General features: G+C 40.4%; 2 protein-coding genes and 1 pseudogene across 2 annotated transcripts; 2 read left to right on the plus strand and 1 right to left on the minus strand.

Moving 5' to 3' along the window:
- The first annotated feature begins 12854 nt into the window (after positions 1 to 12854).
- On the plus strand, positions 12855 to 28912 carry LOC102917894 (uncharacterized). Its single transcript, XM_076559611.1, has 4 exons — positions 12855 to 12972; positions 21272 to 21398; positions 21577 to 21631; positions 26916 to 28912. The coding sequence occupies exons 1-4, from the start codon at positions 12937 to 12939 to the stop codon at positions 28306 to 28308; spliced, it is 1611 nt and encodes a 536-aa protein (XP_076415726.1). The 5' UTR covers positions 12855 to 12936; the 3' UTR covers positions 28309 to 28912.
- An 8612-nt stretch (positions 28913 to 37524) lies between these two features.
- LOC143270282 (shieldin complex subunit 2 pseudogene) lies at positions 37525 to 40752 on the minus strand (annotated as a pseudogene).
- Positions 40753 to 58709: 17957 nt separating this feature from the next.
- LOC102918208 (uncharacterized) lies at positions 58710 to 71780 on the plus strand. Its single transcript, XM_006991295.4, has 4 exons — positions 58710 to 58856; positions 67105 to 67231; positions 67444 to 67504; positions 68259 to 71780. The coding sequence occupies exons 1-4, from the start codon at positions 58836 to 58838 to the stop codon at positions 69583 to 69585; spliced, it is 1536 nt and encodes a 511-aa protein (XP_006991357.1). The 5' UTR covers positions 58710 to 58835; the 3' UTR covers positions 69586 to 71780.
- The last annotated feature ends 309 nt before the right edge of the window (positions 71781 to 72089 follow it).

Raw genomic sequence — 72089 nt, forward strand, 5'->3', positions numbered from 1 at the left:
CTTATTAATTTTGAAAGCTTGGCCCTTAGCTTAGGCTTGTTCCCCACTAGCTCTTATAACTTCAATTAACCTGATTTTATTAATCTATGTTCTGTCATGTGGCTTTTACCTCTCTCGCATTCTGTACGTGAGACATGTACATGGAGCATGTTTCCCTGGCGTCTCTCACACACCTAGATTCATCTCCAGTTCCTCTGTCTCCCTGGAAGACCTGCCTATTCTCTCTTGCCTAGCTATTGGCCATTCAGCTCTTTATTAAGCCAATCAGAAGGTGCCTTTTACACAGTGTGATCAAATATCCCACAACAGAGATAACCTACTTTTGCAAGTTGTCCTCTCACCTCCACACTCAAGCCAAGGGACTCGTGCATACATGCACACATACCAATAAGTAAGCAAATAAAATGAAGGAAACCCAACCTGCCAGTTGCTAAAACCTATTACAAAAGCATAGTTATAAAAATAATTAAAAAACTTTGCTATTGAACAAGAATAGGATAGGAGACCTGTGGATTTCAGATCGAGGAGGGCACAGAACCTGAAAACTTAACATCTGGTGCAGTCAGTCCACATGTTATTAGGAATGGATAAATGGGTTGGAGGAAGGTGTTCAGAAAACTAACAATGTGGAAAAAAAAAAAGAACAAAATGCAGTCAGGTGTGGAATCCCAGCACTACGGAGGTGGAGGCAGGAGAGTGAGGAGATCATGGCCAGCCTCAGTTACACAGCAAGTTGGAGGCCACTGTGACCTTTATAAGAAGTTGGCTCAAAAACAAACAAACAAACAAACAAACAAACAAATCAGCCAGGCAATGGTGACATATGCCTTTAATCCCAGCATTTAGGAGGCAGAGGCAGGAGGATCTCTATGAGTTCAAGGCCAGTTTGGTCTATAGAGTGAGTTCCAGGACAGCCAGGGCTATGGAGAGAAACCCTCTCTCAAAAACCCAACCAAACAAGCGAACAACCAAATAAACAAAAGAAATAAAAATAAAAAACAATTCTTGTCTGTTCCAAATACAGGGCAGAATCTCCCTTTACATCTCAAACACTGAAGGCTACAAAGTCAACTAAGAGCACGGCTATTATTCTGAAGATTTCTTTTTTAAAATTAAACTTTAAAGCATTACATTGTATGATGTTTTATGAGTGCATGCATGCTGAGGAAAGGTGTGCATCTGGAGGTCATAGGACAACTTTGTGGAGTCCAGTTTTCTGTTTCCACCTGTAAGCGCCTTTACCATTTGAGCCATTTTTTTTTAAAAGATTTGCTTATTTATTACCTATACAGTGTTCTGCATGCATGTATGCCTACACACCAAAAGAAGGAACCACACCAGAAGATAGTTCTGAGTCACCATGTGGCTGCTGGGAGTTGAACTCAGGACCTCTGGAAAACCAGCCAGTGCTCTTAACCTCTGAGCCATCTCTCCAGCCCCAGCCATCTGAGCCATCTTGCAGACCCCAAATTTGCCATTTCTTTGTGGTGACAATACCTTAACTCTTCTAGTTATTTTGAAATGTACAAAATACTATTCTTTTTTTAAAAGACAGATTATCTTATTTTCTGTATATAAATGTTTTGTCCACATGTATGTCTAGACATCACATGAGTACAGTGCTCGCAGAGGTGAGAAGAGGGTGTCAGATCCCCTGAAGCTGGAGCTGTAGCCAGTTCCTAGCCACCATTTGAGTACTAGGAACTGAAACCGGGAACTCTGCAAGAACCACGAGAGCTCCTAGCCACTGAGCCATCTCTTCAGTCCCCAACGCTTTATTCTTCATTGTAGCTGTGCCCGTGTGAAGAACACTGGAGCCATTCCTCCTAACCAACTGCAATTCTGAGCCCGCTCTTCAGCCACTCAACTCCCTCCCAGACTGATAAAAATGAAGGGGGCTGGAGAGATGGCTCAGTGGTTAAGAGCACTGACTGCTCTTCCAGTTTCAATTGCCAGCACCCACATGGAAGCTCACAACTGTCTATAGCTCCAGTTCCAGGGGACCTGACACCCATAGCAAAACACCAATACACATAAAAAAATAAAAGTAAATAAATTTTAAAAAGATGAAAATATAAAGTTCACAGAAAATGATGTAAGAGACATTTTTGGTGCACTGGCAGTAAGAATTATTATTATTATTATTATTATTATTATTATTATTACTATTGTTTTTTCAAGACAGGGTTTCTCTGTGTAGCCTTGGCTGTCCTGGAACTCAGTCTGTAGTCCAGGCTGGCCTCGAACTCAGAGATCTGCCTGTCTCTGCTTTCCAGAGTACTGAGACTAAAAGGGTGCACCACCACTGCCCAGCTAAGAATTCTTAAAGCTCCAAAAACATGAACTGTAAAACTGAATGAAAGAGGGTAAGAAGAGGAAACCATTAAGAGTTTGAGCTTTACTCAGCATGTGTTATCCCACAGCCTTTGGAAGCCTGACATTCTGAGTTTTACCTCTATGCCTCATGTGGTGGAAGGAGAGAAAAGACTGCTGTAAGTTCTCTTGGGTTGAAGAGATGGCTCAGGGGTTAAGAGCGCTGGCTGCTCTTCCAGAAGTCCTGAGTTCAATTCCCAACAACCACATGTGGCTCACAACCATCAATAATGAGATCTGGTGCCCTCTTCTGCATGAAGGATTACATGAGGGCAAAACACTGTATACACAAATCTTTAAAAAAAAAAAAAAGATATTCTCTGACCTTCACATGCATGCCCTAGTATCCACACACCAAACCACAGCTCTGATCCTTCCAAAATCAATAAAATAAATGTATTTAAAAAGGAGTCTCCTTTGTCATACTTGAAAATGTATTAGCCCTGGAGAATTAGCTGAGTAGTAGAAGACTGGTCCAGTGTGGTTGCCAACACTCAACAAGGGAAAAAGAAACAAAAACAAACAAAAATCCATGCTCGATAAAGTAGTTGGTCCCACTGGGCGGTGGTGGCACACGCCTTTAATCCCAGCACTCGGGAGGCAGAGGCAGGTGGATCTTTGTGAGTTCGAGGCCAGCCTGGGCTACCAAGTGAGTTCCAGGAAAGGCGCAAAGCTACACAGAGAAACCCTGTCTTGAAAAACCAAAAAAAAAAAGTAGTTGGTCCTATGTCTTTTTCTTTTCCTCCTCCTCCTCCTCCTCCTCCTCCTCCTCCTCCTCCTCCTCCTCCTCCTCCTCCTCCTCCTCTCTGTTGTTGTTGTTGGGGTCTTGCTTTTCAGGAAACAATTTGGTTTTTCTTAAAAAGGCTGCATATATATTTTTTTAAGTACTAGGGACTGAACCCATGCCTTCAAGCAAGAACTCTACCACTGAGTTAATCTCCTCTCATTAAATGTTTTTAAAGATTTGTTTATTTGATGTGTATGTGTGTTTACCTGCGTGAGTTTATGTATGGCATGTACATACAGGGGCCAGCAGAAGCCAGAGGAGGAAACTGGATTCCCTGGAACTGGAGTTACAGGCAGTTATGAGGTACCAGGAGGATTCTGGGAACCAAACACCAGTCCTCTGCAAGGGCAGTGAATATTTTTACCCACTGAGCCTTCTGTGGTGATATTTTATTTGTATGTTAATAAATGAAGTTTGCCTGGAGAACAGAGGTCATAGCAGCCATAAAACAGATGTCAGGTGGTGGTAGCACATGCCCTTAATCCGATCACATGGCAGGCAGAGTCTCTGTGTGGTCAAGGACACAGCAAAGCGTGGTAACACACCTTTAATCCCAGTACCAACCATAGAGACCTGGAGGTCTGTACAGACAGGCAGTGACGGGGAAGTGAAGTGAAGTAGAGCCAATGAGAAGGCAAAACAGGAAGGTAATAAAAGTGCAGGTTAGACAGGAAGAAGCTCTCTCTCTTGGGAAGCTACAGCATGGTGGTAAGTTAAGGCTAGTCAGTGACTCTTTGCCATTTCTCTGATCTCTTCAGCTATTACCCCTGTATTTGTCTCTGTGTTTCCTATTTAATTAGACTGTTTAGAAATTCATCTACAGCCTTCTCTCCAGCCCCTAATTTTTTTCTTCTAAAAATTCATTTTTATTTATGTATATATGTGAGGAGGCTGTGTACATGCCCACTGAGGCTAGAAGATGGTATTGGATCCCCCAGTGATGGAGTTACAGACAGTTGTGAAACCTGAGTTCTGGGACCCAAACTCTCAGGTCCCCTAGAAGAACAGGAAACTGGATTCCCTGGAACTGGAGTTACAGGCATTCCTAAGCACAGAGTCAGCTCTTGAGCCTTGACTTTCTGATTTTTTTTTTTTTTTTTTTGGTTTTTAGAGACAGGGTTTCTCTGTGTAGCTTTGCGCCTTTCCTGGAACTCACTTGGTAGCCCAGGCTGGCCTTGAACTCACAGAGATCCGCCTGCCTCTGCCTCCCGAGTGCTGGGATTCAAGGCGTGCGCCACCACCGCATGGCTAGACTTTCTGATTTTTGAGACATGGTCTTATGTAGGCATCAAACATCAGTTTATAGTTCTGTTTTTACCTTGCAAGTGTTGGAATTACAGGCAGTTTGACCTCATATAGTTTATGGGATGCTAGATTTGGGTTTCATGGTTTCATGCATGCTAGTCAAGCATTCTGCCAGTGAAACTCTATCTCTGGTTGCCGTGTCTTTTCTCATGGACTGACTGATTATGTTTCTGTGTAACACATCACATGTGCAGAGGCCAGAGGATAACTTGCAGGAAATCAAATTCAGGTTACCTGGCTTGGCAGTAAGCATTATCCACTGAACCACTTCAATGGTGCCCCCGGCCTCTTTTTTTGTGCAAAGTCTAGTAGCCCTATGTCCCAATGCAGCCTGGGACTCACCACCCTTCTGTCTCTGCCTCCTGGGATTACAATCTCATTTTGACAATCCTTCTTAAATCTCTTGTGCTTGTGGGGTGTGGCGGCTCATGCCTTTAGTCTCAGCCCTCAGGAGACAGTTGCAGATGATTTGTGAGTTTGAGGTCAACCTGGTCTACATAGCATGTAAATAAGACCTTGTCTCAAAAAACACAACAAAACACAAAACTCTTGTGCCTGAATCTTGTGACTTCCTAGATCAGTGGTTTTCAACTTTCCTAACCCTTTAATACAGTTCCTCATGTTGTCATGACCCCACAAACATAAAAATTAAAGTTATTTTCACTGCTACTTTATAACTGTAATTGTGCTACTGCTGTGAATCGTAATGTAAATATCTGTGTTTTCTGATTGTCTTAGGCGACCCTGTGAAAGGTGAAGAATGCTGTCCTAGATTTTCTTTTCTTTTCTCTTGGGACAAATGTCTTTTATTGTTAATTTTCAGGAATTATTTGTATATTTCAGATGTGTGTGTTGATTGTAGACATTTCTCAATCTTTCAACTGAATTCTCACTTGGTCCATGGTTTATTACTGGCAGTAATTCTTCTTCTTCTTCTTCTTTTTTTTTTTTTTTTTTTGGTTTTTTTCGAGTCAAGGTTTCTTTGTGTAGCTTTGCGCCTTTCCTGGAACTCACTTGGTAGACCAGGCTGGCCTCGAACTCACAGAGATCCACCTGCCTCTGCCTCCCGAGTGCTGGGATTAAAGGTGTGAGCCACCACCGCCTGGCGTAATTCTTCATTTTTATGTGTACCTATCCTTTCCTCCTTCCCCCCTTCCTCCTCAGAATGTCAGGCTTCCAAAGGCTTTGGGCTAACACACACTTGGTTAAAGCTCAACTTTTTAAAAAATGTTTTATTGGTATTTTGAGACAGGGTTTCTCTCTGTAACCCTGATTGTCCTGGAACACGCTTTGTAGAACAGGTTGTCCTTGGACTCAGAAATCCTCTTGCCTCTGCCTCCCAAGCACTGGGCTTAAAGGCATGTGCCACCACTGCCCAGCAAAGCTCAAACTCTTAACAGTTTCAAAACATTGAAAACATGGCTTCCACCCCAGCTTCAGCCTCTCCGGAAGGCTCCCTGGTCACTACATTGGACATTCTGAAGGCGCCTGGCACGGTCACTCTCCGTGGCCCTCTAAGAAGTCCTAACTGCCCTGAGCGAGCTTCCCTCCTGGCACAGCAGAGCTGTTCCTGAAGAGCTGACACCCTCACACACTGTGCAGTCATGGCCTCCTTTTCTCTCTGCTTGAGTTTTGCCCAGTTTAGATTAACATAGGACCGCATATTGGATGATCTCTTGAACCCACCAGTTTGGTGCCAGCCTGGACAATAAAACAAGACTCCATCACAAACTAATCAACTTCAAAATGGAAATAAGGATGTACCTGCATGGTGACATGCTCCTATGGTGATATTTTATTTGTACTGAAATGTGATTTTATTTGTATGTTAATAAAGTTGCTTGGGGGGTCAGAGCTAATAGCAAGCCATAGCAGAGCTGGGTGTTCGTGGTACATGCCTTTAATCCCAGCACTTGGTAGAAGAGCTAGGTAGATCTCTGTGTGGTCAAGGATACAGCCAGCATTGGAGACACACGTCTTTAATCTCAATACCATAGAAGACCTGGAGGGCTGTACATACAGGTAGTGACGAGGCAGTCATGTGTTTGAGTTTACAACCAATGAGAAGGCAGAACAGAAAGACTATATAAAGACAAACACACAGGAAGTAGGTCCCTTTGGGAGAGGTATCTTGGCTGAAGAGGCTAGCTGCAGCAGGCGGTAAGGCTCTTAGCTCTGATTTCTTGGCTTTCTTCTTTGCATTGGTTCTGTGTTTCTTATTTAATAAGACGGTTGGTTACATCTACATGCTCCTATAATCCCAGCACACAGGAGGGGTAGAGAAAATAAGCTTGAGGCTAGCCTAGGCTACATAAAGATGTTCTTCCTCAGAAAAAAATGGTAATTTTGAGGAAGTGTCTCACTATGTTGCCCAGGCTGCCTTTGCACTGAGTCTTTGCAGCTCCTTTCATTGGGAGGTGGGGCTGTTCTCCACCTGGTGGACCTGATCTGAGAGGAGAACTTACTTGCTCTGGACTGAGGCGTGTTGTAAAAATGCTAATTCTGAAGCTAAGTGTGGAGAGATCCTAAGTGTCCTGCCTCTTCTCTCTTGGAGCCCTGTATTCCTTGCTAGAAAACGCAGACTGCCATCAAGGAAGAAAGGAAGGGGACAAATGAAAGATCCAACTGGCCCAGCAAGGACGCAAAGTTGCTTTTCTATCTGTTTTTTTTCTTCTTTTATTTTCCTAGTCTTGGATGTACAGCTCAAGAACTTGTGCATGCTAAGCAAGCCCTCTAGCACTGAGATACACCCAAAACCCTTATTTGAGAGAAGGTATTGTTATATAGCCCAGCCTGGCCTGAAACTCACCCACCTGGCACAGTCACCCAAGTTTGAGTTTACAGGTGCCCAATTTAAAGCCAGTGACTTAAAATGGTGTGATAATTAGAAAGAGATATTATCCAACAGTTGACATTAATATAGTGGTTTGAATGAGATGTCTGGCATATCTCAGACATTTTAATGCTTGGTCCCCAGTTGGTGGTCATGTGGTTCAAGATGTTAACCCTCAGTTTCTGCTCCAGCCTCCATGTCTGGTGCCTGCTGTCATGTTTTTCTGCCTTAATGGACTCATAGCCCTTTGTAACTGTAAGCCAAATAAACCCTTCCTTTCATAAGTTGCCTTGGTCATGATTTTTTTTTTATTACAGCAATAAAAACACTTAACCATACAAACGGGGTGACTTTCTTGGACTGCTGTGTGGTGGAGTAGAAAATGTTTGCTGAGCTTCTTGGTATTCTGGAAGTATGGTTCTATGGCCTCATCCTGATGACCTTTACAGAAGAGGAAACTGAAGCATCAGAGGGAACTCTCCACCCCAAAGACACCCACCAGACCCACGTCTGAAGACTTCATCTGTCTGAAGCCACATCCCCTTTCCACACAGGGCTGGGGATTGGCTCAGTGCATAAAGCTCTTGCTGTACAAATTTAGGAATGAAGTCTAGATTCCCAACACCTACATAAATGCTAAGCTAGAATGGTAGTCTCCCCCTCTTCTGCTTCCTCCTTCTTCGATAATCCCATGTAAGACAGAAACAGAATTTCCACAGCAAGATAGCTAATAAGTTTAGCTGAATCTGTGAGCTCTGGGCTCACTTGAAATCCTACTTCACCATACAAGGTGGAGGGCAATGGAAGAAGAAGACACTTGACATCAAATCTAGGCTTCCACAACCTGTACACCCCCCCACACACACACACACAGAGAGAGAGAGAGAGAGAGAGAGAGAGAGAGAGAGAGAGAGAGAGAGAGAGAGAGAGAGAGCAAATAGAAAGGATTGTTGGGGAGATACCTACATCCCCAACCTCTTGATTTTTTAGACAGGGTCTCACTATGTAACCATAGTTGTCCTCAAGCTCATGATCCTCTCTCTTGAGACTCATGAGTGCTGAAGATTCCAGGCCTGCACCACCACACCTGGCCTCCCCAACATTCTCTCCATTGCAGGGAGAATTTCTGCCCCGCCTGCAGGGCTACAATGGGTTCTCAACCACCCCAAGGAGGGAATGTAGGGACAGGAGATACAAAGGAAAACACACCAAGTCTAGATTCTGATCAAGGTGCCCTTTATTTCTCTTCCAGAAAGGTTTATATAGTTTCTGCAGGGTGGGGGGAGCAAGAAGCTGTCATCTGCATAAGGTGGGGCAAGCTAACAGGATGTTTGTATAGGATGTTTACAGGGTGAGAGGGTCAAGGACTCTGACTCAATGTCCTGTTGCTAGGCAACCTGACTGTAAGCTGATCTAGTTCCCTGTCTTATTGGGGGTCTGTATTTTTCCACTAACTAGAGATTCTGTCCTTGTCCCTGACAAATTTCTTTCTCAGTCCTCTCACTCTAGTGCCCTCTTCATGGTACTTGTCCTCACTTGGGAGCCTGACCATGGGAAACTGAGGAGGTAGCTCATGCTTCTTTCCCTCCTCTTCATGTCTCCCAGTCCAGCTAGACCAACTTCTGGACTTAGAAGGTTTTGAAGGCCTCAGCATCTTGGGAGTGCATGATCCCTAGATCCTCCTCTTTCCTCACTGGGGCAGATCCACCTGTCAGAGAAGAGCCAGCAGATGGTGAAAGTCAGCAGGAAGGAAGAGGAAAGAGAGGTGCAGTCACTTGCTTAAACCACACAGAGATGTAACTAAACATGACAACACAGGTGAAAGTAATATATTTCAGATGCCCTTTAAATATTTAGGAGTAAAAAAGACCTTTGTAGCCATGAGGAAGTGTGGTGATATATTGTGTACCCTAATAAACTTGCCTGAGGATCAGAGGACAGAACTAGGTGGTAGATTAGACATAGAGGCCAGACAGTGGTGACACATACCCTTAATCCTATCACTGGGAGGGGGCAGAGATCCATCTGGATCTCTGTGAGTTCAAGGCTACATTGAAAACAGAGCCAGGCAGTGGTGGCACACACCTTTAATCCCAGTGCTGAGAAGCACACACACCTTTAATTCCAGGAAGTGATGGGGGGGGGGAGTATATAAGGAACTATATGAGGAAACAGGAACTAAGGCAGTTCAGCTGAGACCCTTTTGGGTGAAGACTCAGAGGATTTCAGTCAGAGGATTCGTGGAGTTGGTGAGGTAGTACGTGGTAGCTGTGTCTTGCTCTGCTTCTCTGATCTTTCAGCTTTCACCCCAATATCTGGCTCTGGGTTCTTTATTATAAGACCATCTAAGATTCAAACAACAAGAAAGATCGTAGTTTCAAGAACAGCCTGGACTACGTACAAAGCAAAACTTCATTAAACACCAACAACAAAAGTAAGCCCAGTGTAGTGGCACACTCCTTTAATCTCAGCACTCAGGAAGCAGAAGAAGGTGGATCTCTGTGAGTTTGAGGCCAGCCTGGTCTATATAGTGAGTTCCTGGACAGACAGTGCTACATAAAATGAGACCTTGTCTTAAAGCAAACCCAAACCAACCAACCAGCCAACCAAGCAACCAACCAACCAACCAACCAAGAAAAACCCATTTGAGAGCATGTTGAGAGCAACACCAGCTTAGGCATGTGCTATGTTCCTAATTTGGGTTGCAAAGGACCTAGAGAACTGTTCTGGAAGGTAGAAGAACAAGAGAATCTTTTTTAAATGAGAGGATGAATAATATTGTGGACCAAGAATGCATGTGACTCACTGATTCTTGTTTTTAAATATGTAATTTATTCTTATTTTCTGTACATTTGTGTTTTGCATGTATGTCTGTGTGAGGATGTCAGAAGCCCTGCAACTGGAGTTACAGACAGGTGTGAGCTGCCATGTGAGTGCTGGGAATTGAACCATGGTCATCTGGAAGAGCAGCCAGTGCTCTTCACTGCTGAGCCATCTCTCCAGCCCCTCACTGGTTCTTTTATCCTTCCTTCCCCCCTCAGTCTTTTCCTCTTCTTTTCTCTCTCTCTTCTCTTAACTCCTCCCCCCCAGCAATTACTTATATTGTTCTATTATTAAATAAAACTCAAATTCAGATATTGGGGTAAAAACCTGATAGATCCCAAGAGTGACTGAGGAATGATCTTGCCTCTCCACACTTCCTAGATGGAAAAGACCAAACATCTTTCTAAGCCCCTCCCTACTACCCCTCAGATGACAAAACTTAGTTGGAATACCACTAACCATTCCAGGCCATGGAAAGAATGGATGTCCCTTGAGATGTGGGGCTACAATGTTCATAAGACATGGCCATTTGTCCCCCATTTCCTGATAGTGTCAACCTGTTACACTATCCCATTGAGAAGTTGTGATAGTGGCAGATTATTTTGTCAATTTAGATGGACTAAAGCACTCAATGATTTAATCAGATCCATCTATATGTGGCTTTCATGTGCTTTGTTGTATGTAGAGCTCATGCCTGGCATGCAAGAGGCCCTGGATTCTTTCCCTGGTACTACAAAAAGTGATGATAGCCTTCGTTAACGTGAATGGGTCTCACTCTTTAGTTGAAAGGCCAGAGAGCAAAAACTGACTTTCTCAGTAAGGACAAAATTCTGCTCTGTGCCTATAGACTCAGCATCTGTCTGAGTTTGTGCCTGGAGCCAGAGGCTCTACAGATTTTGGACTTGTCTGTCAAATAACCATATGGACCAGTCCTTTAAATAAACCTGCTAAGATAGAAAGAAGCCAGACACAGCACACGTGTGTAATATCCCCATCTGGGAGGCTGAGGCATAAGGAGTATAAGTTTAAAATGAACCTGGGTTATATATCTCAAGATAAATGTGATACATATCTTTAGACTAATAGATTGAATGTATTTTAGCCAGAAATCAGTTGCTTTGACAACATGCCCAGGACAAATAGTTTATAAGGTGGAGGAACTTATTTTGGCTCGTGGTTTTAGGTCATAGTCAGCTGGTCCCATTGGTTTAGGTTTGTGGTAACACAGAGGATCACAGTGGGAAGCCCAAAGAAAGAGCCAAGCTGCTCAGCTCACAGTGACTGAGAGGCAGAGAGATAAAAGTTAATGCTTGGGTCCTTAGGAAAGGGCTAGAGTTCCAATACTTGCTTCAAGGGCACACCCTTACCTCCTACGTTTTCATCACCTCCAAACTGCACCATCACCTGTGACACACAAGCTTTGGGGGGACATTTAACATCCAACTCCATACTAAAAATCAAATCATTGCATTATCCAGCTATCCCCTCCTACATAAACATAAGAGAATAATGTCACCACATAACTGAGATTCCTGCACACACATGTGTATCGCAGCATCAAGTACAAGAGCCAAGTTATGGAATCAGCCTAGGTCAGGGGGTGAATAGATGGATTTTTAAAAAGTGGTATTTACGCACAGTGAAGTATCATTCATCCACAAAGAATGTTGTTTGCAGAAAAATGTATGGAACTGGAAGGTCAACGGATATTACACGTTTGCTTTTACATTATGAGTTTAAATAGGAGACAATGTGAAAATAGAAGGAAGTCTATTAAGGAAGAGGAAGATAATATCAGGTGGAGGGATTTTTTAAAAAGCCAATCGGCGTGAACATGGCCAAAGTCATTTAGTAGAGGAATTTTAAAATTACCAGTGTTGGTTTGCCAACTCTTTGTGGCTTACTGTGATTGAAGAGCAAACGATTCAAGATGAGACTTATTCAAAAGGAATGTTGTGACACCAATTATATGTGGAAAAAACAGGAAGCACAAGAGGCAGCGAATGGGGCTGGAGAGTTCGTGGTTTAGAGTGCTTGATAAGTAAGCAGTAATGACGACCGGATCCCAGCACTCAAGTTAGAGGTTCCCTGTACACGCCTGAAACCCTATCTTTGAGGGCGCCTCAGATAAGAGGATCACTGTGGTTATCTGGCTTCCAGCTTAGCTAAGGAAACAGCAGCCCGCGGTAAACTGAGGAGTGAAAAAACTCTGCCTGAAAGAAAAAGCGAGAGGACATCTGACGCCCTCTTCTGGCCTCCAAGAACACTCGCGCGCGCACACATACGGATCCATCCACTCAGAAACATAAGTTTAAAAAAAAAAAAATTAACAAATCTTTCAGAAGCCCTGGACGTGCGTGTAGGGAGGGGAAACAGTCTCACTACACAGCTCTGGCTGGCTTGGAACTCACTATGTAGACAAAGCTAGCGTGGAATTTTCAGAATTCCTCCGCTTAGCAAACGCTGGCATTAAAAGCGTGCATCACCATGGCCGGTCTCGGATGTGTTGTTAAATGTGATAAACCCTCCAGTATGAACGAGGATTATTCCAGAGAAAAAGACTAAGCCAAGACGGGACTGTTTGTTGCAATCTGTATTTACAGATCCTTTTGGAGGGTAAACGCGGCTGGACTTGGTAACTCAGTTCTAAGGAGTTGGGTTTGGTATTGTTCACCAATCAGGGACACTGTTACTCCCTTGAGCTCTCCAATGAGGAGCACGGATAGTGGAAGGTGGCGCCCTTGCCGCCATATTTGAGTTCCGGGTAGCTGAAGGGAGGAGAGTTGCGCCCGGGCTTCCTGACTGCCGGCTCCCTATGGGGGACCCCTGGATGCATCAGAAGCAGGAAATGGTGCGTCTGCCGCGGGCTCCCGGAGTGGTGGGTGGCGGGTTTGTGACCCTGCTGCGGCTTCGCTGCAGTGTGGCGCCGGCTCCCCGACGTTTCCCTGGCGCAGTGCAGCGGAGTCTGAGGTGGTGGATTCTGGCTGGCACTGGCGCCCTCACCCCCAAGTGCACTTGAATTGTGGGCAAAGCCGGCAGCCGGCAGCCGGGAGTCGGGCGCCCAGTTCAGTCCTGTCCCTGTGAAGCGGCTTCGTTCCCAGTCCCTGTCCTCCCGTGATGGGTCTGCGCCGCGAACCCGCGCCTCTGCAGACTTGGCGGCTCTGGCGAGTTCGTGACGCCGCGGTGAAGGCACAGCGCTGTGGATGGTGTGCGCTGTTTTGCACTTTTTCATTTCCTTGTTCCTTGCATTAGTTTTACACTATGGTCACCCCGGAGAGTTGTTTTTTCTTTAAACTTCTTCTTTTTAAGTACCTCGTCCTGGGTTTGTCTTATGCAAATGCAGCTGGATTTGTGTAGCTGTGATTGGCTCTGTGCAGGCAAAATTCCCTAACTTGGAGAAAGGAGAGACATTTAAATTTACTTTCAAAATTTAATTTATTTGTACTGATCAGTTAAGCTGATCATTTCTGAGGCAGAATGTGAGTTTTGGAAAGTCTTTCCCACCTTGATAGCGCTGACAGAAGCCCAGGGAAGGGAGGGATTATGTAATTCTTTTTTTCTTTTTTTATGCAGAGTTTCTGGCTGGTCTGGAACTAGCTTTGTAAACCAAGCAAGCCTGGAACTAAGATCCTCCGCAGTGCTGGGATTATAGGCGATTCTCCCCCTACTGTGTATAATTTTATTTCTGTTGTTTAGCTAGCTGTAGGCTGTTTCTCCAAATGTAGTGAGTGGGAGGTATTTCTTTAATCCCAGTGGAGGTGGAGACAGGCCTATCTCAATGTTGATGGCTAGCCAGGGCTATAACCTAAACAAACAAAAACCAAACAAAACTCCACCAAGATTATAGTCCTTGGGGAAAATATTAATACCATCAGTTCCTTCCTATTGTCTTCAGGTAGTTAGTCTTTGTAGACAAGTGTAATTTTTTGTTGTTATTTTTTAAATTAATTTAAATAAAATTTTTTAAATGTCTGCATATAAATATGTATGTCTGTGTGAGTGTATGTTGTATAAATGTTCGCTGCCTGTGTGGGGAACCTTCTGAGGCCAGAAGAGAATATGGCTCTCCTGGAACTGGAGTTATAGGTAGTTGCCAGTAGCTCTTGTGGATCCTGGGAACTGAACTTGGGCCCCCTGGAAGGACAATATGTACTCATAACTGCTAAGCGATCTCTCCAACTCTGGGCAGTGTGATTTCTGACCATTGAGAAAATCTGGATTGGCCAGTCAGAAAGAAAGACATGCTTATTTTCTATTTGCTACAGAAACTATTTTGAAAGTTGATTTTAGTGTTTAGAGTATTTTTGTTATTCCAGTTAAGTTCTGATGTATCCTACACTATCCTGGAACTTCCGGTCTTCCTGCCTTCACCTCCCAAGTGCTGGCAGTGTACCGACAAGCCGGGCGTTAGGCAACACCTGGAACCCAGGGCTTTGAACATACTCGGCAGGCACTCTACCAACTGAGCCATATCTACAGCCTTGCAGTACAGTTTTAAAAGTTGGCCTTTTTCTTAGATTCTGACAGGGAAATCCTAAAATATACGCAGACAGGAGGCAGGTGTGTGAGTAATCACAGGATTACTAAAGGCCAAGCCACTCACCGACTGTCATTAACCGCCTGTTAGTTTGAGTGGTATAATATTCCCCCATGGCCTCATGTGTTTGGTCACTTAGTTTTCAGGAAGTGGTGCTGTTTATAGGCTCTGGACCCTTCAGGAAGCAGAGTGACGTGGGAAGACTAGGGTCAGATGGCCAGGCCTTGACATTTTATAGCATGGCCTGGGGTCCTGACCCCTCTCTGCTTCCTGACTGTAGATGTAATGAGGCCCATCACATGCTGCTGTTGTCATGCTTTTCCCTGGATGAAACTCATATCTCTTCTTTAACTGTAAGCCAAAAGAAACCTTTCTTTTAAAAAATTAAAAAATTATTTACTGTGTGCCCTAGTGCCCTTGTGACAATCAAACAACTGCAGGCGTCAGTTCTGTGCCTCTACCACATGGGACTCGGGGATCATAGTCAGGTTATTAGCCTTGCTATAAAATGTCTTTACCCACTGAGCCATCTTGTCAGCACCTTCTTTAAGTTGCTTTCGCCAGCTATTTTGTCACAGTGATGAGAAAAATAATAAGACTGGTACGAGAAAGTGTTCTGATACCACAGTAAACGTGGCCATGTGGTTCTTAGGCTTTGGAGCTGGTTTATGGGAGGAATGTTTTGTTGGTTGTTCCCTCCCCCTCCCCACTCCACTGCCAGCACTGTGTAAACCAATGCCTAGTTTCTGCAGATGGAGTACTGGCCAAAGAAATGATCCCAAGTGGGATAATTTAGTGAACTAGTTAGTTTACAAGGGTTACTTATATGGGTAAGGGCTTACCAACAAGAGCATGGGTAGCTAACTCAACAGGAGCAGGAACACCAACAGACCCACCCTAGCCTCATGAAAGCTATATTCCTGAAACTTCCCGAAGAACATTCAGAGATTTACTTGTTGAGTGTCTCAGCTCCCCAGTAATTGTTTCTGCTTATGGGGTGACCTTGGGGAGGAGTATTATGTATGGGTCTTGTAAGTTTTAGGAGCTTCTTGAAACTTATAAGCTTCCTTTTTCTCTGCAGGAGGGACTTTTAAAAATAGGAAATAGCTGCACAAAAAATGTTGAAGAATTTGCTGCTAGCCAGAGGATCCCTAAAATGCTGCAAGAAGAGTTTAATGGGCCATCTGGTGGGAGTTTAGAATGCTAGAGTGCCAAGAAAAATGAGGATATTAAGAGACCCAGCTCAGAAGGAACAAGGACTCTTAGAAAGTGGGCCAGGGGTCATTCATGTGGCTGTGGTTTTTTTAAAAAAAAAAAATGTAGCTATGTTCCTGTGTTCTGATAAATTGAGTGGGGGCTGAATTTAAAAGTATTAACCAGTTTGTGTGGTAGAAGAAATTTGAAGACAGGATAGCAGTATTCAGGCTGTCCTGGTTGCTGCTTTCTACTCTTAGTTATATAGTGGGAGCCAAGATAATGCTGGCTTTGTAGAATGAGTTTGATTCCTTTCTATTTTATGCAACAGTTTGAAGAGCATTGGTATTGGGTCGTCTTTAAAGCTTTTGTAGAAGTTGGCAGCAACTCTGTATGTTACTGGACTTTTCTTTGTCTCAGACATACTGTTATAACTGTCCAGTATTGTTGCTTGTGGATATGTTTAGATTGTTATTTTCTTGATTCTATTTAGTATGTCATCTGTGCCTAAGAAATTGTTCATTTCTTCTGTATTTTCCAGGTTTTAAAATATAGTTTTCAGAGTATTATTTGATGTCCCTCTGCATTTTCCTGGAATGTTTATAAGTTCCCCTATTTCATCTCTTTTTATTAATTTGTTCTCTTCCTCTCTTTTTGTTGATTTTGCTAGGTACTTGCAAATCTTTTTTCTATAAACCAGCTGTTCGATTTGTTATATTCTTTTGGTGTCCATTTCATGCTTTCTCACCTGATCTTTACTATTTCTATTGTGTACCTTTGGATTTGCTTATTCTCATTTTTCTAAGGCCATGTATTTGCATTATTAGGCTATCTCTCTCTCTCTCTCTCTCTCTCTCTCTCCAGGGTTTCTCTGTGTAGCCCTGACTGTCCTAAAACTTGCTCTGTAGATCAGGCTGTCCTTGAACTCACAGCGATCTACCTGCCTCTGACTCCCAAGTGCTAGAATTAAAGGCATGCATCACCACTGCCCAGCTATTTTTTTTTTTAATATAAGCACTTATAAGTGTAACCTTCCCTTTATATTGCATTGGTTATATCCCAAAGTTCATGGCAAGTTTTGCTTTTTTATATTCATTTTATTCTAATTCTGATATTCTGATTTTCTTAGTGACTTACTGGATACTCAAGAGTGCATTGTTTATTTTCTGCTTAATGATTTTTCTAAAGTTTACAATGATATTAATTTTTAGTTTTATTTATTTGATAAAATATAATACATTATTTCAATTTTTTTGTATCCTTGAATATGGTCTACTTTAGAGTAGGTACCATGGGCTGCTGAAAAGAATACAATCTGTATCTCTTAGATGAGTTTTTTTTTTTTTTTAAAGATTTATGTATTTTTAGTATGTATACAGTGTTCTGTCTGCAGGCCACAGGAGGGCGCCAGATCTCACTACAGATGGTTGTGAGCCACCATGTGGTTGCTGGGAATTGAACTCAGAACCTCTGGGAGAGCAGCCAGTGCTCTTAACCTCTGAGCCATCTCTCCAGCCCTTTATATCAGTTACATCCATTTAATATGTGGTATAGTTTTACTGCTATGCATATTTGTAAATTTTTGCTTTGAATGGTCTAAGGATGAGAGTGGGCTACTGAATTTTACTATTACTATACGAAGACATAGCTGACCTACATCCATTAGTATTTGTTTTTGAAATTGGGAGCTTCAGTAATTGGTTTATGTATGCTTACATTTTTATGTTTTAATATATTCTTTACTAATGTATAGTGAACTTTTTATATCTTCTGATTTTGTTTTGATGTCTACTTTATCAGAGAACAAAATATGCCATCTTGATTTACATTTCCATTCACTGAATAGATTGACTTCCATCTTTTTACTCCCTGATGTTAGGTGTCTTTATCAATGAAGTATGTTTCTTAGAGACATTAGACAGTTGGATCTACATTTTTTTCATTAAAATTAAAAAAATTATTTTATGTGCATGAATATTTTGTCTGCATATATGTATGTGCTCTACATGCTTGCCTGGCACCCACAGAAGTCAGAGTAGGGATCAGATATCCAGGAATTGCAGTTAATGGGGGTGTTGTTAACCACCATGTAGATGCTGGGAATGGAACCCAGGTCCTCTGGAAGAGCAGCAAGTGCTCTTAACTACTGAGTCATTTCTCCCATACCTCTCCCTCCACCCCCTAAAAAAAAACTATGTTGTCTGGGGATAGGGGTCATAGGGAGTAGGGTGAAGAGAATGAGGGCTGGTATACACCTTTAATCCCAGCACTCAGGAGGCAGAGGCAGGCTGTTCTCTATCAAGGCAAGCCTGGTCTATAGAGTAAGATCTACACAACACAGTGAAACCCTGTCTTGAAAAACCAAAAAAAGAAAGAAAAATATGTGTATGGTTGTATGGCCTGAATGTGTGTCTGTGTGCCACATGATGCCCATGGACCCAGAGGAGGGCATAGAATCCCCTGGAACTGGAGTTAGAGACAGTTGTGAGCCACCGTGTGTACTAGATTAAGATTGATAGATGCAACATGAAAATAAAAGAAAAGGGGGTTGGAGAGATGGCTCAGAGGTTAAGAGCATTGGCTGCTCTTCCAGAGGCTATGAGTTCAATTCCCCACAATCACATGGTGACTCACAACCATCTACAATGAGATCTGGTGCCCTCTTCTGGCATGCAGGCAGAACACTTTATACATAATAAATAAATATATCTGAGAGAGAGAGAGAGAGAGAGAGAGAGAGAGAGAGAGAGAGAGAGAGAGAGAGAGAGAGAGAAGTCATCTCCAGGAGCAGAATTGTTCCCCCCTCCCCCCAAGACAGAGTTTCTCTGTGTAGCCTTGGCTGTCCTGGAACTTGCTCTGTAGACCAGTCTGACCTCGAACTCATAGAGATCTGCCTGCCTCTGCCTCACAAGTGCTGGGATTAAAGGCGTGCACCACCACTGCCTGGCCAGAATTGTTCTTTTAATCAAAACAATTGAAAGGCCTCTATCTCTGTGCAGGAGTGGAGACTGTGTTCATGTGGCACAGGGTGCTTGGGAGGTGTTAGGAGGAAAAAGGTTGAGATGGAAGATTCCATCTACACGTCAGTTCCTCGTAGTCTCAAAATGGCAGATAACCAATGGAGTGAAGCTTCTTGGATTCTGACAAGTGAAGCCTTTCTTCCTAACAAGTCCCCCTCTTTGTTTGAAACCTACTGAATTTAATTGGGATTGTTTGAATTACCATGTGTAGATTTTATTTTGTTTTTTGAGACTGGCTCTTACTATGTAGCTATAGTTGGCCTGAAACGTGAGAATCCTGTTTGCCTTTGCCTCCAATTTTGGGGATTAAGGATGTGTGCCATCACAGCCAGCTGTAGGCTTGTTTTTACTGGAGTATGGACAACTATAGCACTGAACAAAACTGATTCCTTCCCTAGCCATCACTGACAACCAGTATCTCCTCAGAAAGGGCTGGGCCCCAAAGAACCCCTCCCCTGTTCATGATGGAGTGTTGATGGGCACCATCTTGTGCAGGTAACCACAGTCTCTGAATTCAGAAGTACACTGGCTACGTTATGTTCAAAAGACAGCATGTCACACCCCTCCTTGATTTCCCGTTTAGGCCTGAGCACTCACAGTTGCTCTCAGTGCCTTTCAGTGCTTTGACCAGTTGAGTAGTCTCTGCATTAACTGTTAGCTTCTGCAAATAAATGCTTCCTCACCAAGTCTGAGAGCAGTGCGTGTCTGTGGATATGTTTATAAATAGCTAAAGAACAGTTTTGACAGCATGTTGGTTTAGAAAAGCAGCAGTAGTTCCCCCTTAGGGCCTGTAACTTCTCTGCAATGGACATCTGACCAGGTTTAGAGTAACAAACGTGTGTTCTTTCATGTGGAGAATGCCTCAAATCCAGTGAGAAAGCAGTTGGTTACCCTATGTCTTGGTTAGGGTTTCTATTGCTGTGATAAAACACCATTAACAAAAGCAATATGAGGAAGAAATGGTATATTTGTATTACCTTTCCATTCTGTCATTGAGGGAAGTCAGGGCAAGAACCTGGAGGCAGGAACCGAGGCAGAGGCCATAGAGGAATGTTCCTTACCTTGGCTTAGTCAACCTGCTTTCTTATACCATTCAGGACTACCTGCCTAGGGATAGCACTACCCATAATGAGCTGGCCCTCACACATCAAATCATCAGGCTAGAAAATGCAATACAGGGTTGCCAACAGGCCAATATGGTAGATGCATTTTTTTTTCCATTTGAATTTCCTTCTTCCCAGATGACTCTAGCTTTGTCAAGTTGATATAAAACTAGCTAGCACATATCAATAACCTTCATGCTACTATTGCACTTGTGGTATGTGTTGACTAGAATGTTGGTGTTATAGGTCACTGGGCTTGCAGCTGATAAGATCATTGATGACTTTTCTTCCTCAGTATTGAGGAAGCTTCCAGCTGTTTCAGGTTGATTTTTCCATGTCTTGATTTTTGACTCTCATCTGTCACACTGCTTCCCTGCTACTTCTAGAATAGTCATATCATACAATCAACCTAGCTGTATATCAGTGAATGAACTAATAAACCATGATCTATATGTTTATTAAATTATGTATGTAAATGTGTGATCTATATTTATGTCTGTGTGTTCACCTACATACATATAAACACTATGGTAAATTGTATAGCTATAAAGAAGAAAGGTACCAGGGGTTGGAGAGATGGCCCAATGGTTAAAAGAACTTAGTATTCTTCTAGAGGATCCAAGTTTGGTTCCCTGTAACTCATTAGTTCTAGCTTCAGGTGTGGGGGGGTGTCCTACTGTCATCTTCTGACCTCTGCAAACACACACACACACACACACACACACACACACACACACACACACACACCATGTACTAACCCATAAACACACACATAAATACATCCTAAAAGAAATAGATCATGTCATTTTCAGTAAAATGTTTTAAAGTCCAGCACCATCATTGTAACTAAGCCAGAGTGAGGAAGGATAAGTACTGTATATTGTACATTGCATGTAGAAAACACCTGAAAGTAGAAAAAAAATCTGAAAGTAGAATGGGGGGGCTGGAGAGATGGCTCAGAGGTTAAGAGCACTGACTGCTCTTCCAGAGGTCCTGAGTTCAATTCCCAGCAACCACATGGTGACTCACAACCATCTGTAATGAGATGTGGTCCCCTCTTCTGGCCTGCAGTCATACATGCTGTATACATAAATAAATAAATCTTTTAAAAAAATCTCAACTTCTTAAAAAAAATGAAAGTAGAATGGGAAAAGTAAAAGTTAGAAGGTGAGAATAAAAGGAGGCAGCCAGATGTATGGTGACTATTTGAAGAACGAAGCATGAAGTAAACTGATCATGTGACTATGTATGTGTTTTTCTCCTATTCTTCCTGTAAATGTATGTGGATTATTTTAGGAGCCAGTGACCTTTGAGGATGTGGCTGTGAACTTCACCCTAGGAGAGTGGACTATGTTGGATTCCAGTCAAAAGAAGCTCTACAGAGATGTGATGAAGGAAACCTTTATGAACCTGATCTCCATAGGTAAAAACAGAACTACTCAAATTCCTTTACTTTAATCATAACAGTTGTTTCCTGTTCATCTGTGTAATTTTTTAAAAAACGAAAGAATGATGTTATCCAGTGTCACATGCTTGGTCATATTATAACAAAAAAATGTTATTTTGAATAAATCTGAATAATTTCTTTGGGTTTACTTTAGGGAAAACAGAAGAAGAAGATATTGAAGAGTACCAGAAGCCTAAGGGAGACCTGAGGTAAATTACCGTCACAAAAAGATACACATCTAGTATCTGGTGGTGATAGGAAATCTGAGAACTTCTGTAATACAGTGAGCTTGAACACTTAAAATATTGAAAGATCCGTGAAGTTATATGACATTTTCGGTGATTCATTATACAACTTTCCTTTATGCACAAAATTTCAGAATATTAATCAAGATTTGAATATAAGGAGTGTATGAAGTAAAGTGAATTTGGGGTTTAGATTGAGACTCATCTTTAGTAAATCATGTGAACAATTATTCATTTATTTCAAATGCCATAATAAAAGCCATTTTGCATTATGATGTTCAACTGCTGTCTTGGCTTAGTGCCATATACGATTAATGTTTGTGAAACACCTGAGAGTACTATAGAACCTTATTTGACTGTATGCCATCCTCAGGACCTCTAGTTAAATGTTTAGTCCTTAAATGTTCATAGTGATTCACTTATTTATTTATTTTTATCCTTTTAAAGATTTATTTATTTATTATGTATATAGTGTTCTGTCTGCATGTATACCTGCAGGCTAGAAGAGGGCACCAGATCTTATTATGGATGGTTGTGAGCCACCATGTGGTTGCTGGGACTTGAGCTCAGGACTTCTGGAAGAGTGCTGTTAACCGATGAGCCATCTCTCCAGCCCTGATTCCCTTTTTTGTTTTTCCATATAAAGTTGAGTATTGTTCTTTCCAAGTCTGTGAAGAGTTGTGTAGGGATTTGATGGGGATAGCATTGAATCTGTAGATTGTTTTTGGTAAGATTGCCATTTTTACTATGTTAATCCTACCTATCCATGAGCATGAGAGATCTATTTTCTGATATTTTCTTCAATTTCTTTCTTCAGAGATTTAAAGTTCTTATCATACAGGTCCTTCACTTGTTTAGTTAATGTTACCCCAAGATATTTTATATTATTTGTGATTATTGTAAAGGGTGATGTTTCTGTAACTTCTTTCTCAGCCCTTTTATCATTTGTATAGAGGAGGGCTACTGATTTTTTTGAGTTGATCTTGTATCCTGCCACTTTACTGAAGTAGTTTATCAGCTATAGGAGTTCTCTGGTAGAATTTTTGGGGTCACTTATGTATACTATCATATTGTCTGCAAATAGTGAAAGTTTCCAATTTTCACTTCTTTCCAATTTGTATCCCTTTGATCTACTTTTGTTGTCTTATTGCTCTAACTAGAACTTCAAGTACTATATTGAATAAATATGGGGAGAGTAGACAGCCTTGTCTTATTCCTGATTTTAGTGGAATCACTTTGAGTTTCTCTCCATTTAATTTGATGTTTGCTGTTGGCTTGCTATAAATTGCCTTTATTATGTTTTGGTATGTTTGTATTCCTGATCTCTCTAAGACCTTTATCATGAAGGGGTGCTGGATTTTGTCAAAGGCTTTTTCATCATCTAATGTGATGATCATGTAGTTTTTGTCTTTCAGTTTGTTTATATTGTGTATTACATTGACAGATTTTCATATGTTGAACCATCCTTGCATCCCTGGGATGACACCTACTTGGTTATAGTGGATAATTTTTTTGATGTGTTCTTGGATTCGGTTTGCCAATATTTTGTTGAGTATTTTTGCATCAATGTTCATGAGAGAGATTGGTCTGTAGTTCTCTTTCTTTGTTGCATCTTTGTGTGGCTTGGGTATCAGGGTAACTGTAGCCTCATAAAAAGAGTTTGGTAATTTCCTTCTGTTTCTGTTGTGTGGAACAATTTGAAGAGTATTGGAATTAGCTCTTCTTTAAAAATCTGGTAGAATTCTGCACTGCAACCATCTGGTCCTGGGCTTTTTTTTTTGGCTGGGAGATGACTGTTTCTATTTCCTTACGGGCTATTGGTTGATTTAATAGTTTATCTGGTCTTGATTTAACTTTGGTATGTGGTACCTATTCAGAAAATTGTCCAGTTTTTTTTTCAGATTTTCCAATTTTGTGGAGTACAGGTTTTTGAAATATGACCTGATGATTCTCTGGATTTCCTCATTGTCTGTTGTAATGTCTCCCTTTTTATTTCTGATTTTGTTAACTTGGGTGCTCTTTCTTCTGCCTTTTGGTTAATTTTGATAGAGGTTTGTCTATCTTGTTGATTCTTTTCAAAGAACCAAACTCTCTGTTTCATTGATTCTTTGTATTGTTCTCTTTGTTTCTATTTCATTGATTTCATCCCTCAATTTGATTATTTTCTGGCATCTATTCCTTCTGGGTGAGTTTGTTTCTTTTTTTCTAGAGCTTTCAGGTGTGCTGTTAAGTCACTAGTGTGAGATTTCACCAACTTTTTTATGTGGACATTTAGTGCTATGAATTTTCCTCTTAGCACTGCTTTCATAGTGTCCCATAAGTTTGGGTATATTGTACTTTCATTTTCATTGAATTCTAGGAAATCTTTAATTTTTTTATGTCTTCCTTGACCCATTGGTGCCTCAGTTGGGCATTATTCAGTTTCCATGATATTGTAGGCTTTCTATAGTTTTTGTTGTTGTTGAAATCTAACTTTAAGGCATGGTGGTCTGATAAAATACAGGAGGTTATTCCAGTGTTTTTGTATCTGTTGAGATTTGCTTTGTAACCAAGCATGTGGCCAATTTGCGAGAAGGTCCCATGGGGTGCCGAGAAGAAGGTATATTCTTTTGTGTTAGGGTGGAATGTTCTATAGATATCTATTAAGTCTATTTGAGTCATAACATCTGTTAGGTCCTTTATTTCTCTGTTAAGTTTCAGTCTGGTAGATCTGTCCATTGGTGAGAGTGGGGTGTTGAAATCTCCTACTGCTAGTGTGTGGGCTTTGATGTGTAATTTAAGCTTTAGTAATGTTTCTTTTACAAATGTGGGTGGCTTTGTATTTGGGGCATAAATGTTCAGAATTGAGACTTCATCTTGGTGGATTTTTCCTGTGATAAATATGTAATGTCCATCCTGATCTCTTTAGATTTATTTTAGTTTGAAGTCTATTTTATTAGATATTAGGATAGCTACACCAGCTTGTTTCTTAGGTCCATTTGCTTGGAAAGCCTTTTCCCAGCCTTTTACTCTGAGGTAGTATCTGTCTTTAAAGTTTAAGTGTATTTCTTGTATGCAGCAGAAGGATGGATCCTGTTTTCATATCCATTGTTAGCTTGTGTCTTTTTAAGGTGAGTTGTGACCATTGATATTGATGGATATTAATGACCAGTGATTGTTAATTCCTGTTATTTTTTGGTGGCAGTCTTGTTTCCCTTCTTTGGTATGTTGGTGTGGGATTATCTATTGCCTGTGTTTTCATGGGTGTGTTTAATTTCCTTAGGTTGGATTTTTCCTTCTAGTGCTTTCTGTAGGGCTGGATTTGTGGATAGGTATTGTTTAAATCTGGTTTTATTATGGAATATTTTGTTTACTCCGCCTATGGTGATTGAGAGTTTTGCTGGGTATAATAGTCTGGGTTGGCATCTGTGATCTCTTACTGTCTGCATACCATTTGACCAGGACCTTCTAGCTTTCATAGTCTCTATTGAGAAGTCTGGAGTTATTCTGATGGGTCTGCCTTTATATGTTACTTGGTCTTTTTCCTTTGCAGCTCTTAATATTTTTCTTTGTTCTGTATGTTTAATGTTTTGATTATTATGTGCTGAGGGGACTTTTTTTTTTGAGGGTGTGGATCCAGCCTATTTGGTGTTCTGTAAGCTTCTTGTATCTTCATAGGTATTTCTTTTTTTAGGTTAGGAAAGTTTTCTTCTATGATTTTGTTGAATATATTTTCTGTGCCTTTGAGTTGGTATTCTTCTCCTTCTTCTATTCCTATTATTTTTAGGTTTGGTCTTTTCATGGTGTCCCAAATTTCCTGGATGTTTTTTGTTACTACTTTTTTGGCTTTAGTGTTTTCTTTGACTGACGAATCTATTTTCTCTATTGCGTCTTCAGTATCAGAGATTCTCTGTTTCATCACTTGCATTCTGTTGGTTATGTTTGCATCTGTAGTTCCTGTTCCTTTAGTCAGATTTTCTATTTCCGCATTCCCTCAGTTTGTGTCTTATTTATTGTCTCGATTTCAATTTTCAAATCTCGAACTGTTTCCTTCATCTATTTAATTGCTTTTTCTTTGCTTTCTTTGATTTCTTCCAATTTTTTGTTTGCTTTTTCATCCATTTTTTTAAAGGGAATTTTTCATTTCCTCTTTAAAGGAGTTGTTCATTTTCTCTTTAAGGGCCTCTATCATTTCTTAAAGTCATTTTTAGGACTGATTTCTTCTGCTTCTGCGTTTGTATGTTCAGGTCTTACAGGTGTAGAATTGCTAGGTTCTGATGTTGTCATATAGGTCTTTATGTTGTTGCCTGTATTTTTGCACTGGCGTCTATTCATCTCTTCTTCTGCTCGGTGCAGGCAGTGTCTGTGTCTGAAGGTGCCTCCCTTGTTCCAATTGATAGTCTTGGTCCACTGGGAGTTCTCGGTTGAATCGGTGCTGTTAGGTTTCTGTTTCTCCGGGAGCAGCTTAGTCCGATCAGTGTTAGTGGATTCTGTCTCAGGGAGCAGCTGTTCCCGATTGGTGCAGGGTGCGCTTATGATTCTGGTGATCTGGTTCGGTGGCTGGACAGCTCCTTCTCTTGTGTTCTCAGGTCACGTTTTGCTTGCTTACCAACTCCTCAGCTGATCGGCTATGGCTCCTTCCCCGAGTCCTGGGATTAAAGGCGTGTAATCAGTCTGCATCTCTCCACGCCACCGAGAGTGTTCTCCAGCCCAGCCTGGACTTCTGTGGTCGTTGTTTTTCAAGACAGGGTTTCTCTGTGTAGCTTTGTCGCCTTTCTTGATTCTCATTTTAAGCATGTGTTTATTTGTATCTGTGTTCATTGGTGCATGCATGCACACAGTGGAGCGGTTGTGGACGTCAGAGGATAACCCTCCGGAATGGGTTCTCTCCCTCTCTGCAGATCTCAGGGATCAAACTCAGCTTCAGACTTGCCAGCAGATGCCTTTATCTACTGAGCCATCTGACCTCCCAAAGTTTATAAATTCTTAGAGAAATGAAGTCAATAGTCAATACTCTTTGTTTTTTGTTTTTTGAGACAGGGTTTCTCTGTGTAGCTTTGCGTCTGGTCTTGAACTCACAGAGATCCGCTTGCCTCGGCCTCCCGAGTGCTGTGATTAAAGGCATGCACCACCACCGCCCAGTTAAGTCAATACTCTTATTTCTTTCCTTGGGAAAGGCTCTTTTTAAGTGGTACAGTTGGGCCTCAAACTGGCTTTTCCCTGCCATTACCTCTTAGTGTACTTACTATTACTCTTTTATTTTTTGCAGAACTCTGATGGTTGAGAGACTCTGTAAATATGATCGTGGTAATCAGAATAGAGAAACCCACCAACAGAGTCCAGAGCATATTGTGAATGAAAAAATGCCTCCTGCAATAACCGAGTGTGAAAGAGACATCATTGCTCATTTCCCCTCAGACACACACTTCAAAGACAAAACTGGAGAGAAGCCATACCAGTATCAGGAACATATGGAGAAGACTTTAAAATATAAGAAATGTTGGAAGGATTTCAGTTATTCTGAGTTGCTTCAGATACATAAAAGCCCTCCTATGAGACAGATACCCTATGAAAACAAACAATCTATCGAAGCCTGTAGGAGTTTCACTTCCGATCATGATTATGAGGGAACTTACACTGAAGAGAAATCTTACATTTGTAAACAATGTGGGAAAGCATGGAGTGATTCCTGTAGCCTTCTCTGGCATGAAAAAAGTCACGTTCAAGAGAAACGGCACACATGTAAGCAATGTGGAAAAGCATTTAGTCGTCCCTCACAGCTTCACAAACATGAAAGAATCCACACTGGTGAGAAACCTTATGTATGTACACATTGTGGAAAAGCATTCATTGATCGCAGAACATGTTGCAATCATGAAAGAACTCATACTGGAGTGAAACCCTATGTTTGTAAACAATGTGGGAAAGCATTTCTTCGTTCCTGCCAACTTCTCATCCACGAAAGAATTCATACTGGAGAGAGACCTTTTGTATGTAAACATTGTGGAAAAGCTTTTACCTACTCCAGTGCTTGTTATTATCATGAAAGAATTCACACTGGAGAGAAACCCTGTGTTTGTAAGCAATGTGGGAAAGCATTTAAATGTTCTGCATACCTTCACATACATGAAAGATCTCACAGTGGAGAAAAACCCTATGTATGTAAGCACTGTGGGAAAGCCTTTGCTTATGCTACTGGATGTCACAAGCATGAAAGAATCCACACTGGAGAGAAACCATATATGTGTGTGCAGTGTGGGAAAGTATTCAGTTTCCCTAGATCCCTTCACATACATGAAAGATCTCACAGTGGAGAAAAACCCTATGTATGTAAACAGTGTGGGAAGTCTTTCAGTCAGGGAACTTCTTTGAGAAGACATGAACGAATTCATACTGGAGAAAAACCTTATGTATGTAAGCAATGTGGGAAGGCCTTCATCCAACGTGATGATTGTTATAGTCATGAACGAACTCACACTGGAGAGAAACCATACATGTGTGCTCAATGTGGGGAAACGTTCACTTTTTCCAAATCCCTTCAAATACATGAAAAAAATCACACTGGAGAAAAACCCTATATATGTAAGCAGTGTGGAAAAGCATTTACCTGTTCCACGTACCTTCTTAGACATGAAAGAACTCACAATGAAAAGAAACTCTGAATAATATTTCTACCAGCGTAAATCGTGGGCATGTCTGACCTCAACTTTTATCTTGAGGTATGAACGAAGAAAGCAGAGAGATACTAGATTATGAGAGCTGTAGAAGTACAATTTTGGTCCTTGTATGCAGCTTTCTGTAAGATGACAACCTGTACACCAGGTGTGCTGGTGTGTGCCTTTCATTCCAGCAACAAGAAAATAGAGGCTAGACAGTTACAGTATTAAATGAAGCCTGTGCTAGTTACTGGGTTTAAACATAGCATGGGAGGTTTAAGAACCAATTCCAACTAAATAAAATTGTCTGTAAATATAAGGAAGTTGTGTTTTTACCAATAAGATAAAATTTATGAAAATTTCTCATGTGGTTGAGTCCTATGAAAGAAATGTGAAGATATTGAAGATTAATTTGTTGAGTGTTCCTTAAAGTAAACCACATGAAAGAGATGCAATAAGTTCTGAGTATTTGTTAAAAACTTGATTATTTACATAAGTATGTTCTGTTTTGCCGAGCTTATAACATCAGTTTGTCTCATAACACAGAGAACATATGTATACCAAAGTAACTCATCAAAAAACCTATTAAAAACGTTAGTCTAACTCACAATATTGCCTGTGCCTTTCATAATTTTCCTCATTACATAAAATTAGTAATAAACATTTGGAAAAGGTAAGCCACAATAAATTCCTCATATGAAAAGGTGGTTGTCATAACCCACCCATGTGTCAGTAAACATCAGCTTTGAAAGAAATCTGTTGTGCTTAGACTTACCTAAGCCAGGCCCAGTGTGCAGTGTAGTGCCATTTGGGACATTATTCAGTGTCCTATCCTGGGTTCCATTTTGCTTATTAATTGAACAAACATTCTGGCCTGGGATGAGCAAAGCATTAATTTTTGTGTGTGAGTGTATTGCCTGTACTATGTTTGTGCAGTGCCTGTGGAGTCCAGAGCAGCACGCTGGAACTGAAGTTGCAGATGTTTTTGAGCATATGGGTGCAGCGAATCTTAATCCCAGTCCTTTGGAAGAGTAGCCAGGGCTTTTAACTGCTGAACCATCTCTCCAGCCCCAAGTAACGTATTTTTAAATGTAGTGTTGCTGCCTTTAAGGAGGAAGTGCCAGGAGTTGAAGCTATTAAATGTGCATGGAATAAAACAAGTCAATGTAATAACATTGCAGGTATATTATTTTTAATCGTTGGTCTATTCCTAACAAGACATCTTGGCCTTTCATCATTTTACTTTTGAAAATATGATTGGCAAGTAACTTTGTCCTAATTTTGCTTGCCTGTGGTCCCTACCCTCCATAGAACGCCGAAGCAGGAAAATAGCTTGAGCCTACAATTGAAGACCAGTAAGACACTATCTGACAGAGCATCAACAGAAAATATATAAAGAAACTATTTGCACTGAGGTGATGTAAGTCAAAGGTTGGTAATGCATTCATACAGACATATCTATAAATAAATTATATAAACATACTGGTTAGTCCATTATGTTTCACATTGATAGAAATGCATAAGCCCATTCATGTCAATTATTTATAATCTATCTCTTAAATGGACATTAATGACAAGTATGTTTAATACGTTTTCTCAGTGTAAGGCTAGTAATGAATAGAAACAGCACCACTGTTTTTCAATAAAGCTTACATGTTCCTCAGAAGACATGAATTATGTGGGCTGGTGAGATGGTTTAGCAAAGGGCCAGAGTTGAGTTCCTAACTCTATCAGTCTACTCACGACTGCATGTAACTCCAGCATATAGCACCCTCTTTTTATGTTTTTGGGCATCTACATTTAGTTGTACATACCTGGATATACATACATGTAATTAAAAGTAAAATGTTATATATGTGTATATAGATATATATCTATACATACATACATAATATAGATATTAGATGCATGTATGTATTAGATGGTGGTTTTCAAGCATCCTTTGCGTGCCAGCACTCAGAATTAAGCAAAGAAAGTTGAAGGAATCTTTGCTCTGTCTATATTGTAACAAGAAGACTAATTGTTGCAGTGCTGGTGTTGACAGTTTGGTGAGAAAATTGAGGGGTGGTGAGTAAACATTGGGCAAGTATTAGTGAGTTGGAAATGAAGCTACTGTTGAAAGTCAGTTTCAGAACATTTCTCCAATGTGGTTGGCCTTGGCTTTGATACCCTCTACCGTCAAATAAGAAAAAGATCAAAATAAAGGTTAATGAGATAGTGTATCGATGATTTACTCAGCAAACAAGCTTCATTTGTGCTTCATTGTCTCTAATCAAATGATTTCTCTTTTCATTATTAAAGGATAAAAATATTCCAAGTAGGCAGTAACAAGTGGTATCATGAAATGTCTTATTTCTCAATTGTGGAGGTAGCTCTGAATTCTGTAGGCCTTTTGAAGCTTTATTGTATGATGTATACTATATTTGGTAGAGTAATTATTAAAAACTGGATCCGATGGGGCTGGAGAGATGGCTCAGCAGTTGTGACTCCTCTTCCAGACATCCCGAGTTCAATTCCCAACAACCACATGGTGGCTCACAACCATCTGTAGTGGGATCCGATGCCCTCTTCTGGCATAAAGTCATACCTGCAGATAGAACTCTCATACGTAAAATAAATAAATAAGTCTTAAAGCAGAAAAACCCAACTGAATCCAAGAAAGGTTTGACTACTACCATAGAAATCATTCTTTGAGATTTGTCTGAGGAGGAAGGAGCCTCAATGGCCATTTGTAGTCCATCCTTTGAGAATTCTGATCACTTAATTTGTCCATTTATATATTGGGTTGCAGGATTGATTTTTTTTTTTCTTTCTGTCTTTATATATTTTACATACTAATCTTGTCATTGCATGTTTGGCTAGCAAAGATGTTTTCCTGTTCCGTAGGCTGTTAGCTGTCTTTTCACACCGCTCCATGTGCTATGTTGCAGCTTTTTTTATTTCACTCACACCTGCTGTGTTCTCCCTGAGTGCTCCCCCACCCCAAATGTCCTTGCCTATACTTATCTTGAAATGTTTTCTTTGTTTTTTCCCTCTAAAGCTTTTGGAACTTCAGATTTTATATTAAGGTATTCAATCCATTTAGAATTAATTATTTTATGCAGAGGGAGAAGTTCTAATTTTATTCATTCTGAATGTGGATATCCAGTTTGGTAGCAAGAGCTGTTGGAGTAGACTGTCTTTTCTCTGTTGTATGTTGGCAGCATCTTTGCCAAAGATGGGTGGGTCTAGCTGCATAGGTTTACATCTGGGTGGAGTCACATGTTTCTCTTGGCGATGTTTTTGTCACCGACTCAGTGGTAAAACAGGAAATCAGGTATGGAAATAACATGAACATTGTTCTTTTTCCTCAGAATTGCTTTGGTTAGCAATGTTCTTTTATGCTTCCATATACACTAGAACTTTCTGTTTTCTAATTTTTTTTTAAACAATTTTTTTAAAAGATTTATTTATTTATTAATGTATACAGTATTTTGTCTGCCTGTATGTCTGCAGACCAGAAGAGGGCACCAGATCTCATTACAGATGGTTGTGAGCCACCGTGTGGTTGCTGGGAATTGAACTCAGGACCTCTGGAAGAGCAGCCAGTGCTCTTAACTGCTGAGCCATCTCTCAAGCCCTGTTTTCTAATTTTTTAATTGTTTTGTTTCTCTGCTGTAGCCATAGCTGTCCTGGAATTCAATTTGTAGACCAGGCTGGCCTTGAACTGACAGAGATTCACCTGCCTCTGCCTCTCAAGTGCTGGGATTAAAGGCATGCACCACCACTACCTAGCTGGACTTTTGGTTTTATATATAAAGAATGTTATTGAAATTTTATGCATATTGCATGGAACTTCAAAGTTTGCTTTTGGAGTTACAGCCTTCTTTACATTAGTTATGCCAGTCCATAGCACAGGAGGTTTTTCCTTTTTGAAGTGTTGTTTTTAATTTGTTTTTCTTTACTATTACACTTTTCAGAATAACTGCCTTTCACTTCCTTGTTTATTCTTTTTCCAGGGATTTTTGATTGCTTTTCTGCATGTATCTATTTTGAATGCAATTGTTTTCCTGATTTTGTTTATAGTATGCTTGTTATTATTGACATCAGAAAGCCTCTGATTTTGTGTATGTGTGTGTTCATGTGTATGTGCTTGTATATATGTGTTGTGTAAGAGTGGGTGTGCATGTAGAGGCCAGTGGACAAATTTTAGGTGTTCCTTGCTTTCCTTGGTTGAGACACACACACACACACACACACACACACACACACACACACACACACACACACACACACTTTCTTTTGAGACACTGTCTCTTAAATAGACCAGCTAGCCTTTGAACTTTGCTAGATTCTTCCGGCTCTGTGTCATTTTCCATAGCTATGAAAGGATTATAGATTCTTGAGTTACTACATCATGCTTTTATGTGCTTTATGAGTTCTGGGATTCTGACCTCAGGTCACCAGGCTTGCACATCAAGTGCTTTTACCCACTGAGTCATTTCCCCAGCCATGCTTTTGATTTTGTATTCTAGGATGTTGCTGATTTTTTTTTTTTTCTAAATCACTTTTAATTTTTTTCTGGTGTAGTTTTTAGGGTTTCTTATCTGATATTGTGTGCAATTCAGCACACATTGATGTTTCCTTATTGTATTCATTTTATTTCCTTCCCTTTTATTATTTGTCTACTCAAGATGTCTTGTACTATGTTGAAATAACAATGGAGAAAATGGCCACCCTTGTCTTTATCTTGACTTTAATGAATATTCTTTGACTTTTTTCTTATTTACTATAATTTTGCTAATTGTTTGTTCTATATTGTTTTTATTTTATGAGGGATGTTCTTTCTATTTCTACTTCATGACTTTAATTATGGGTGCTGGATTTTGGTAAAACCTTTGAATGGGAAAAAGTAAAAACTTCTGCTTCTATTGGTATGATCTTGTGATTTCTACATTTATGTAAACTTATGTGATATATTGCATTTTATGTGTGTATGTTGCCTATAAATTCCTGTGATAAAGCCAACCTGATTGTGAACGATGGTTTTTATATGTTGCTGAATTATGTTTTCAGGTATCTTACAATTTTTATAGGTGTGTTCTTTATGAAGATTTGCCTGCAATTGTGTGTGTGTGTGTGTGTGTGTGTGTGTGTGTGTGTGTGTGTGTGTTTTTAAAGATTTATTTATTTATTATGTATACAGTGTTCTGTCTGCATGTATCTCTGCAGGCCAGAAGATGGCACCAGATCTCATTACAGATGGTTGTGAGCCACCATGTGGTTGCTGGGAATTGAACTCAGGACCTTTGGAAGAGCAAGCAGTGCTCTTAACCTCTGAGCCATCTCTCCAGCCCCGTTTTTTTTTTTTTTTTTTTTTTAAATAACATTACTGTGTGTGGTGTTCATTTATATAATATATAGACATTCATGACAAGGTACACATGTGGCCAGAATTTTCTCCTCCCTTTATGTGGGTTCTAGATAGTGAACTCAGGCCATCAGGCTTGCATACCAAGTGCCTTTAACTGCTGAGCATCTCATTGGCTCCAGTAGCTACTTTTGTTTGTTTGTTTTGTTTTTTTCAAGACAGTGTTTCTCTGTGTACTTTGGCTGTCCTGGAACTCACTTTTTAGACCAGGTTGGCTTCAAACTCAGAAATTCACCTGCCTCTGCCTCCTGAGTGCTGGGATTAAAGGTGTGCGACACCACCTCCCGACTGCTACTTTCTATCAGAGGATGGAGAACATCTGACTTGTAGAGTTTCTGTTGAAATTTCTAGTATTAATGACTTTGTCTTTATATGCGACTTTGTTTTTTTCATGGGACTTTTTTTCATTACTGGTATTTTTTATTCTCTGTGCTAATGTTTTAAATATAATATGGTATATGTAGGTGCTTCCCAATCTTTTCAGTTTGTATCCTAAATATTTCCTGAGTCAGAAGAGTAATCTCTGCCTATATTTAGGTAATTTCCTGCTCTATGGCTTTATTGAGTATGTTACTTTCACCATTGTTTGATATTTTCCTGTCCTCATAAGTCCTTTATAAATGTAATTTCCTTTGGGTGGGGGTTGATTTTACATGCTCTGTTCATGCTTTTTGTTTGTTTTCTCTTTATCAGTATCTGAGTGTTCTCATTCATGTTTGTCTTCCAAAAGTTGATACTGTCTTCTACTTGATCTATAATATTTTTGTAGGTTTTAAATTTTTCTTTAATTAGGTTTGTTTCTCTTTTTTGAAAGATTTCTTTATTTATTTTATATATATGAGTGCTCTGTCTGCATATAGAGCCTGCATGCCAGAAGAGGGCATCAGATCCCATTATAAGTGTTTGTGAGCCACTATGTGGTTGCTGGGAATTGAATTCAGGACCTCTGGAAGAGTAGCCAGTGCTCTTAACCATTGAGCCATCTCTCCAGCCTATAGGTTTGTTTCTTTATTTATTTGTGCTTATACATGGGTATGAGTGTGCCTCTATGGACGTGTGACAGTCAGAGGAATCAATTCTTTCCTTCTACCCTGTGGGTCCTAGGGTTCAAACTCAGGTCATCAGGCTTGGTGGTAAGTGCTCTTACCCACTGAGCCTCATGCTAGCCCCTGTGGCTTTTTACAGAGTTTTTGACTTAATGACCTCTTCATTTGTAAGATTTCAATTTGATGTTCTTAGTTTTTCTCTAGCTATTGCACCCTTCTTTCATATCTTGAAATGAATCCTCAATTTTATTGGGGTACATTTACTTGTATTCTCTTATTTTATTCAGGATTTTATTTATATTGTTTTTTGGTTAGGTTTTCTTATGATTGTCTTTTGGAGTACTTTGATTTCATTTGATTCACTGTCATTGGAATCCAGTTCCTTGAATTTGGCATTTTCCAAGATGGCATTCTACCATAATTCCTCATGTTTGTGCTTTGGGATTTCCATATCTCTGGTTATCTTGTTGGATTCCCTCCTCCCTTCCCTAAAATAACTGCTGTCTTATTTCAACTGTAATATTTGCAGTTTGAAAGGGAACTAGTTTATAGTAAGGGCTGGGATTTGTTCATCAGTAGACTGGGTTGTAGGTTAGTAGCTAAATAGTCTATGTGCAGAGGCCTTGAGTTGTGATCCTCAGTACTACTCCAGCTGCAGAAACAACCATAATGGCTAGAAAGGACCACTATGCAAGGCATGTTAAAAAACAAAACAAAACAAAACAAAACAAAAAACAAACAAACAAAAAACCAGTGTTACGGCCAGATGTAGTGGCACATGTCTTTAATCCAGCACTGGGGATGCAGAAGTAGGCAGGTCTCTGTGAGGTCAGTGTCAGCCTTGGTCTACATAGTGAGTTCCAGGCCATCCAGGGCTACATAATGATTCTATTTCAAACAACCACACACAAAAAGTGCTGCATTTAAATTCTGTATATAGTGGAACAAGGATAATAGTTTATACTAAGTATTAGTTCCTAAGTTTAGATATAGAAGGGAAGTAGATCAACTGAGAGAGTAGAGGCTGACAAAGTAGAAAAAAAGAACTGGAGAGGTTTGATTCCATATGCGGTAGGAATGAGAGGGAGAGTACATGGTTTGTGTGTAAGAATAATAGTAGAAAGTATGTCACTGAATGGTTGCAGAACATACCAAAACATCTTAAACCTATTGAAAAATAGAAAAATTCAAGGAAGACTGTTAGGATATTTATGCAAGAGTAAAGATTAAAAAAAAAATCTATAAGCCAGGCATGATGGTGCACATCTTTAATCTCAGCACTAGGAAGAAGAGGCAGGCAGATCTCTGAATTTAAGGACAGCCCTGTCCATATAGTTCCAAGCTAGCCAAAGCTACATAGTGAGACTGTCTCAGAAAATCTAAACAAACACTGAAGTGCTGTGGGATGGAAATCTAGGGAGAAGGAGGGCAGAGTCAGGACAGCTGCAATCCAACTGCCCAAGGAACAAGATGCCAGCAGACCGGTAATGCTACAGCCACATGGCAGAATATAGATTAATAGAAAAGGGTTAATTTAAGATGTAATAGCTAGCTAGCAATAAGTCCAAGCCACAGACCAAATAGTTTGCAATTAATAATAAGCCTCTGTGTGTTTATTTGGGACTGAGCAACTGTGGGACACAGGAAAACTTACAGCTGGATGGTCTTTCTGTATGCTGTGAATATGTGTTGCTACCATTTGTTAATAAAGAAGCTGCTCTGGTCTATGACAAGACAGGTTATAGCCAGGTAGGAAATCCAAGCAGAGAGACAGGGAAAAGGAGGGCGGAGTCAGGACAGATGCTATCCAGCTACCCAAGGAACAAGATGCCAGCAGACTGGTAACACCATGGCCATGTGGCAAAATATAGATGAATAGAAATGGGTTAATTTAAGATGTTAGAGCTAGCTAGCAATGAGCCTGAGCAATCAGCCAAGCAATTATAAGTAAGATTAAGTCTCTGAATGATTATTTGGGAAGGCTGACAGAGATTTGGAAACTGGCAGGTGGGACAGAGAGAAACTTCCACCTACACTGAAGAGTAATAAAAGTAAAATTAGTTTATATATATATATATATATATATATATATATATATATATATATATATATATATATATATGAATCTTCCTTCCTAGTGCCATTTCATGTAGAAATCCATGATGCTGAAACAAGTGTGGTTCAGTGCTCCAACTCAAACCTTTAGAACCAGTTAGTGCATATTCAGTACCCAGTGGAGTTGAAACAAATTGCTCCTTAGATTGGTCTTCTCGCCCAGCTGTTCAAGGTTCAGCTTTGCATTTCTCAGTTCCCATAGTGTCCAGGTGTTTTATGACCCTTCAGGAGAACCCCTCAGGCAATCAGCTCCAGGCATATTTGCCATACTTACACTTTTTCCTGAGCATACACTGATCCCAAATATGTTCATGAAACCCTTGGTTTCATCTCCAGGCCAGTCGGTCACTCCTCACATACCTGTTCCTAAGGTGCCATTGTCAGGAAGGTGGGAAAAGCAATTACCCAGTAATTCTCACTAACAACAAACAGAACTGCAATGGTAAGAGCTATCTACCTACTTCAGTCTCAAAGGTCACACAGCAGCCTCCATCTTCACAGCCTCTCTCTGCCACATGGCTGGTAGATCTACTAAGTGTTCCTGCAGCCCATCATTTTATTTTTTTTTCTTTTAAAAATTAACTTATAAATTTATTTGGTATAAATATATTATGGTAATAAAATATTTATTTTAAAAACTCCAGGCAAAAGCCCTGTCATTTCATTTATTTCAAAGCACAGATCATAGGGTTGGGTGGTTCAGCAGTTAAGAGCACTTTCTCAGAATCCATTTGGCAGCTCACACCCATATATTACTCTAGTCCCAGGGGATCCACTCCCCTCTCCTGGCCTCTGTGGGCACCAGACATGGTACACAGATATACACAGGCAAAACTCACAAACATAAAAAGTAAATAAATCTTCAAAAGACAGATTATTTCATCACTCCTTCCTTGGAATGCTGCCTGTGTCCTCCCTCCGACCTCAGAGAAAGTCCCGGGCTCCACATTGTCCATGAATCAGGACAGAAATCTAGTAAGGAGAATTCCTGTTGCAATGGGTAGCTGTTTTCATCCAACTCGAAAAAGCTCTGAATCTTCAACACACAAGGTTCTGCACTGATGGCCAACAAGGAGTGGAGCAAGTCTGCTGCAACCATGCTGTAGGTGACTTCTGAGGAAGGTACTATCGCTCTGTTGAGGCAATCTGGAGAGATGTTGAGAAGAATGCGTTCCATCATCTTTGACCCTACACAAGTACACAAGTACTATGTCTTCCATCAACTATGGTCATTAAAGCTGGCCTATACAATGTTTTCTTCCCAGCAAATGGCAAGCAGCTCAGACATTGTCTGTAGACCCTGTTCTCATCTGTTTCCAGTTCTGAGCCACAATGCGCACAGCCAGCATATGTAATGCTGGGAAGAGAAGAGAAGAGAAGATACCCTTCAGAGAACTGTGAGCATTTAGAGCTATCTTCTGAGCTGCTGGGACAGTAAACACCAGCTCTGAAACCTTGGCTTTAATCAGAACCACTCCTGAATACTTATCCTTTAGATGAGTTGCTAAGTCTGATGTCTTGACAAAGGAGGGAATATTTTTTTGAAATTTTGCTCTAAATGAAATTGCTCTTGTGTCGTCCTCAAACAGGTACTCACAGGATGACCACAGTGTTGTATGCAACTCTAAGTTTTCTAGTATGCAATTGCGTTGAACAAAAAGGTACTTAAATTCCCAAATACGACCTTTATTCCTTTGAAGCTGAGTATACCAGGCTGCTCCCGGACCCCACAATACAAGCACATAATGTTGACCTTGAGCCTGTTCCACAGTTAACAGAACTTTCCTTTGCTTCTGTCCTCTATAACTATACACTGCCTCTGTCAATACAGTGACATCCAGTACTCTGAGTACGGCATGGATTAATGTATCAGGCTGCAGCTGCTCCAATTCCACAAACTTTACAGTGTTCATTTTCTGATGCTGCTTCTGAGGCAGATCTTTGAGATAGGAATGTTTTGAAGACACATATCCTAGTAAGTCCTCAAGTACAACACTGGCAACTACATTGGAATATTTTTCAGGCTGGACATGTGAATAACTTCCAAGATTTAATAACTGACTGGTAAATGTTGATTGGAGTACTGTCTCACCAACCCATTGGTCCTCATAAACAGTAACATCTGTAATTAAAATTATATCCCCAAGAAACACTGTAAGTGCCCAAAATGCTGCAGTCCTCCACAGAACAACTCTCTTCCTCACTTCTGATTGATCAATTACTACAACTGTTGCTAAGGGCACTTTAGAACCAGAATTTGGTCCAGATTTTACGTTTATTTCCTTCACATGGCACGGGGTTAGCACCATGACTAAGCAGTTATACTTGAGTCACAGTCTTTTATTAGTGATATTTTTTTAATGGCCTTAAATTTAGACATGATCCTCTGGGGCGCCATTTTGGCTGACTCTCTTGTAGTAGAGTCCATCTTTGACTTCTTGGATACTTGATGGACTTCCGAACAAGCTTTAGAATGATGGAAATTATCTTTAGAGGACTGGCTTCTTTTAGCAGAACTTTGGTGGAAGCTACTCAGTTGGGAACACAGTATTCCTGAGCCACACAACTCAATGCATACCTCATTTGGTGGCGGGTTTTCTTCATTACTGAAAAGATCTTGTGAACTTATATTATTTTCAAGACTTTTTCCAGGGTTTCTGATAACGTGGCTGCTTTCTGATTCAAGACTAAAAAGTTCCAGGGAATACGCCTGGCTCTGCTCACTCTCAGATTCGTTTTCAGAATTGTCCCTGGGCTTAACAAGATTATCTTCAGCTAGTCTTCCTTCTGGACTTCCTGTGGGTTCCATCCCCATGTTTATAGTCCCTTTATTTGGACAGTCTTGCCCTTTATTATTCCCTTGAGCTAGAAAAGCACACTGGCTGGAGGTCATTATACTGAGAAACTCAGTGTCAGTAGACACTTTCTGGTCTGAGGCCTTCCCAACTGCTCCCTCAGACCCTGGCTCAGGCTTTGTGTCAGAGAAAACGGTCTCCTGACTCTGTCTTTCATGTACAGTTGGCACAGGCTTTGTTCTCACAGCCTCTGGCCCTATAGTAATCTGTTCAGTACAACAGTCCAAATCCAATTCAGCTGTACATTTATGATCTAACGGAAGCAAATCTGCTTGAAAGTTCTGAACACAGGGATTTGACTGGTTTTTAGACTGCTCATCTCTAAGTTTCATATTTTCACACTGAAACTTCTGGTATTTTTCTTCTTCAGGTAAATGCTGAACTCTGTCCTTAAATTCACATATCTGCACATTAGTCATATCACTCTGGCCTGAGGGATTCATCTTCTGGGACTTTATACTCTGTGTTTCAGAAGCACAACAGATGAAACCATCTTCCACCTGCGCAGACCTAGTCACATAAGTTGTTGAAAGGTGACCACTAAAAACATCTGGAGGGCCAGCAGTTTCTGGGATTTGGTAGTCTTTCAGATTTTGAAGCTCCTGGTTTTCAGCCTTCAGATATAAAGAATGCTGTTTGTATAAAAGTTGGATTTGTTCCCAGGTGTTGGCAGTGGACATTAAGGAAGCTGTTCCCTGTGATATCGTCATTTTCAGTGGAGCAACTGGAGCACCCAAAAAAACGTGAACTTGAGATCCTCGACTCATAATTTTGTCTAGGCTGGTCGCAGGCCCATGGTAATCCTCCACTTCAACCTCCACCGTGCCTGGCTCGTGCCTGTAATCCCAGCACTCATGTAAATCCTCCAGGTTGAGAAATCACTCAAAATCGCTGAACAGTTGAACAGAACACATTAAAACCTTGTGCAACGGAAAGGCCAGTGCGGCCAGGGTCTCCTCCCTCTAGTCCTAAGACTTCTTGCTTTCCAGTCTGAACTCCCCCGGCGCCTTGGCGGCCGCTGCTCTACCTCTCCAGCCGGCCGCGCCGCGAACCCGCACACTCCGCTCCGGCCGAGGGCGGAAAGGAGGGGCCTGGTGACTCTCGCGGCCCCGGGTGGCTGGCCAGACCGCGTGGCCTCCCGGCAGTCCGCTCCTCCCGACCTGGCCTCCGCACGAGTGACGGGGGACCGACCTTGCGGGCCGCCCACGCTCCCGACGGCCCCCGAGAGCCTAGGCCTCCCTCCCCGGGGCCCGCGCGCGTGCCCGCGCTAGCCCCGCACCGACGAGCATGCGCACCCCATCATTTTATTTTGAAAGACAATTCTGAGATCGTTTCTGTTCAGAACAGCCCAAATTGCCTTGTGTATTCACTTGTTTCTTTGCAGACATCCAAATTATTAAGTTTATTTTCAGCTTGCCTTTCATTGGAATAGACTTGCTTATTATGATTATTTCCTTTCACTAAATTGCAATAGTGGGGCTTCTAATTCTCTGTCTTACATGGAAGTCTCTAGCATCTCCCCATAATACATTCTCAATGGGCCTTGATTGTGAGCTCACTCCTACATCTTCCTGCATGGCTGAAGACTGTACTGTCCACACTGGTGTGATGACATCTGCATCACATATCTCATGGCATTATTAGACCATAATACATAATTAGGAATTGAAAGTGTGGGAGCTTGAAATTCTGATGCTTCACTATTCTACCCACAATGGTTGAAGTTTACACTTATGTTGGTCAAACCTTTAAGGGTTTTGTTTTGTTTTCATTTTATCACAAAAAGTAGCAGGTTTCCTTATGGTGTTTTCAAAGTTATTGTGGCAGTTTCAGAGACTAAGACCTTTGCCACATTTAGTTTTTTTTTTTTTTTTTTTTTTTTGTGTGTGTGTGTGTGTGTGTGTGTGCGCGCGCGCGCGCGCGCGCAAGGTGGGAGGTAAGGGTCTAGAGTCATATTTCTGTTTGTGAATATTATAAACAAAATTTTCTAGAAAGAAGCTGAACCTTCCATTGGACCTTCTGCAAGGCTGACCAACTGTGCAGAACTTCAGTAATTATAGAGAGTTTGGAATGCTCCAAGTCCAGCACTAAATCATCCTGAGTCATCTTTAGCCACCATAATAGTAATTTATGCTCCTACTCTAGCTGACGTCTTTGTAATCATTAGATAAATCCCATGGGATGTGCAAACAGCACTGATTTCTAACCAACCAAGAAAGCTAAAAATGTTTTTAGATGGTGTTGGAGGCCTATGGCACAGTTTCTCCCCTTTGCTTTAGCATCCCTACCTAACGTTCCTACCAATGTATTTCAAAAGTGTCTTAATTTATGACTTTCTTTCTTCTGTCTCTATAAAAACTTTATGAAATTCCTTTCACATAGGAATGTGAAATTTGTGACCTAAATCTGTGCTAACAGGCCATGGTCACTCATATTGGGCTCCAGAATAAACTAACTCTTATCCCCTTTGAAAGTAGAGTTGCATTTTTGCATTGACAATACCCAGCTTTCTCAGATGCCTTTCATTTGATGAGTAGTTTTTTAATCTTTGTCTAAACTCAGATGGCTATGGTTTCATAGGACTCTGTCTGGGTCTTCTCTTCCATTGATCCGTATATCTGTGTTATGTCAGCACCATGTGTTTTTACTACTGTGGCTTTCTAATATAACTTCAAAGCAGCTATGGTGATACTTCCTATATTAGCCTTTGTCTTCAGGGTGGCTTTTGTGCTTCCAAATGAATTTTAGGGTTTTATTTTTTTTTTCAATTTTGTAAAGAATCACATTGGAGTTTTGATGTGAATGGCACAGAATCTACTCCTTATGGTAAGACTTGCTCAATTATTTGAATATACACCTTTACCTGGTGAATTACATGTTATTGTCAGATGAGTTCACTACCAAATCTTTTTTTTTTTTTTTTTTTTTAAAGATTTCTTTATTTATTCTGTATACAGCATGTATGACTGCAGGCCAGAAGAGGGCACCAGATCTCATTACAGATGGTTGTGAGCCACCATGTGGTTGCTGGGAATTGAACTCAGGACTTCTGGAAGAGCAGTCAGTGCTCTTAACCTCTGAGCCATCTCTCCAGCCCCTCACTACCAAATCTTACTGTAGAGTATTTTTGGTTCTGATCAGGTAAGCTTCCTCTTGGAAAATCCCATAGATATTCAAGCATGCAGAGGGACAATATGAGTGAAACAAGTAGCATATTGTCATAAACTTTGAATGATAAACTGCTTCACATTTGAGCTAGTGGCATTTGGACCAATATTAATGACTGAGCAGATGATCTTCTGATATATTTTAGGAATATGCAGTTGTTGGACCAGTGATATTTACCTTTGTTAAGTGATGATCGAGCAGCATCAACACATGCTGATGTCTTCTTATTGCTTTACTAAATAGTTCCATTCTAGCATCATTATGGCTATGTCAGGATCTAATTATTAATGGAGAATGATGACCATAAAATTAAATCAATATTTGGAGAGCACAACATCATGTCAAAGAAGTGTCCTTTGCTGTGTGGCCCTTCCATTTGTACATGTATATTGGCTCTTTTAGGATTCGCTGACCTTTGAAGATGTATTCATCAGCTATGGCATGACAGCTTTGTTGGATTCTCCTCAAAAAGAGCTCTCTGAAGATGTAATTTTGGGGAACTGAGTCTCTGTAGGTAAAAATGGCACAATTCTTAGTCAGAGGAAAAAAAATTTCTTGCTCATCAATGTTATATGGTTTAGAGTAAGAAGAGAAAATATTTGGGTAACTATACCATACACAACAATATTATGTCAGCGACACAGCAAAAAGTTGTTCATCTTTTCAATGTTTAATAATTCATCATGAGTTTTGTCAGTCTACATTTTAGGAAAAACACAGGATGATCAAAATATTAAAGGTGACTATAAGAATCTCTGGAGAAAGCTGGAGAGATGGCTCAGCGATTAAAAGTACTGGCTGCTCTTCCAGAGGTCCTGAGTTCAATTCTCAGCAACCACATGGTGGCTCACAACTATCTATAATGGGATCTGATGCCCCCTTTTGGCATACAGGTGTACATGCATGTGTACACAGCACTCATACATAAAATAAATAAATTTTTAAAAATAAAAGAATCTATGGTAAATTTTATTTAAATAAGGAACTCTTGTTCATGGTAAACCATAGATCAATACATTTTCAAAACAAGGAAATATACATATTGCTTAATATATAATTGGAAAATTTAAATGAGCAAACATTGAAGACATGGAGTAACATGAAACCACAAAAAAATTAGGTCTAAGGGTTCTAATTTCTTAACTTCATGCAGAAAAAATAAAATAAAAAATACCTTTAAGCGACTGGAAAAATGGTTCAGTCGTTAGCACTTGCTGCTCTTGCCAAGGACCTAGGTTCAATTTCCAACACCCATATTATGGCTTACAACTGTCTGTAACTCAGTTCCTGGGAATCTAAGGCCCTCTTCTTGCCTTTGTCAGTAACATACATACATGTAGACAAAACACTTATATATATGTTAAATAAAAGTAAATATTTAAAAAACTCTTTATAGCAAATGAGCCTTGGGGTGTGGCTTCAAGGACCAGTTCAATAAAAATGAATTTTGGTGTTAGGTCTCATCTTCAAGATGTTTTGTTATTAGTGTGCAAATATTTCTAAATATACCAAGATATTATTTCCTAGCATTTCTCATTTGCATCATTACATGTGAAATGCCAGATAAATAGTATTAAATGTGTTTGAAAAATATCATAATTGATAGTAGCTGATGTGGAGCTCTGAGTGGCATTCCATCCATTCAGGTTTACATATCCCTATTTGATATAAAATTAACAGTTCCCATGAATCATTAATACATAAAATTGCACTAATGTACTTCTCCCCTTTTTTTTTTAAAGATTTATTTATTATGTATACCAAGAAGGCACCAGATCTCATTACAAGTGGTTGTGAGCCACCATGTGGTTGCTGAGAATTGAACTCAGGACCTCTGGAAGAGCAGCTGGTGCTCTTAACCTCTGAGCCATCTCTCCAGCCCAAATTTTTTTTATTTTTATTTTATTTTTATTTTTATTTTTATTTTTTTGGTTTTTCAAGACAGGGTTTCTCTGTGTAGCTTTGCGCCTTTCCTGGAACTCACTCTGTAGCCTAGGCTGGCCTCGAACTCATAGAGATCTGCCTGGCTCTGCCTCCCGAGTACTGGGATTAAAGGTGTGTGCCACCACTGCCCGTACTTCTCACTGTTGCGGGCCGCAGGAATATATCATAAGAACTCAGCTGGTTATGGCAAAGTCACTACCTGGAGGGATCATGGAATTCCTCCAGAGGAAGCCAAATCCCAAGGAGTTTTTGGTGTTACTTGGCTTGTTATATATCAGCTGTCTTCTGTTATGAAAATCATGTGTGCCTTCATAGCTTTCCCAATTGACTTTTCCCCAAGAAGGACTAACAGTGTAGACTGAGCACTCTCTGGACATACACATTCCAGGTAATTTGGAGAACAGCCTCAGGGAAAGGCTTTCTCTGGAATCAGATTATCTCCCTTGGCCACTTTCAAGGACTACAGGAAACACCACCCAGGTGGGCGCCCATTGTTAGTCCCAGGTGGACTAACAATAACAGCCCACATGCAAGTCTCCTGACTTACGGTAAATTCCACAAGGAGACACCGCCTAGGAGAGGTGGATGTTAAGTAATAGCTTTACACAATTTAGCTCGGACCCTCCCTTTTATATACCGGGACTTCCAGGGCACAGGAGGAGAAGAGAAAAGAGAATGGAAGAACTAGATGGGTAAGAACTTGAGAGGAACGAGCTGAGATGGGGAAGAACTAGATTGAAGAGCTAAAAGAGAGGACTAGAGGAACGAGATGGAAGATGAGGAAGAGTCAATGGGGAAGAACAAGATGAGGAAGAGCCAGATGAGAGAGAAGGAAACGGGAGAGGAGCTGATAGGGGAAAGAACTAGATAGATGTGAACCTAGAAGGGACAGAACTGATAGGGGAAAGAACTAGCTAGATGTGAACCTAGAAGGGACAGAACTAGATGAAGGAATTAAGATAGAACTTAGAGGGGACAGTAGATAAATATAGAGAAATCAGGCAAGAAAGGAGCTAGACATGAGAAGAGAACTGAAGCTGTGTATAAAGGATGTTATGCCAGAGGAATTAAAGCGAATGGACCAAAGAACTCTGCGTGCGTAGACTGATTTACCGACCTTAAAGAATAGATTCTCAGCTGGTTGATAGATCCTTCCGCGGACCCTGGAAAGGAGACTATTAGGGGCTGGACCCCAATAGTCCCCAACATCTCACTTTTTACAGACCTCAAATAATAGTTTTTGTGAATGCATTTAAGGTAGTCAATGTGGAGAGACCTAACAGGGACCAAAGCACACTGTAAACATGAAAAAATTCCCCTCTATGATGCCTTGTATCTTAGTTTAGGTTTCTATTGCTGTGATAAAACACCAGAACTAAAAGCAACGGTTCATCACTGAAAGCTGACAGGGCAGGAACCAGGAGATAGGAACTGATATAGAGGCCATGAAGGAATGCTAGTCCTCGTGGCTTTTTCAGCCTACTTTTTTGTGTTATTCATTTGTTTTTGATACAAGATTTCTCTGTAGTCTTGGCTATCCTGCTGGAACTCGGTTAGTAGACCAGACTGGCCTCAAACTCATAGAGATCCTCCTGCCTCTGCCTACTGGTATGCAACACCACCACCACCACCACCCAACACTCAACCTACTTTCTTATAGCACCTAGGCCCACCAGGCCATGGGTGGCACCACCCACACTGGACTAGACCCTCCCACATCAATCACTAATTAAGAAAACACCCTGAAGGCTTGTCTACAGCTCAATCTTATGGAGGCATTTTCTCAATTGAGGCTCCCTCCTCTCGGATGATTCCAGCTTGTGTCAAGTTGACATAAAACTAGCCAACGCACCATGTATTCCTCATTTGTTTGTAGATAGCCTCATTGATCACTTATCCATTTACTGCTCAGAGTTGACATCAAACACCAATGTGAGAATGAGTCATATTTAGAAAGTCCCTGTAAATATAAGGAGTGTGGAAACCCTTCAGTTCTTCGTAATGCTTTTAGTGCCATAACAAGGTCTCATTGGAGAGAAAGCTTATGAAAGTAAGTTATGCAATGAAGTTAATAGGTACCTCACATTTGATAAGAGTCATGGCATGGTTCACACTTAGAAACAATGTGGGAAAGCTTTCAGGAAATGCAGGTATGTTGAAATTCATGAAGAAAATACTCTGGAGAAACCATTTGTTTGTAACCACAATAGGATAGCCTTTGGTCATTATGTTTCCCTTAAAAAGTCATGAAAGGGAGAGCCAGTCACCTCCCTGTGGGCATACCTATCAGCCACCCTACTTACTGCATCTACCTGAGACCATATGAGTCCCAAATGCTGTCCAGTGGCCTGGACAGATAGCCACCCAACTTCTGCTGGGCTCCAACCCTGACCCCTAGAGATACTAGGGTCCAGTTTCCCCCTTACTTGTCTGCCTATCAGCCACCCTACCTACTGTGCCAACCTGGGAATCCTACTTGGAAGCCCAGAATAGTTTTTTTGTTTGTTTGGTTGGTTTTTGTTTTTCGAGACAGGGTTTCTCTGTGTAGTTTTGGTGCCTGTCCTGAATCTCGCTCTGTAGACCAGGCTGACCTCGAACTCACAGAGATCCACCTGGCTCTGCCTCCCAAGTGCTGCAATTAAAGGCCCAGAGTATTTTTAAGACTGAGAAGTATCATTCAGCTGTCCACAACCTGACATGTTTGGGTGACAGCAAAGACCCAAACATCCACCCAACAAAGGTGAGGCCAGTTATCCATATCTGGAAATACTATTAATAACTTCACACCAGATGTCTAGATCTCACCACAAAAACAAAACAACGTGAACAACCAAGACAAGACATCTCAAAAAACTAGTACTCCCTGCTCCATTGTACTAATCCCTGAGAAAAGCAACTTAGCTGATATACAAGACAAGGACTTCAAAATAGCTATTATAAATATGTTCAAGGAGCTCAAGGAAGATAGAAATAAATGCCTGAAAACCAAAACAGTTGAATGAAATAATTAAAACAAAGATATGGAAATAGGATTTATTAAAGAGATATAACATTTGATAAAAGCAAAATAAATAAAACTTGGAATGAAAAAACTCTGAAGTCAAACACAAAGCTCAGAGGCAAGTCTCATCAACAAATTGAATCAAGAAAAAGAGAAACCGTCAGGTCTCAAAGACAAGGTAGAAGAAATGGATCTCTCAGTCAAATATTAGATCTTTAAAAGAAAGGAACATTGAAAGAATCTGGGACACCATGGAAAGGCCAAACCTATGAATAAGAGGAATAGAAGGAAAGAAATCCATGACAAAGGCACAGAAGGTATTTTCTATAAAATTATAGAAGAAAACTTTCCTAATCTAAAGAAAAAGATGCCTTTCAACGTGCAAGATGCATATAGAATACCAAATAGAGAGGACCAGAGTAGAAACTCCCCACAACACAAGAATCAAAACACTAAATGTACAAAACAAAGAAAGGCTACTGAAAACTGAGAGGAAAACCAAGTCAATTTGAAGGCATCAGAATAACACCTGAGGTTTTTTTTTTTTTATTATTTAAAAGTTTTTTTTTTCCATTTTATATACCAACCACAATTCCCTCTCCCTCCACTCTTCCTGTTCCCCCCTCTTTCCCCCATCCACTCCTCAGAGAGGGTAAGGCCTCCCATGGAGAGTAAACAAAGTTTGGTATATCAAGTTGAGGCAGGACCAAGCCCTTCTTCCTACATCAAGGCTGAGCAAGGTATCCCTCCTTAGAGAATGGGCTCCAAACAGCCAGTTCATGCACTAGGGATAAATCCTGGTCCCACTGCCAGGGACCCCACCAACTGCCCATGCCACACAACTGTCACCCACATTCAGAGGTCCTAGTTAGGTCTCATGCAGGTTCCCCAGCTGTCAGCCCAGAGTCCATGAGTTTCCACTAGCATGGGTCAGCTGTCTCTGTGGGTTTCCCCATCATGATCTTGACCTGCCTTGCTCCTATAATCTCTTCTCCCTTTCTTCAACTGGCCTCCAGGAGCTCGGCCCAGTGCTTGGCTGTGGATCTCTGTATCTGCTTCTATCAGTTACTGGAATAAAGTTCTATGATGCCAATTAGGGAAATCATTAATCTGATTTCAGGGGAAGGCCAGTTCAGGCACCCTGTCTACTATTGCTTGGAGTGTTAGCTGGGGTTGTCCTTGTGGGTTACTGGGAATTTCCCTTGCACCAGTTTTCTCCCTAACCCCATAATGGCTCCCTCTATCAAGATATCTCTTTCCTTGCTCTTCCTCTCTGTCCCTCCCCCACTCGACCATCCTATTCCCTCATGTTCTCATACCCCTCCCACAAGTTCCCAGTTTATCCATGAGATCTTATCTATTTTCCCTTCCTAAGGCAATCTATGCATGTCCCTCTTAGGGTCCTCCTTGTCACCTAGCTACTCTGGGGTTGTGTTTTATAGCCTGGTTATCCTTTGTTTAATATCTAATAAACACTTATGAGTGAGTACATACCATATTTGTCTTTCTGGGGCTGGGTTACCTCACTCAGGATGTTTTTTTCTGGTTCCATCCATTTGCCTGCTAATTTCATGACGTCATTGTTTTTTACAGCTGAGTAATACTTCATTGTGTAACTGTACCTATTTTCTTTATCCATTCTTCCATTGAGGGGCATCTAGGTTGTTTCCAGATTCTGGCTATTACGAATAATGCTTCTATGAACATAGTTGAGCAAGTGTCTTTGTAGTATGATTGTGCATCCTTAGGGTATATGATGGGTCTTGAGGTAGATTGATTCCCAATTTTCTGAGAAGTCACCATACTGACTTCCAAAGTGGCTGTACAAGTTTGCACTCACACCAGCAGTGGAGGAGTGTTTCCCTTACTCCGAATCCTCTCCAGCATAAGCTGTCCTCAGTGTTTTTGATCTTAGCCATTCTAACAGGTGTAAGATGATATCTCAGAGTTGTTTTGATTTGTATTTCCCTGATGGCTAAGGATGTTGAGCAATTCCTTAAATGTCTTTTGAACATTTGAGATTCTTCTGTTGAGAATTGTTTGTTTAGATCTGTAGCCCATTTTTTTAAATTGAATCATTTGGTATTTTGATATCTAGTTTCTTGAGTTCTTTATGTATTTTGGAAATCAGCTCTCTGTCAGATTTTGGAAATCAGCTCTCTGTCAGATGTGGAGTTGAACATGTAAGTTTTAAGTGGTGATTTTGGAAACAGAAGGGCCTGAATTGATATTTACAAGTTCTGAAAGACCACAGATGTCAATCCAAATTACTATACCCAGCAAAACTATCACTTGTTGTTGGAGGGCTTCTCTCCAGGTTCCACCAAGCCCCACAGTCCCACAATCCACGTATAAAATAATCACTCAGATGCTTATATTCCTTATAAACTGTATGGCCGTGGCAGGCTTCTTGCTAACTGTTCTTTTATCTTAAATTAACCCATTTTTATAAATTTATACCTTGCCACGTGGCTGGTGGCTTACTGGCATCTTTACATGCTGCTTGTCTCTCCCTTCCTTCTTCCTGTTTCCCCAGTTCTCCTCTCTCTTTGTCCTACCTATACTTGCTGCCTGGTCACTGGCCATCTGTGTTTTATTTATATAGAGAGATATCCACAGCAGTCAGTCATAATTAAAGGAGAAAGAAACAAACAAAAACATGTTTAAAGGGAGCCTAAAAGGATGACTCAGCAGTTAAGAGCACTGGCTGCTCTTCAGTGGGTTTAATTTCCAGTACTCACGTAGCAGTTTACAACCATCTGTTACTCCAGTTCCAAGGGATCTGATGTACTCTTCTGGCCTCCAAGGGCAGCAGTCACACATGTGGTGCACAGACAAATATTCAGAAAAAAGATTTATAAAATTTTTTAAAAAATCAACAGATTTGGAGGATTTATTTCCACTAGCCAGCTCTATAAAAGATGCTAGAAGAGAATTATATTTATTCCCCCCTCCTCTTTTTTTGGTTTTTTGAGACAGAGTTTCTCTGTGAAACAGTCCTAACTATCCTGGAACTCACTCTGTAGACCAGACTGACCTTGAACTCACAGAGATCTGCCTGCCTCTGCCTCCTGGGTGCTGGGATTAAAGGCGTGCGCCACCATTGCCTGGCTTGAATTATATTTCTTATACCTGAAGAGAAGATTAAACACACTGAAGGGAACAAAAGGAAGAATCCTAGAACAGTTCACCAAAAGAGGTCTAAGAAAACAGCACTACAACAATAAAATAATAAAATAACAGGAATTAGTAAACACTGCTAAGTAATAATTTATAATAAATAATAATACATCTTTTTGCTGACTCCAAGAAATATACTTCAGTATCGTGAACAGACATTGCCTTAGAATAAAAGTATGGTGAGAGGTAATCTAAGTAAATGGAACTAAGAACAAAGCAGGCCTAGCTATTCTAATACCTGGCAAAATGACTTCAAAGTAAAGTTTGTCAGAAGAGACGGGGAATGACACTTCATCTGCATTAAAGGAAAAATCCACCAAGAGAATATAATTCTAAACATTTACCCAGGGGCACCGAGTTCATGAAAGCAGCAGCAGGTCTTAGATCACATACTGAACCTAACACCACAATAGTGGGTGATTTCAAAACTCCTCTCTCACCAATAAACTAGTCACCTGACAAAAACTACACACAAAAATTCTGGAGTTAAATAATGTCACAAATCAAACAGATCTAACATCTTACAGAACAATCCACTCAAACACTAAAGTGACCTTAAATTGATAGACAATTATTTTACTACAAGACCCAGAAAAGGAAGTAGTGCTCATACTTGATTCAGCTGGTATTTATACTTAATAAGATAGAAAGTAAAGAGTGAAAATGATCCTGTTGTTGGTAATGATGAGACCTGAGATAAAAGACTCATGATGTTGGTTCAGAGACTGGTGAAGAACTCCATAGAGGGGCCAGAGAGATGGCTTAGTAGGTAAAGCAATGTGTTGCCAAGCCTGGTGACCTGAGTTCAATCCCAGGGACCCACAATGATATGATAGAAGAATAGACTTGCAAGATTTCCTCTGGCCTCCACCATGCTCAACTTAAAATCTTTTGTAAAATCATGAAATGGATTTTCTAGGCCATGCCGTTTCATAAAGTCTCCGGTTTGGTTGAATGGTAATGATTTCCAAAATTGCAGTAATTTGGTTTCCAGAACCAAAGTAGCTTGTTTCTCTACATTCTTGCATTCCCTGCTCTTATCACCCCCCAGGAAAAGCCAGCCACAGATGATGTTTATCTGTCACCTGACATTCTTTTAACTGTCTCACCAGTTACCCATAGGAAATGCTTCAACCTAACTCCTCCTTCATGCCCTATTACTGCAGCCTGTTAGCAGAAGGCAGGCTCTGATTCTTCCACCAGAGACTCCTCTGTTTTTCTCCTGAATAAAGGCTACACTACCATTGAGCTGCTTGTTCCCTTGTCTACCTTTTCTTCTTGTCAACCTTAGAATTACCACTACACAGATATATGTCGGGGGTCATATGCTTATCTCATTACAGTACTGTCCAAAATCTACATGTCTCATAACATCACATTGGAGCCCACAAATAGAGTAATTATAATTTATAATAAATATAATTTATAATTATAATTAAAAAGTAATTTTAATATAATTTTTTTCAGAAGTTTCTACAAAACTCCATTTCCCCTGTCCCTACGAAGCCTCTAATTTTCATGAAAATAATCTGGATTTGTGAAGTGAAGTCATTGATATTGGGGTCTACTCCAGAATGAGTGCAGGTTCCTTATAGCTTTTCCAAGTGGTACAGAGAAGACAATGGTGTACCATCCACAGGGCAAGTGCAGTTCTGCCCAATAAAGAGCTAGCTTCTTATCAACAAGATGAAAATGATATGTCTGGTGCTGGAAACCTAATCAACTACCTCCCAGGTCATTCCCACCTCCTTGCTCAGCCAATTTCATGCTCTTTCTTTCAGAAAACAAACAAACAAACAAACAAACAAGAAAAACACAGCAACAACAAAACCTAAAAGTCAAAATAAAAAGAAACAAAAGACAAAAATAAAAAATAAAAAAAATGCCCCCAAATATATGAAGCCTGTTTTGTGTTGGCCAACTATTCCTGAGCCTGGGACCTGCCCGGGAGTGTGGTTGACATACCAAGTGACACTCCATTTGAGAAAACAGGCTCCCCACCCCCCTTCGGTAAATATCAATTTCAAATAGCTTCTTGGTTAGGGGTGGGACTTTGTGCCTACATCCCCTTCTCAGTGTTGAGATTTTCGTCTGGTTGGAACCTGTGCAGATCTTGTGAGTGCTTTCTCAGTCTCTGTGAATTCATGTGTATCAGTACTGTTGTCTTTAGAAGACACTTTTTTTTCTTTTGGAGTCACCTTTGGCTCTTATAATCTTTTCACCTCCTCTTCCAGATAGATCCCTTAGCCCTGGGCAGAGGTTTGATGAAGACATCTCATTTAGGAATTAATGCTCCAAAGTATCTCTGCACACTGTCCAGCTGCAAATCTCCTTGTTATTTACCATTTACTGCAGGAAGAAACTCCTCTGATGAGATTGAGTGATACTCTGTTCTGTTGGTACAACAATATAGCATTAAGAGTCATTTTATTGCTATGTTTCCTTAGTAGAATAATAGTAGGTTCTGCTCTTGTCCCTAGACCTATTTACCAGTAGGTTCTTGGCTACTTTAGCATTGTCAGGTATGAGTTCCATCTCATGAAATAGGCCTTAAATCCAATAAAAATAATTAAAAGGTGCTTGGTTACTCCCATAACATTTATGCCATGATTTTACATCTTGCAGACATATCTCTGTTGTAGGTCATAGGTTTGTAGCTGGGTAATGTTGGTGCAGAAACATGCAAAGTACCTTCCAGCATCATGAATGCTAGTCAGTAGGGATGCAGCTTCATGAGAAGCTCAACTTCTCTGTTTGACATAATTTGTGTCTTCAGCAATAGGACCTTACCACCAGTTTATGGAGAGTAACAAATAACTTTGGCAATAGTCTGTGATGTTTGGGGGGATCTCTGTAATTGCATTGGCCAATGACACAACAAAATGTAACCCATTCCTGGCACTGGAGGTGTTAGTTGGTGGCATAAGATATCTAGTTGGGACATTGCCTCCTCTGTTTAAATTCCTTTCACATAAGCATATATTTTAGAATGCTTCTACAATAGTTGGTTTTCATGTGGATTTTCAAAAGGTCTTTAGTATTAGTCTTTCCTTTTCATATTCCATCCTTTTGCTGCCCTCCCATTCACCTCCCTGTTTAATCCTCCCATTCTGGTGTTCACTTCATGTCTTTATAATACTGTACTCTATTTCTTCTATTTCTTCTTCCCGGGAATATCCCCGCCTCCCTCCTGGTATCTTATTAGCTACCTAGCTTCTGTGGCTATTTGGATTGAAACGTATCTTAAGCTTAAAAGCTAACATCCACATATAAGAGAAAACATTCAATATTTGTCTTTGGAGCCTGGATTTCCTTACTCAGGGTGACTCTAGCGCCACCCATTTACTTGTGAATTTTATGATTTCACTTTTCTTATCAGCTGAATAGTATGCAATTGTGTAAATATATCACACTTTCTTCATCCATCCATAAGTTGATGGACATCTAGACTATTTACAATTTCTGTCTATTATGAATAGAACAGCAATGAACAGGGATGAGCAAGTATCTCTGCAGTAAGATATAGTCTTGTGGGTATATGTCCAAGAATGAGCTAACTGGGTGTTAGGGTAGATTGATTCTCAGCTTCCTGAAGAAATTCCATGCTAATTTACATGGTGGCTGTACCAGTTTGCACTCCCACCAGCAATGAATAAGTTTTTCCCATTTCCTCACATCCTCACCAGCATGTGCTATTTGTTTTATTGACCTTGGCCATTCTACCTGGAGTAAGATGAAATTCCAAAGCAGTTTTAATTTATATTTCTCTGATGATTAAGGACCATTTCATAAATGTTTTTCTTTAAGTGTTTTTCAGCTATTGTTATGAGACCTCTCTGCTTAGTTCTGTGTCCCATTTTTTAATTGTATTGTTTTCTTGATGTTCAGGTTGGTTTCTTTTCTTTATATATTCTATTCTATATACTTACCCTCTGTCAGACTTATAATTGGTAACTATCTTTTCCCATTTTGTAGGCTGCTACAATTTAAACAGACCTGTAACCTGTAGTGAAATAGAAGCAGTGATTAGAAATCTCCCAACCAAGAAAGACTCAGGGCCAGATGGATTCACTGCAGAATTTTACTAGACTTTCAAAAGAAAACTAACAGTACTAGCCCCCAAATTATTCTACAAAATAGAAACTGAAGCCATTATCACCCTGATACCAAAACCACACAAAGACCCAATTAAAAATATAGATCAATATCTATAATTTTTACAAACACAAATGCACATTTTTAATAAGGTTTTGCAAGCCAAATTCAAGTACACATCAAACACCATGACTGAGTTGGCTTCATTTCAGAGATGATTTAACATATGTAAACCAACAAACAAAATCCACCACATAAACAGACTGAAAACATAATTATCTCATTAGATTCAGAAAAGAACTGTGGTAGAAGCCAACAATCTTTAATGATAAAAAATCTTGTATAGACTAGGGGTAAAAGGAACATACTACAACATAATAAAAGCAATTTACAGCAAGCCCACAGCCAACATCATTCTAAACATTTCCACTAAAATCAGGAATAAGACATGTTCATTCTTCATATTTATTCAAAAACAGTACTTGAAGTTTTATCTAGAATAGTGTTTCTCAACCTGTAGGACATAACCCCTTTGGGGATTGAATGACCTTTTCATATAAGATATCCTGCATATCAGATATTTACATTACAATTCCTAACAGTAGTAAAAATACAGTTATGAAGTAGCAATGGAAATAACTTTATGTTTGGGGTCACCACAACATGAGGAGCTGTGTAAAGTGTCACAGCATTAGGAGGTTTGAGAACCACTGATCTAGAGCAATGAAACAACTGAAGGACATCAAGAGAATACAACTAGGAAAGAGAGAAGTCCAAGTGTAGTGATTTTTACGTGGCAGGATTTTATAGTTTGTTTTGTTTTGTGTTTTTTGAGACAGGGTTTCTCTGTGTAGCTTAGCTGTCCTAGAACACACTCTGTAGACCAGGCTGGTCTTGAACTCTTAGAGATCCACCTGCCTCTGCCTCCTGACTGCTGGGATTAAAGATGTGAACCACCACTGTTCAGCTCAACATGATTTTATATTTAAAAATACAACCCCACTGATTATACCAGGAAACTTTCAGCAAAGTAGCAGAATACCAAACTAAGCACAAAACTCAGTAGCCTTCTTATGTACAAATTACAGAGATGCTGAGAAAGAAATCAGAGAAACAGTAGCTTCCACAATAGCTTCAAAAATATCTTGAGATTACTATGACCAAGCAAGTGAAATATTTCTATAACAAAAAGCTTATGACTTTGAAGAAAGAAATTATAGAAAAGCCATCAAGAAGAAAAGATCTTCCATGTTCATGGATCAGTAGGATTAATATTGTGAAAATGGTTATCCTACCAAAATCAACATACAGATTCAGTGTGATCCTCATCAAATTCTAATATAATTTCTTACAGAAATGAAAAAAAAAACTCTTAACTTTATATGGAAACAGAAAAAACTCAGGACAGATAAAACAATGCTGCATAGTAAAAACTGTTGGAGGTATCACCATCCCAGATTTCAAGTTGTACTACAGAGGTAGAGTAATAAAAACAGCATGGTATTGGCACAAATATAGACACATTGATCAATGGAATAGAGCTGAAGACTGAGATACAAATTTCACACCTATTTTTGACAAAGAAGCCCATATACTTTTACACACTTACAAAAATTACACCTAATTTTTGACCAAGCAGCTGGAGAAAAAAAACAGCATCTTCAACAAATGGTGCAGTCAAACTGGGTCTTCATTTTCTTATTTCATGGTCATTAAATACAAATTTATGTGAGATGGCTCAACTTCAAGCTTTTGCGTGTGTGTGTGTGTGTGTGTGTGTGTGTGTGTGTGTGTGTGTGTTTTAGATTGCATTTTTTATAAAAATTGGTAATCCAATTGGAGGGACAGAGGTTGCTACTAAAGGTATTATTTGCAAAATGTACATGTATTTGTCAAATATTATGATCTTAAGACAGAGTCTTAACATGGTGTTCAGATTGATTTTGAACTCGTCAAATGTCATGACAGCCTCTAAAGTTGGTGAGAGCACAAGTCCATGGAACCATACCAGAGCTCCAAATGTACTCTTTAATGAATACTTTCAAGCAGACTCCAAGGTATTATCCTCTGTGTAAAGAAGCATAAAACCACCAGAATTCAAGGAGCCTATCACCCCCTTTTTATCCAAAGTTCTCCCTCCATATAGGGTATTCCTTGTGATGACATTTGACACAATAATGCCCTTATATTGCTTTAGATCTTTGTATGTATATAAAGTATTCATGTGTGTCGAACAATATAGTTAATTGTGTGTGTGTAAGTAATATGTGAATTTATCTCATCTGAGGACAATATTAAGAGTCAATATAACACCACAGCATGGTGTGTGCATCTGGAGGTCATGTAGTGGCCATGAACTACATAACTATGGTCTACCTCAAGCATAACAACTGCCACTATCTAGCAGGAAATACTTGAAGATGTTGTGCATGTTCCCAACCCCATTATGTATGTTCTGCCTCAGGATGAAGAAGCTGAAAATACCATGAGGAACATCTTCCACCTCAAATGCTGAACCAAAGCTGCTGCTGTACCTGGTCTTGTCACAGCAGATACAGTGGATGTGCACAGCACCTTGGTATCGATGTTTCTCATCATCTGTTCACTTCTGTGCTTTTTTCTTTCCCTAGTCAACTCCTCATTGTCTCCTGTGTTTCCATCCTGTTTCCTTTCCTTCTCTCTGTCTTCTTCCTTCCTATATGAAGGACCCCAGTGGAGATCAGATTTAAAGACACATTTTAGTAGAGCCCTACCTAGAAAAAGGTTTTGTGAATTTGATAGTTTATTTTGGTTAAAGCCACAATTTGAGTGTGGAATATTCCTTCTGAATATTAAGGTATTGAAAGATCAATTTCATGGCAGAGGAAGTAATGGAAGACATGGGTTGAACTCCCAGAGTTCAATTGTTCAGTGTCTCTGACTCACTAGAGAATAACCCACTGTGTGGCTTCTGGTCAGAAATCAGTGTGATCTAGAAGCCAGGGAATAAATATGTTACACTTCTGAATGTAGAATTTGTTTGTGACCTTGGACCAAGAAACCTTTCTGTTTGAAGTTCAAAGGTTGCTTTTTATACCTGTTGAATCCCTTGTAGAATACTTCTGCATATAATTCTATTTTCTCCAGATATTGTATAATTGCATTCCTTGTTGGTTGGTTTTAATTTTCTTGGCAGAAAATGGGTAGATTGAAACACAAGGTTTTTTCCTCGGTCCGCCCCCCCCGCCCCCCCCCCCCCCCCCCCCCGCCCCGCAAGGTTGGGTTTTCTCCTTGGGGCATTGCAAAGCTGTCACTATTTCTTTGGTACTTGAGGGGCGGAGTAGGAAGGGCCCATTGAATACTCAAGGCAGCGAGCGCATGTGGCAAAAAGCCTCCAGAATGTTTCCTTAAATGCCATGAAACTTCAGGTTGTGCCCGGTTTGTACCAGCGAAGAGCAGGCTAAAAGGGTCACGAGTGACAGCTGTCTCTTTAGCTGCACTGGCACTCAGAAAAGCTGTTTTCTCTTTAGTTCGGTTCGTAGGAGGCGGGGAGAATTTTATTCACCAATGAACGGCGCTGTTATTCTCCTGCATGAACTGTCCAGTAAGATGCGCAGATAATCGAAGGGTTCCGCCCTTGCTGCCATTTTGGAGCCTGTGTAGCTGCGGGGGAGGGTCGTGGCGCTTCCCTCGCGACCGTCACTTCTGCCGATAGCAGGCTCCTTGCAGAGGACACTAGGATGCGCCACAAGCAGAGAATGGTGAGTGTTTCATGCGCTCCTAGATTCGAGGGTGGCGGGTTTGTGACACTGTGGCGGCTTTGACCAGCCTCCAGCCCTGTCCCTCCCCTGTGAAGCGGCTCCATCCGTCCTCTCAGGTTGAGTCCGAGCCTCGAACTTGAGCCTCTGCAAAAATTGCAGCGTTGGCGGGTTGGTGATGCTGAATCCAAACTGCTGTGAACGGTCGTGGATGGTGAGCGCGTCTGTGTGCCCCTGCACTTCCGTTTACCCTGCTTTAATTTTCCTCTGTGATCACCGTGTAATTTTCTTTCTTTTCTTTTTCTTTCTTTCTTTTTTCTTTTTTCTTTTGTACTGCCAAGTGAACCCTAGGCTTTATGCGTGTTAGGCAAAGGTTGCTCGCTGTGTGGAGGGCATTTTTTCTCCTCTGCATCTCCTCGATCTCTTTTTTGGTCGCTCCCTCTCTTTTTAATAATAATGCAGGTCAAAATTGTTTTTCTTGATTATAAGGCAAAAAGCGGGATTTTGAAAAGCTTTTCTAACTTTGTTGATTGTGTGTGTGTTGGGGGGATGCCTGGGGGAAGGGGAGTTCATGTAACCATAATTTTGTTTTGCTCTGGTGGGTTTCTCCGAACAGAAAGAATTGGGAGTGAGAGTTCGTCGGTCAGAACTTAATTGGAATACAGTTCTTGGGAGAAAATTAATCTTCAACTCTTTCCTTTCTCCTTCAACTATTTGTTCTCTGTAGACAGTAATTTCTGACCATTGAGAAAGTCTGGGATGGTCAGCCTGAGACAAAGACATTTGAGCTTGAGTGTGCAATACGTTGAAAAATATGTTATTACTATTAAGTGTGTGTGATACTTCGTGTTGCCACCCGGGCCATGGCGTGCTTGCAGAGGTCCGAGGTCAATCCTGTGTTGCTGTTTTTCTCCTTTTCACTTTTATGTGGCTTCTGGAGATAAAACTCAAACCATTAGGCTTATTTTGCAATTTTTTTTCTTTTAAATTAGTTGAGGCATTTGAGACCTGTTCCCTCCTCTCCTCTCCTCTCCTCTCCTCTCCTCTCCTCTCCTCTCCTCTCCTCTCCTCTCCTCTCCTCTCCTCTCCTCTCCTCTCCTCTCCTCTCCTCTCCTCTTCCTCTTCCTCTTCCTCTTCCTCTTCCTCTTCCTCTTCCTCTTCTCTCTCTTTCAAAAGAGAGGCAAAATATCATGCATCTAGTTTGTCTTAAAACAAAATATGTAGCTGAAGGTGACCTTGAACTTATGATATTCCTCCCTCTCCCTCTGGAGTGTGATTACAGGCTTGAGCCACACAGCTCAGTTTTATGGCTCAGTTTTATGCAGTGCTGGGGATGAAATTCAGGTTTTCAGCAGTGGTTGTCAAGCACGTAACAACTGAGCCGCCTCCTCAGCCCTAGTGCATTGCTTTTAAACATTTGCATCAGGAAAGTGGATATACCTAATGACACAGTTGTAAATATAAATGTGGAGTGTACATATATATGTATATATGCCAATTAAAAAGCAGTGAGAGTATTAACATACAATACCCATTTCTTCTACAGGAGAAAGGAATAGATATATATAAATATATGAAAAAATGAATGGATGGATGGATAGATAGTAGATAGATAGATGGAGGGAAGGAGGGAGGGATAGGGATAATTGTAAGATTTTTCCAGAAGGGAAGAATTGAAATATACCAAAGACTGATTGTACAAAAGCAAAAACAAAATCATTGGGCAGACTCACTAAGTACTGAAGTTCTGTAACTAGCACCTGGATGCCTCTAATGGAATCATCTCAATTAAAGGGTTTAGATAGCCCTTCTCTTCAGATTGTGTTGCCCGCAGCTCACAAAAACCTCTCTCCTGGACTGGCTGACTCTACTCCGCATATGCAGCTTTCTTTAGTGGGCATCTCATGGCTGTGACTTCTCTCTCCATCACCCTGAGATCTCTATTGCAACTTGGGCTCCATCTTTACTGTGTCACGTTCATTTGTGGCGGCTCTCTGGATCCATGGTGCAAGTTTCCTCAGGTTTGCATCTTTCATGCCCCCCAAAACTAGTACCACCTAAATGACACTTTCAGTTTCAGTTTCTGCTTCCATCCCAGGCTGGTACCAGGTCCGCTTGGACCACAATAGTATCAGCTTCCGTGTGGTGACCCCATGGAAACAGCCTCTTTAGCAGTGAACCCCCTGGCTGCATTCTCAGTTCAGGGGTTTCTTTCACATGAATTTGCATGTTTACACTTTGGAACCTTTCATGGGTAGGCTCTTGTCTTCATGTAACTGTTCCTATTGTTGATCTAGTAGTTGTGATCTTGCCTTCAGTGTGTCCTTCCTAATGTTTGTCATGTCTGGGGACAGGTGTTTGCAGGTTTCTGGCCTCTTATTTAAATTATTGAAATTTAATAATTTCACACACAGTGAGGAGTGAGAGTGACTTGCATGAATGAGATGCATGGTCGGTTCTCTGTTTTGATGATAGACTTGCATTGGGTAAGCTCAATGTGCATGTCCTCTCGTAAAATGTATCTTCTTCTAATTGTATATATGTCCATTTATCCATAGGCATAAATGGTAAATATGTGATTCTCCTAAAAGTTCACTTGGAAGATATGGTTTGCTTTATTGCACATGTACTGAAAACTAGCTCAGGCTGCATCAGTCCATAGGTCCTGGATGTGTTCTAAGATATATTTAAATAGAAACAGGGCTTTGCTACGGGGTTCCTGAAAGAAGTAACTAATTCCCATTGTTCTGAGCATGTATATGTGCAGCTTAATGGGTTCTTAGGTTGCAAATAGGTTGCTAGCTGCATTGTTTGGAGAGTATACTGGTTAGGTTTTATTGTTTTGTTTTGTTTTGTTTTTCTTTAGTCAGCTTGACACAAACTAGGGGTGTTTTTTTTTTGAGACATGGTCTCATTATATAGCTCTGGCTGTCCTGGATCTCACTATGTAGACCAGGTTGGCCTCAAACTCGCAGAGATCCACTTGCCTCTGCCTCCTGAGTGCTGGGGTTAAAGGCGTGTGCCACTACACCAGGCTCCTCAGTACTTCTTTTCTGAGGAGATCATGGATGTTTTCTAAAAGATACATATCTTAGATTCTGGAGAACTAGTGAGAATATCTGGCCAAGGAAATGAGAGCTTTCCTCAGTTTTTATAATTAGTGCCACTTGTCTATTTAACCATCGGTCTAAATGACTGAAGGTCATAGACACAAAACATTGTGTAATTGGCCACGTTTTGTAAATAGATTCAAATATTTGTGATACAGCAGAAATACAGGAACATTTCTTTCTAACAGAATTCTTCCTATTGTTCTGACAGTGGTTAACCAGCAAGTGAAATTTTATCTGAGTGGAAAAGCATAAATCATATAAACTGAGCATTTGGGTAAAATTGGATCATGAAGTCTTGGCTCATTCAGTAAAAGGAGAAAACATAAAATCCTTGTTCTTTGAGCCCATTTTTGGGAAATTGTTACTAAGTACAGACAAGTATTTAAGAAAACCTTATTGTTGTAAACTGAATCAGGTATCAGTTTTTACCTAGAAATACTCATCAGGTGGGTAGGGGGCAGCAAAGCATTGTTGTAGGTCTCAGTATTATCTGATGACATTTGTAGCTTTTGGGTTGATGAACCATAAGGGCAGGATGGTAAGGGATTCTCCTTGGAGACATGGACCACTCAGGAATGTGTCATTCACAGTATCAAGTACAAGTTTGGGGTTCCCTTCTTTTTGGGCTTCCCCTGATTCCTTGGTAAATGGAGGAGTCTTGGTAGCGGACCATGATGGCCTGAACATAGGGAATCTCACACCATTTTCCTTGTCTTTTACAAAAAAGATCTAGGTGAAAAATAGTATTGTAGTTGAGGCTGCCATTTTGGGATCATATCTGTGGGCCCCAGTTTGTCCTGGGTCTAGGTAGTATTATGATGATATATGACACCTTTTGTCTGGGTCAAAATTTTGCCAGTGATTACTGATATACCTGAGGCTTTGGGAAGATAGAGCAAATTTGGCACTACAGACAAGTAGTTTCCCATGGCAACTTGTAACAGGAAGGAGGAAATGGAGACTCCTCTACAGTTTCCTCTGAACTGGGTGAGTTCCCCGCAAAGAGGGAAGATCAGAATGTAGATTCTGGGACCTCCCCATGTAGAATCTCTGCTTTGGATGCTGAGCATCTTTAGGTGTTGTGCGTGTAATAGATGCTGTATCTCTTTTGTATTATTTGCACATCTCTTTGTGAGTTCCTCCATAATCTATCCTTTTGTGACTGTAGTACTACTCATGTAGACAGTGGCTTTTGGCTAAGGTCCTGTTGGAGCATGTAATCCTACAACAGACATCTTGAGAAAGGCACCCTTTCATGTATTGGGTTACTGCCTGATTCAGAGTTGGTGGAAAGGTTGTAGCTTTGGTTAGGCATATAGGCTTTTAATCATCATAAGCATAGGATTGGTGCTAGGGAGAGATGACTCATTGGTTAAGATGGCTCAGTGGTTAAGAGGTTGTCTTGGAGAGGACCCAAGTTCTATTCCTAGCACCTACAATTGTCTGTAACTCCAGCTCCAGGGAATCAGATGACTCTCTGGTCTCTGGACACTGCATTCATGTGCACATATTCACACACAGACACAGACATACATAAACATACAATTAAAAGTAAAGTAAAAACCTTTAAAAGTAGGGTCTTGGCAGGCCATCTACTTACCTAGTAAGTCAGTGAAATGCTATCCTCCAAGAATACTTGTTTCCTCAGGATTTCAATAGGAAATTAGAGTGAAAATCCCTAAGATGTTTATTTTTTCACTAATTGAGTGGTAGAGTTAGGCTGTCTTACTATACAGAAAAGACAGGACATCTGAACCTCTGACTAGTGGCAGATGTCCTAATGACTCTTGATTCTTAGACCCTGCACACTGAGAAAGACAATAGACCTTTAAAGGTAGAAGGAGTAGCTAAGGGAAGGAAGAAGATCAAAGAATCCCCACTCAGGGGCTTGCTTCCTGGAGGTTGGGGCTTAGGAGAGCAGTCTTGCCTTGTGTCTTAAGGTTTCTATTGCTGTGATGAAACACCATGGCTAAAAGCAACTTGGGGAGGAAAGGGTAAATTTGGCTTACATATCTTGAATCACAGTCCAGTGAAGGCCAAGGTAGGAATTCAAACTAAGTGCCCAGGCCATGGAGGGGTGCTGCTTGTTCTCATGGTTTGCTCAGCTTGTTTCCTTATAGCACACAGGACCGCCAACTCAGGGATAGCACCCCCCATCTTATGGAGAAAATTTCTCAACTGAGGTTCCCTCTTCTCAGACAACTCCAGCTTACGTCAAGTTGACATAAAACTAGCTAGCATACCTTGGGCATGGTGGCTTGCTTTCTTTTGATCTCAGGGCCATTTTTCCTCTTCATCTCCCCAAAACTCGATTTGGAGATTTTTGGGGAGTGTGTGTGTGTGGGGGGGGAGCTGATTGAACTCATCAGAGCATCAGAACTATTCAAGCCGTGGCATGTCAGACACATGGGAGAATAGAAAAAGAGAAAATGAAAAAAAAATAGAGAAAAAAAACTATTAAATTAAAAGTAGCAGCAGAATTTGGCTTTGGTCCAGAGAGTAGAAACACTATTAGGAGGCAGGAGAATTTACCTTGTTCTAAGGTATCTTGATCAAGTCATTGAATTCATTTTGCTTATTCTGAGTCTTGTCCAGTCCTTGAATAAGGAGGCAGCTGCCGATCCCCCTTCCTCCTTGTTTTGTGTCCTTTCTTTCCCTCTCAGTCATTATCTTTGCCTCTGTGAGACCACAGCACAAGAGTATGAATGTTCTCACTGTCTGAGTGTCAGGAATAGATACTTTATAATCTAGAGCGATGTGAAAAAGCAAGGTGAGAAAGAGGATTTTTTTTTTTTTTTTTTTTGAGACAGTGTCTCCCTATGTAGCTTTGGCTGTCCTGGAACTCACTATGCACTATATAGACCAGGCTGGCCTCCACCTCACAGAAATTGCCTGCCTCTGACTCCCCAGTACTGGAACTAAAACCCTGTGCTTCCCCCCCCTCCTCGCCCCCCCCCAACCTTAGGAAAACTCTTAAAATTCAATCTGCTCTAGGAATAGGTCAGTTCCAAAGAGCAGAAATAATTTCAGAGAACCCAGAGGACCCATGTTTTAATTTTGGGATAGCAAAATGTAGCAGAATCACTCCAAGTGAACAAATACATAACCAAAGGAAACAATGGAAAGAAGAGAGAGAGAGAGAAAAGACCGTTTTCTATGAATTCCAAGTGACTGTGGACTTAGGTACTGCAGATCTACAGAGCAGAAACTATCCTAAGGAGAAGAGCGGGAATGTTTGTTTTTTTATGTCTGGACAGAGAAAGCTGTTGCTCTTCTTTAATCCCTCTTTCTGTCTTCTCTATGCCAGGTGAAGCAACTGGCAGAGAACATCTGTCCTCAGCTGCTCAGTTCTTTAGGGCAGGGAGGCCTCAGCTTGGTGACTTTGTCTTTTTGGTTATAAGTTTAGCCTTTGATGGTTGATTGACCTCTTCAACCCTTGAAGACCCTTTTTGACCAAATTGATTACATTGATTTGTCATTGTAGCCATAGATATCAGTATGAAAAAAATTGTCAGAAAGTAGTGAGGGTAAGTTTTAGTAGTAAAAGAGGAGGATTTTGTTTTCTTTCCCTGACAGATTTACCAAATATGTTACTATGGGATGGGGGTCTGAACATGGTGTTCCCGAGTTCTATTTTATTTTAGTTTATGTGTCTACCAGCCTGTGTATGTGTACTAAATCTATGAAGAAGCCAGCAGAGGTCAGAAGAGCGTATTGGAATCCCCTGGAAACAGAGTTACAGTGTTTGTGAGCTGCCATGTGGATGCTGAGAATTGAACCTGGATCACTGGAGGAACAGACATACCCTTAACTGCTGAACCATGTCTGCAATCCCCATTTCTAGTTCTTTGCCTGTGTTTAAATCAGTGGTTCTCACCTTTCCTAATGCTGTGACCCTTCAATACAGTTCCTCATGTTGTGGTGAACCCCAACCATAACATTATTTTCGTTGCTACTTCATGACTATAATTTTGCTAGTTATGAATTATAATGTAAATATCTGTGTTTCCCAATGGTTTTAGGTGACCCCTGTGAAAGGGTTGCTTGAGCCCAAAGGGGTCGTGACCTACAGGTTGAGATCTACTGGTTTAAACTATTGAAATAATGATCCTCATAGATTTGCAAAAATACCCAGGTCTAGTAAAGCAATAGTACAGATCAGAAATAAACTCTGAGGAATGATAGTACGTCGCATGAGTGGGGATACTCAAGGGCCCAAATTGTTGTTTGACACCTCCTTTTAGTATGCAGTTGAATGGAAGTTTAATTGCTAAGGTGTGTATCATGTGCGGATGGTTGATTTGATAGGCTTCTATTTTGTAAGCTTTTGCTCACTGCAATTGTTCCTTCTTCTAATGTACTTGATTTTAATCCTATGCTAGCCCAATTTTGATAAGCATAAAATAATATATACAGAAGTATCTCTAGAGATTCATTTTGTGAACGTAATATGCCTTTTTGTGCATACACCCAAAATTAGTTCAGGGCAGATCAGTCCATTGCCCATAGGTTTCTAAAGCAGTGCACAGTCTATTTGAATAGAAACATGGTAATAAAGGGAGTGTTTCAATTGTATAAAGCAGGTATACATGTATCCTCCTGGTGAATGTAGAGTTTCTAGATGCATCTGCTTGATAGGTGCATCGTTCGCCGAGGGGTGTTTGCATAGCCCAAGCCAGTGGCGTCCCATTTTGCTAATACAGTCACTGTGCTAATAGCGTGCCTCACTATTGTCCCACTGCTCAGTGCTGATCTCTTTAACAGTCGCGGTTGCTCTGTCATCTGTACTCTCCTTGTCCAAAATTTTAAGCTTGTTTACACTTTTTTTTCTGTATCAAATTATTTCATTTTCTTTAAATTCAACTTCTTTCAGGTCATCAGGCTCTGGGCATAATGAAGCCAAATTTTGGGCAAAACACAAATAGCCTCTACCATTGTTTCCCCTTGAAACCTCATGAGCAGGCAGGCCTGGACAGTCCCCATTTCTTTTAGCATTCTCATGTTCCAAGCTTCTGTCAAAATAGCCAGTTCATCTCTGCTTTCAGCGTACTTACACATGTTCCCCACATCTTTCATGACTCTAGATCCTGTCAAGTTGGCAGTTAATTTTTGACTGTCTTTCATGTGATTTATTTCAGGAGTCAGTGACCTTTGATGATGTGGCTGTGAACTTCACCCTAGGAGAGTGGGCTTTATTGGATTCTAGTCAAAAGAAGCTCTACAGAGATGTGATGACAGAAACCTTTATGAACCTGATCTCCATAGGTAAAAAATATACTATGATTTCTTCACTTATTCAATTAGAGAACAGCTGTTTCTTGCTCATCTGTATGGATACATGAATTGAAATATTGGAAGGGAGCTTCATGGTAAATGTAGCATTCCTCGTCATTGCACAATAACAAAATGTAGAATTGAGTAAGTTTTTGTATGATATTGAATTAAGTCAAAATGATTTCTTTGGGTTTGCTTTTTAGGTAAAACAAATGAAAAAGAAAATATTGAAGACAACTACCAAAATCTCAGGAAAAATGTGAGGTAATACACACTCCAAGAGCGAGGAATTTGTTATCAAATATTTGCCAGTGATAGGAAATCTGAGAAACAAGCAAATGATCCAGTACATCTTGGTGCAATTGATTTAATCTCAAATTTTTTCTACAAGTGCATTGACTTGAAACATTCAGAATTAGAGGATGCCAACTCTGTAGTGTATGAATATTGCCGAAATGTGCAATATTAACCTATGTAAGACTTGTTTTCATGTTTCGTTGTCCCCAAATTGTCCTTCATACAGAAAATTATTTAGTGTATTTTATCAAGTTACCTTTCAGCTTTGGGTATAAGGTATGTGAAGTAAAATGAGTTTCAGATTTAGATTGAAACCTATCATCAATAAATCACATAAAGAATGTTCAGCTATTTCAAAACCTATAATGTTTGATGCATACCATTTTTTCATTGAAAATATTCAACTTTGTTAACTGTGGTACACATGGTGCTTATGAAATGCCTAAAAACAGGAGTATTTAAGAGCTTTATATGTTTGTACTATCTTCAGGACCTTGGCCGAATGTTCAGTCCATTTATAATTACAAATTCTTATGGAAGGAAAATGAGCAGTGTCAGTCTCCTTCTCCAGGCTCTTTGTGCATGACCCAGATGGACCTAACACTTGCTGTCCTCCTTCTGTGGTCTCCAGAATACTATAATAACAGTGGCACAACACCTAGCCTCCAGCACTTCTCTTGGTGAATTGTAAGTGTAGTTATGCTTTCCTCATCTTTTACAGAACTCAGGTGCTTGAGAGAAACTGTGACTATGGAGATGGTGGTCAGTGTGGAGAAACCCAGCACCAGGTTCCAGAGCATACTGTTCAAAGAGACATGCTTCCTGAAGCAACACTATATAAAAATGGTGTGCTTGCAAGAGACGTCATCGTTCATTCATCCTCACATGTATACCCCAGCTATGAAATTACAGAGAAACCCTATGGGTCTCAGGAACAAGTGGAGAAAACTTTTACACATGAGAAATGTTGGAAAGATTTGACTTATTCTGAGTCCTTTCAGGCAAATCAAAGTTCTCCTAGAGAGACAGCCTATCAAAATAAGCAATCTAATGAAGTCTGTAGGAGTCTCAGTTCTGATCAGTGTTGTGAGAGAATTCACACTGGAGATAAACTCCATGAATGGAAGCAAGTTGAGAAAGCCTTCTGGAGGTACAGTTATGGTCAAATATATGAAAAAATCACCATTGGAGAGAAACCATTTATGTGTAAACAGTATGACAAAGCCTTGGTTAATTCCAGTCACCTTATTAAACATGAAATAATTCACCCTGAAGAGAAGTGTTACACATGTAAGCAGTGTGGGAAAGCATTCAGATATTCCTCATCCCTCCAGAACCATGAAAGAATTCATAGCGGGGAAAGGCCATATGTATGTAAGCAATGTGGAAAAGCATTCATTCGTTCCTATGACCTTCTCATCCATGAAAGAATTCACAGTGGAGAAAAACCTTATACTTGTGAGCATTGTGGAAAATCTTTCACTCATTATAGTGGCTGGTACAGTCATGAAAGGATTCACACTAGAGAGAAACCCTATGTTTGCACACAGTGTGGGAAAGCGTTTTCATGTTCTACATCATTTCGGAGGCATGAAAGAATTCACACTGGCGAGAAACCATATATATGTAAGCACTGTGGAAAAGCCTTTACCCATTCAAGTGCTCGTTACATTCATGAGAGAATTCACACCGGAGAGAAACCCTATGTTTGCAAGCACTGTGGAAAAGCATTTCTTCGTGCCAGTCATCTTAACAACCACGAAAGAATTCACACGGGGGAGAAACCCTATGTTTGTAAGCACTGTGGGAAAGCCTTCATCCAACGTGATGCTTGTTATAATCATGAAAGAATTCACACTGGAGAGAAACCATATGTATGTAAGGAATGTGGGAAAGCATTTAGGATTTCCACATCCCTTCGTGACCATGAAAGAATTCATACTGGAGAAAAACCTTATGTATGTAATTATTGTGGGAAAGCATTTAGGGTTTCCACGTGCCTTCACAAACATGAAAGAGCTCACATGGAAAAGAAACCCAGTGGGTAGGACTTAAAACCATATACATCAGGTGGAATTGTCTTTGGTCAACTTGCTGTTATTGTGGGGTATGAAAAAAAATGGTATGGAGGGCCAGTGAGATGGCTCAGGGGTAAAAGCACTTGCCACCAAGCTTGATAAACTGAGTTGGGTTCTCAGAACCCATGTGAAGAGAGAGAACTGAGTCCCCAAAGTTTCCCTCTGACTTGCACACATGTGCCACCATTTGCATACACAATCTCCCACACATATATACATAAATGGGATATTTTAAAATACCTTTTTTTTTTTTTTTTTTTTTTTTTTTTTTGAGACAGGATTTCTCTCTGTAGCCCTGGCTATCCTGTAACTTGCTGTATAGACCAGGCTGGCCTCAGACTCGGAGATCCACCTGCCTCTTCCTCCTGAGTACTGGAATTAAAGGTATGCACCACCACAGCTCAGCTTTAAAATACATTTTCACGATTTTTTAAAATTTTTAATCATGTGTAGGTGTGTGGGTATGTGCATGTGAGGGTTAGTGTGTACAGAGGCCAGAGGTGTCAGATTCCCTTGGAGCTGGAGTGACAGGTGGTTGTGGGCTACCCAATGTGAGTGCTGGAAATCCAGCTTGGGTCCTCTGGAAGAGCAGTATCTGTACTCTGAGCTGCTGAGCCATCTTTCCAGCCCCATAAGTATAATATTTTTATAAAAGGCTGGAAAGAGCTGGAATAGGAGGCCTGACAACGTATAAATTCGGACACATCCAGAATGTGACATTGGATGAAAACAAATGCTAAGGCACATTTTTTAATACTATGTTTTACATAGATTACAATTTATGAAGATTACGTTTTTTGTAGGTGTATGTACTTGTGTGTACACATGCCAGAGTGCCCATGTGGAAGTGGGCAGCTTTCAGGAGTTTCTTCTGCTATTTCCACTGTGTAGGTCCTAAGAAGGAACTCAGGTCATCTGAGTTCAAAACAAGTACCCTAACGTGTGAACAGTCTTGCTGGCCCTGGTGCATGCCATTTACTCACTAGGGAAGTAGAGGCTAGAGAATTACAACATCGAATACAGTTAGGAACCCTTTCCAACTGAATGAAAAATTCAGCACTAAAAGTATAAGCTGTATGTTGTCTCAAATCAAATGAAAGGGAATTTTCTTCTGTATGTTGTAAAAGTAAGAAATTTGAACACCAAGCGATTGTATTCTTTTGAAAGTGATTTTGTGGAATTTGTGGAAAATGTTGACATGATTTTGCCTGTCATCTATCTTTGGAAAAACTGAGGCTGTCAAAATACTGTCTTGAAGAACAACAATAGCAACAGTATAAACTATATGTATTGATGTCTTTTAGTTTGATAAATCAAGTTTTGTATTGAAATAAGATCTTTGTGTGAAAAAGGACGTTTGAACATGGGTGTTTTTCTCCTTTATATTGGATCTGTAGTGGACATGTTGTTTGGGGGTGACCCCAAAGCATCTGGATTTTTTTCGAAGAAATGTTCATGAAAATGATTATTTTAAAGACTACTATGGAGTTGAGGCCTTCTTTCTGTGGTCTGATACAATCAGTGGTAGGCACGTAACCCAATCTTAGCTGCACTGTATTCTGTGTTCTGGAACTTTGGACCAGAAAGCCATGCAGATGCACACATCTTGCATTTGCTATTCCCACTGCTGTGCCCAGACACAGTGATGAAATGGGTGTCATAGTTTAGGTGCCTTGCATAAATCTTCCATCGTCAGGTCAATTCTCTAGCCTCCTGAAGATTCTGTGAGTCCCTAAAATCCTTCCAGTAAAGCTTTTTGTTAAATTAAATTTAAAAGAGAGAGAGAGAGAGAGAGAGAGAGAGAGAGAGAGAAAGAAAGAAAGAAAGAAAGAAAGAAAGAAAGAAAGAAAGAAAGAAAGAAAGAAAGAAAGAAAGAAAGAAAGAAAGAAAAGGTCTTGTTTTGTAGACCAGGCTGGCTTCTGCCTCACTGAGATTGCCTCTGCTTTCCAAGAGATGATATTAAAGGTGTGTGCCAATTCACCATCAATTTTATTTTAATGGGCATTTTCTAAAAATCAAGTGAGGTGATACCTTTTTCCATTTCATGTGAATCTGTGTTTGATTCATGAAATTCAAGTACCTTTGTAAGAGTCCAGGAGACTTAATTTATATGTAGTTTTTGAATAATGTGGTTCATTTGAAATTAAAAATAGGCTGCTTGTTAACTGTTAGTGTTTCCAGTTGTCATTACATGGGAGGTTATGTTTTTCTTATTCTTCATTGGCAGTTTCCTTAACATTTATATGTACACTTGGATTTTCTAATAGTAAAGTTTCTTACATAGATTGTGTAGTTTTTACTTTAAAATATATATTTTCTTCAAGTAAGATGTTTTGGGGTGGGGGAATGGCTTTGTGAGTAAAGGCATTTCCCATAAAGCCTGGGGATCTGGGTTGGAATCTTAGAACCCACAAAACAACTCATTTGTTTGGATAAATTCTCATTGTTCCTACATATGTAGCTCAAAGTTTACA

Source organism: Peromyscus maniculatus, chromosome 22 (genome assembly GCF_049852395.1).
Source record: "Peromyscus maniculatus bairdii isolate BWxNUB_F1_BW_parent chromosome 22, HU_Pman_BW_mat_3.1, whole genome shotgun sequence".
In the NCBI taxonomy this organism is placed as follows: Eukaryota; Metazoa; Chordata; class Mammalia; order Rodentia; family Cricetidae; genus Peromyscus; species Peromyscus maniculatus.

Bases quoted from the DNA above. Each gene is read 5' to 3' on its own strand.
- LOC102917894 (XM_076559611.1), top strand. From the start codon at position 12,937: ATGGGGGACCCCTGGATGCATCAGAAGCAGGAAATG. The intron at 12,973-21,271 runs GTGCGTCTGCCG...GGATTATTTTAG, and splicing joins TGCATCAGAAGCAGGAAATG to GAGCCAGTGACCTTTGAGGA. The intron at 21,399-21,576 runs GTAAAAACAGAA...GGTTTACTTTAG, and splicing joins TATGAACCTGATCTCCATAG to GGAAAACAGAAGAAGAAGAT.
- LOC102918208 (XM_006991295.4), top strand. From the start codon at position 58,836: ATGCGCCACAAGCAGAGAATG. The intron at 67,232-67,443 runs GTAAAAAATATA...TTTGCTTTTTAG, and splicing joins TATGAACCTGATCTCCATAG to GTAAAACAAATGAAAAAGAA. The intron at 67,505-68,258 runs GTAATACACACT...CATCTTTTACAG, and splicing joins AATCTCAGGAAAAATGTGAG to AACTCAGGTGCTTGAGAGAA.